Below are 61473 nucleotides of genomic sequence, written 5' to 3' on the forward strand. Positions count from 1 at the left end.
ATGTGTGACACAGGATCTTGATCTATACGAGCAGCGTGACGTGGGGCGGTTCTGTTGATACGAGATATCTGGAGGCGGGTATTTCTTCCTTATCTTCTATTTAGTTCTTTGAACTATAAAGCATGGTTATTTTCGGATGCTTAGGTTGCATTACCTTAAATCTGTATATTTGTTTTATTCCTGCTTGATTCTGTCTTTTTGAGCTTTGATATAATCTTGTTACCTCGATACAGTCTCACCCTTGATATCAGAACTCTGTGTATGGACATATGTTGAGTTTGTGTCATAGAGGTATCTGGTTGGTACGATTAGCGTGTTTATCATGCATTATGATGTAGAGTGTACATGTGACGGGTATGTGGTGTTGGGGTTGTATAGTTGGTTGATCATGTTGTGTGTTGGAGTATGTCTATGCGTTTGTGGTGATTATTGGGGGGTTGGGGTACACGATGGATGATGGTATTTATATTGTGACTATTCACATCATGTCATCATTAATTGCATACTGACGACTAACGCCTCCCTTGTGGTGAGAGGGTCGTCAGTTGTATATAGCTGTCCATTCAGCCACTTTTGGAGAGTGGTAGATAGGAGTGGAGCTAGTCCTGTCGCGCTTGCTCAGCCGTTCAGTGATTATACTCTGTCAGCCTCGACCACTCTGGAGTAGTGGGTCTTGAGGGTACAGTAGTCAGAGGGCTTGAGTTGTGAGTCGTCAGGGACCCTTAGCTGTGTAGTTATATAACTACTTAGCTGACCGTCCGCTTCGGCCGCCTATAGCGGTGCATGTACTGGAGGCTAGTACGGTTTGTCACGGACCCAAGCCTCTCGACCATACAGGGGTCGTGGTGTCTAGAGAGGTGGCGGGGGGGGGGGGGGGGGGGATCATAGAGCATGCATGCACTTTTGCATAGGATGCACGGTGCATCTAGGGAGATATTTTTCGCATACATGCCTAGTAGATATTAGTTACATGTGATTGTGTGCTGTTGCATTTGTTTGCGCTATATATGTTACATTTGGGTGTCATACTGCATACATGTCATCTATTTTACATGTATATGCAGTCGTATCTATATTTGCACAGGTGTCTTGAGTTGATCTATTGTTAGTCCGGTGAGTTCCCTGATTTTGGTATCGTGGTATTGATTCTAGTCGAGCATGTGTATCTACTATGTCAGGTATGTATATGCATAGTCGTTGTATCAGTTTGTGGTTAGATGTGTTATATTTTGGTAGCATGATTCTATTCTTATTATGGAGACTGTATCTTTTGGTTCTTGTGTTGTTGTACCTACCATGCTTTATTCTATTCTTACCCGCTGAGTTCTTTGTACTCACCACCCCGTCTATACCGTTATGTTTTCAGGTAGTAGGTAGATGACATGGAGTTACTTGGAGTATGCTGCCAGTCGGTCCCACTTCCCACGTTACATCCGAGGATTCTTATCGGTTTTTAGTCTTTTACTATTAGCATTTTATGTTTCATGGATTTGGTGTTGTTATATCATACTATATCTTGATACGTGTATTGTGGACTTATACCTGTGGTGTGTTTTTGTGGACTTTCGATTTTGTGGGTTTCATATTCGTTTTCCGCTGTGCTTTTGATATAGCCGTGTGGGCTACATATTCAACTGCGTGGATGTGGTTATTTTTATGCATATATATCCCAGCCGCATGTGGCTGACATATTTTGCATGTATGAGAGTTTCAGATTGTCACCGGTACATGGGAGGTGCTGCCGAAATTTTTCGGGAGGTACTTTCCCGGGGACGTGACAATTTAGTGGTATCAGAGCGAGGTTTGCGATACCTGCTATGTGTTCTGGATTTTCGAGATTTATCTGATACCAATTTAGTGGTATCAGAGCAAGCTTGCGAGGTCTATTTTCTTTCCTTTGCGTGTTTTGGAATTTTGGAGGTTTACGTTATTTTGTGTTTTGGATTTGGAGGTTACGACGTCTATTTCTCGGGTCTTGGTTTTTCGAGGATTGCGAGATTTACAAGTTTTACGAGGACTACGAAGTTTACGAGGTTTTACACTCGGGATTCGTATTTTTCCGATGTGACGGTTCAGATACTAGGACCAGGCATCGGCAGGATATCTCCAAGCTATATGATGTAAGTTAAATTACTGTGGTATTATGTTGTTGTAGTCTTACCTTGTTGTTCATATCAGGAATGAAGCGCGGAGATACGACCCCTCGTCCGCGTCGTGGTCCGGGGCGACCCCGAAAACCGCATACTGAGTCTGTAGAGGCTGAGCCAGTGGAGTACGAGGAGGATTATGTTAGGGATCCTACAGAGGTTGAGATTGACAGCCGTGCACAGACTCCTCAGGTTCCCACGAGAGATCTGGGTTTTCAGCCCTAGTTGGTTCCTCCCACCTTACCACCGATAGCCCCTATTCCTACTGCTACTTCTTGGACGAAGGACAGAGCTCGGATTCCCTTACTGGCCCGATCGGTAAAGGATCGTTTTACCTTATTCTATGGAGTTCCCGACCCCAGTGTGGCCCGTTCCTGGTTGGGAAATGTGGAGGATACATTCGAGTATTTGTCTTGTACTGAGGAAGAAAAAGCCGAACTAGCTGCATATCACCTCCGAGATCAGGTTGTTACCTGGTGGAAGATGCAGAAGTCCCTCTTTGGGAATCAGAGTATTACCTGGGCTTTATTCAGAGATGCCTTCGAGAGACAATATTTTCCAGCTCCTTACCGTATAGCCCGTCGACAGGAATTCTTAAGTCTTAAGCAGGGGGATAGATCGGTGATGGAGTATGAGGCAGAGTTTAACCGATTAGCTGAGTACTGCCCGCAACTTATTGCTCAGGACAACGATCGGTTAGACCAGTTTACCCAGGGCCTTGCGGCGTATATTCGTATCCAGATGTCGGGTTTTACTCCCAACACTTACAGAGAGGCATTGGACAGAGCATTGATGATTGAGATGACACAGCAGCAAGTTTCTCAGGAGCGGGGAAAGGATAAACAGAAGGCACAGGGTACAGCTCCAAATCAGAAACAACAATACAAGGATAAGAAAAAGCGGAAGAAATGGCAGGGATCCCAGAATGCTTCGGGGGAGTCTTATCGATCAGCGAAGACAGGACGATCATCAACTGGTTCATCTAAGTCTTCTTAGAAGGATTCTTCCAGTGATTATAGATGTTACAGGTGTGGTATGGAGGGACATATTAAACCAAATTGTCCAATGGGCCAGGACGTATGCTACTACTGTAAGCTTCCGGGTCATGTGAGTCGAGATTGCACACTGAAGGCACAGATGGAGGCAGCTAAGAATACTCCACAGGGGAGGCATACTACTCAGACGCGACAGTCGAAGAGCTCACAGAGGACACAGAGTGCTCCGTATCAGCAGCGTATGCCACCTTCTCAGGCACAGGTATATCACATCCAGGGCCACGATCACTCAGCGGTACCAGTTGCTATACAGTATGCCTCTACGGTTTCTTCGCATCAGACATATCCGGCACCGCAGAACCTTATGACGACGCCTAGCTCTTGTCCAGTGGTACAGCCTCAGCAGTATGCTACCACTCATCAGCCTCAGCAGTATGCTACCACTCACCAGCCTCAGCAGTTCACTACTACTCCACCTGCACCGTTTCAGACTACTACTGGAGTATCGCCATCATGCCTTGAAGTAGGACGAGTGTATGCTATTACTCGCGAGGAGGCACAGCGGGCCGAGGGATCGGTCTTTCGGGGTATGATTTCTGTTTATTCATTTCCGGCTGAATTGTTGATTGATACTGGTAGTTCCCACTCTTTTATTTTCCGGGCATTTCTGAGTAAGATTTGTAGACTACTCGTTCGTCGGACTCACTCATTGGCGGTATCTTTACCTTCGGGAGAGATACTAGATATCAGTCAAGAGATTAAAGAATGTCCGTTGGATTTCGAGAGTCAGACCCTTATGGTGGACTTGCAGGTTCTAGATATGCTAGAATTTGACATCATTTTGGGTATGGACTGGTTAGCCAGATATTATGCTACCGTCGACTGCAGCGCTAGAGTGGTTACATTTAGACCTTCGGGTCTACCGTCCTGGGTATTCATGGGTACCAAGGATGAGGGGATTTCTGTCATCTCAGCAATGCAAGCTCAGAGATTATTGTCTCAAGGATGTCGGGGGTATTTGTTGTCTATGATTAAGATTGATCAGGATACTACCACACAGCTATCTGACATTCCTATAGTTCAGGAGTACCCTGACGTATTTCCAGAAGAATTACCCGGCCTGCCCCCGAAAAGGCAAGTGGAGTTCACGATTGAGTTGATCCCGGGGACAGCACCGGTGTCCAAGGCTCCGTATCGCATGGCACCTAAGGAGTTGGAGGAGCTAAAAGTACAGTTACAGGAGCTGCTGGATAGAGGGTTTATCCGTCCTAGTGTGTCTCCATGGGGAGCTCCGGTACTCTTTGTGAAGAAAAAGGACGGATCGATGAGATTATGCATCGACTATCGGCAGCTGAATACAGTGACTATTAAGAATAAATATCCACTGCCACGTATAGAGGATCTGTTTGATCAGCTCAAGAATACTTGTATGTATTCTAAGATTGATTTGCGCTCTGGCTATCATCAGCTCAGTGTGAGAGATTCAGATATACAGAAGACAGCCTTCCGTACTCGATATGGACACTATGAGTTCATGGATGGGACTCTTACTTGAGGAAGATTGACCTCGAGAGTTACAAGGGTTACAAAGAGCCCAAGGAGGCCTTGGATAACATGTTTAAATGATTTTCCTTAGGTAAGCAAGTGCAACTTAATTGCTGCTACTATCACAAATTGACATATGTTTGTTTTCTCAATAATTATTGTTATAAATTATTGATTCTCATATCTCTTGAAAGAGAAGTGCTAAGAAAAGAAGTTTACAATAAATGTGAATATGTCATGTTAGGTCCTGTTATGTTTTGATGTTCTGTGTCTAAGTGTACAGAAACTTAGGAGCGCAGGAGGTCAAGCGAAAGATGCAACTAACGAAAAGAGCAACATATGTGAGAGTCGATGGGCTCGGTATGTCCGAGGGATGAGGTGTTGCGGAAGCCGAAAGAGTACGTTGGTGGATGAGAAGTAAGCGCGCGACATTTTTGAGGGACGAGAAGCTGGAGTGGAAGGTTGTTCGAGAAGGCCAGGAAATGAGTTTGAGTGAGCCCTAATCCGAATGGTCGAAATCATCCAACCAAGCGGAACCGGAGTGAGAGCCCAGATCGAAAAGTCAACACAGAGGTTGACTTTGGTCCGGGCGCTCGAACCAGAAACCTTATCGAAACTTGACGTGGCACGATCTGTTGTGAAGAGGATAAAATTCTATTCACGTCCGAGTGCTAAGAACCCTTCCATGTGCCTCGATCAGGGCTATAAATACATAAGCTAAAAACACACTTGTAAACAATCTACTTTGAGTTTAACTTTGTAATTTGGTGCTTTAACTTCTGGAAAATGCTTTTCCGCCTAAAAGAGACTTTAGTGAGCTTTCAACGTCTTGGATTAGCAATCCCTTGATTGTAAACCAAGTAAAAAATATGTCTTTTTCTCTTTTTAATTAACTTCTTAATTCTTTTTATACAAGTATTTATTTTAATAAAATTTATAAAATACGAGAAAGGTATTTGTTTTTATTTTTAGGTAATTCACCCCCCTCTTGCTGGCCTCTCAAGGGACCAATAATTTGTATCAGAGCAAGGACTAACCGTCGACCGAAGTACAAGAGATGGCTGGACCAAGCATCTACTCGCCCAAGTTCGAGGGGGAATTCACGATTTCGAAAAGAAAGATAGAGGTATTCTTCAAAATAGACTTTGAGTTATTACTAATATTGAAATATGATTTTGTAGCACCAAAAGACAGAAGACTGTCAATGGACCAAGAAGGAACAAGCAAACTTCGTAGCAAATGGACGAGCTAAATTCCATCTACTGAGCGTGCTACCTCCGCAAGAAATCAACAAAATCGGCACCTATGAATTAACAAAGAAAATTTGAGAGAAGTTCCTGGAGCTATACGAAGGTACATCCGAAGCCAAACTCGCGAGACGGGACCTACTCCGGAGCCAGATCTGCAACCTCCGATTGGAAGAAGGAGAAACTGTCTCACACCTCCACTCAAGAATCAAGAAGTTCATCACTGGGCTCATGAATCTCGGAGAAAAGGTAACCAACCGAGATTCATTAAGGTACGCGCTTAACACATTTCCTAGGACTCTGGAATGGTCAACCCTAGTAGATGCGTATTTCATCTCTAGGGACTTAGAGGTAAGTGATTTAGAGGAACTATTTTCAACATTTTAGATTCACGAATCTAGAAATGTAGGTCTAAGAACGAAGACAACACATAACATTGCCCTTAATGTAAAAACTGATGAACAAGAGTCTGAAACATCCCTTGACGATGACGAAACGACATTCATGGTAAGGAAATTTAAAAAGTCATTTAAAACTAATAAGTTTAATCAAGTGCAGGGTAAAAGAAGGAAAAAAAGAGTAAAATGCTACCACTGTAATGAAGAAGGGTACGTAAAAGACACCTGTCCAAAACTAAAGAACAAGGACAAGGACAAGATGTAACAACCCAAATTTCCTCATTATGAGTCCTAATAGTGCTTAAAAATAATTAGAAATGCTTTAGAAATATTCTAGAGATTTTTAGGAATTTTTAGAGTATTTTTATGCAATTTTTGGAGTACGTTTGGTATTTTACAAAAGGAGGAAGTTTCAAAAAATAAATAGGTTCGATCGAGGTTCAAACCCGCGACCTCCGACCCGATCCGAAACTTAAGCAAAGCGTGATGACCAAGAACCCAGCAGGGCCGTGCTGATAAAATAGGAAGTGAAATTTATTTAAGCAATGATTTGTAACAGAATACTTGAGTTATAAAGGGAGAACTTAGGGATTAATTTTTCCGTGACCTAAAAACCTCTCCTCTCCTTTTCTCTTCCGACAGCGCGGCGTCTATGTTGGGCGAAAACCAAAGAGAAGCTAGGGCTTCTCTCCGGCGGCCGGCCAAGGGTTCAATCCGAGAAGTTCTTCTTGTCTTCATGATTTCCTCGTCGAGGAGAGCACAGAGACGCAAGGAGTCGCCGGAATTTGAGCTATCGGAAACCCTAGAGGCTGATTTCGGGTGTGGGTTTAAGAACGAAGTGTAAGTTGCTTCTCACCTGCGATAGGAGTGGTTTCAGATCTTTTTCTCCTTGAATTCGAAGCATGTTGTAAGATTTTTAGTTTTGAAATTTCTGTCGTGAGTTTCAAAGGAAGAACATGAAAAGGATAAGTATGTGGAGTATTTTGCTTCTTTTAGTTTTCTGCCGTGGCACTGAACAGGAGAAATTATTTGTGGTTTCGGTTTGTAAGGAAGCTAGGAATTTTTTCGGTTTTTCTTTTGTTGCCGTGGCACATAGCATGAAGAAGAAATGATGTTTTAGTTCTCAGTAGTAAATCTTTGTAGCATTGAGCATGAAGAATTGATACTTTCTCTTTAGTTCCTAGTAGCAAATTCTTCCTCTAGTTGCATTTTATATAACTGTTATATACATATGATGATATGCATGTGTACAGATTTAATGTATTTTTTTTTTAGCGTGAAGAATTGATATGCATGTGTACAAAATTGAGCATGAGGAATTTGTTGGAACCCTAAGGTGTTTTGATGTGATCAAACAAACTAAGTTAGGTCCTGCGTTTGTTTAACCCTTGTGTCTAAGTGTGCAGGAGCTTAGGAACACAGGAAGTCGAGCGGAAGACGTGGCTAGCGAGAAGGACGGCACGGGAGAGAGCCGACGGGCTCGGTGCGTCCGAGGGACGAGGTGTCCGCGGAAGAGTACACCGGTGGACAAGAAGAGCGTGCGCGGCGCTCGAGGGACGAGAAACCGGGAAGGAAGGCTGCTCGAGGAGAAGGCCGGAACATGGGTTCGGGTGAGCCGTATTCTGGAAGGCCGAGATCACCCAAGCTAACGGAGCCGGAGCAAACAGACCCGGACCGAAACGAGCTAAACCGGAGCAGTAGAATCGGACCACAAAAAGTCAACAAAGTTGACTTAAGGGGTCCGGGCGCCCGGAGCTGACTTTTGACCAGGATCGCGTCAAACGCGATCTGATCGTTAGGGATAGAATTTTATCCCCTCCACGGCGCCCGAAACTCCTTCCAGGCGCCCGGACCAGTACTATAAATATAGTACTGGTCTGCACATTCAGATTAACTCACTTGTAATCTAGTGCTTTCATTTGTGTTATTTCTTTCTGTGCTTTCAACGCTGTAAGAGGCTACTCCGCCCAGAGGAGAATCAATTAGTGCACCTTCTTTGCCTTGGATTAGCAATCCTCTGATTGCAAACCAAGTAATTCCTCTGTGTCTACTTTCTATTTTAATTAGTCTCTGCCTTTTTAATTACAAGTTCTTTTAAGTTAGTTGAATATCCGAGAAGGGTTGTTGGTTTTATTTTGTAGGGCAATTCACCCCTCCCCTCTTGCCGGCCTCCAAAGGGACCTACAAGTGGTATCAGAGCAAGGCGCTTCAGGAGGACTAACCGCCGATCGAAGCAACAAAGATGGTCGGACCAAGCATTGTTCCACCAAAATTCGAGGGGAACTTCGCAGACTGGAAGCGTCGTATGGAGGTATTCCTAAAAACAGATTTTGAAATTCGGGTTATTATGAAATATGGTTTTGTAGCTCCAATAGATAAAGATGGAAAAGAAAAAGAAGAGAGCGATTGGACAAAGAAGGAGCAGAATGAGTCGGTAGCAAACAGCCGTGCGGAACATCACCTGCTGAGCGTGTTACCGCCTCAAGAGGTCAACCGCATCGGAAACTACTTATCTGCTAAAGAACTTTGGGAGAAGTTCTTGGAACTCCACGAAGGCACGTCCGAAGCAAAGCTCGCTAGAAGGGACATCCTCCGCAACAAACTGATGAATATCCGTCTGGAGAAAGGTGAGAAAGTAGCCGGTCTACATGCAAAGGTAAAAGAACTAGTTACTGGTCTCGAAAACCTTGGTGAAATGGTAACAAACCGGGACACTATACGCTACGCGCTCAACGCGTTTCCAAGGACTCCGGAGTGGACATCAATCGTCGATGCTTACTACATCTCAAAAGACCTGGAGGTAAGTACTTTAGAAGAGTTGTTTTCTACCCTTGAATTACACGAAACTAGATATGCAGAGATATCAAAGGACACAACCCAGACTATGGCGCTGAACGCAACCAACAAGGATGAACCCGAGTCAGACTCCGAAGACGATCAAGAAGCGCACATGGTAAGAAATTTTAAAAAGTTTTTTAGATCTAATAAATTTAAAATGCAGAATAAAAAGAATCAAAAAGGTGGAAGAAAGGTACGGTGCTACCAGTGTCAGAAGGAGGGACACCTAAGGGAAGACTGCCCAGAACTCAAGAAGGTCAAAATGAAGGCACCTAAGAAACACAACCTAAAAGCAACTTGGGATGGCACTTCTTCATCTGAATCAGAAGCTCAAGAATATGCGGGGATTGCACTGATGGCAAGCCACGAAGGACAAAGTACATCAGAACCCAGCATCGATGAAGGGGGAGCGACCTCAGATGGAAGTAGCGAAGCAGGGGGAGATTCAGGCTTTAAATCTGATATGGTAAGTGAGGTATGCCTCTTACCCCCTAATGAACTTTACTTTGGTATTAAGGCAATGACTAAATCCATGTACAAATTAGAAAATAAAAATGCCAAATTAGAAAATGAAATTTTAGAAACAAAGAGAATTTTGGCAAAATCATGTCTTATAGAGGATTTTGAAAAATTGAAAATGAAAAACTAAAAGAAGAAATAGAAAGATTGGAAAAATCTAATGATTCAAATATTTCTACTTTTAGAAATTATGGAGGTTTAAATTGGTATTATAGATTTCATCAAAGTCAAATTAGAAATATATCAAAAATCTATATACCTAGGAAATACTTGGTTAATCCTGTAGGTAGGAACCTTTACTGGGTTCCAAAAACCTGTTTAATTTAAAATTAAAGTCAGACTTAGCATTTTCAGCAAAGAAATTAAACAACTAATTTCTTTATGAGGCTTTGTCTAAGGAAGTGGTTGTTGCTCCAATAACCAAGAAGGCCTAGTGCCTCGCCACGACCTGGAAGTCAAGTATCGAAATGAAAAGTTTAATTGATTAACTGAAAAAGTATTAATTTAAATTACTTAATGCTTTAAAAGAGTTATTCAATTTGTGTTAGAAACATTTTTTTTATTATCTTAGAAATTTTTATGAAAATTGACTTAGATTTTTCTTATATATAAAAAAAGTTAACTTAGAATTTTTTTTTATGATAATATTGCCTTATCATTTTTTGACTTAGAATTGTTTCTTATGAATATTAACTTAGATTTTTTTAGAAAATTTTTTTGGGGAATGGTGCGATAAGTTTCAAACTTAAAATTTTTTTTTTAACACTTGTGACTGTTTTAATCTGAAAAATATTTTACTTAAATTTTTTTTCTCGAAATAAAAATTCTGAAGAGTGTCTTGAATTTACCTTAGACTTGTTTATAACCACAATTTTTATGTGATCAAAGGGGGAGAAGTATGTTAAGTCTAGGGGGAGATAATATAATTTTTCATTTGAAAAATACTTGGACTTATTTGAATATAAATTATTTTTATTGCATATGTTTACCCTAACTTAACTTGAGTTGCTCACATCAAAAAGGGGGAGATTGTTGGAACCCCAAGGTGTTTTGATGTGATCAAACAAGCTAAGTTAGGTCCTGCATTTGTTTAACCCTTGTGTCTAAGTGTGCAGGAGCTTAGGAACACAGGAAGTCGAGCGGAAGACTGGCTAGCGAGAAGGACGGCATGGGAGAGAGCCGACGGGCTCGGTGCGTCCGAGGGACGAGGTGTCCGCGGAAGAGTACACCGGTGGATGAGAAGAGCGTGCGCGGCGCTCGAGGGACGAGAAACCGGGAAGGAAGGCTGCTCGAGGAGAAGGCCGGAACATGGGTTCGGGTGAGCCGTATTCTGGAAGGCCGAGATCACCCAAGCTAACGGAGCCGGAGCAAATAGACCCGGACCGAAACGAGCTAAACCGAGCAGTAGAATCGGACCACAAAAAGTCAACAAAGTTGACTTAAGGGGTCCGGGCGCCCGGAATCATTTCGGGCGCCCTGGGCACTATTGAGGGTCCGGGCGCCCGGAGCTGACTTTTGACCAGGATCGCGTCAAACGCGATCTGATCGTTGGGGATAGAATTTTATCCCCTCCACGGCGCCCGGAACTCCTTCCAGGCGCTCGGACCAGTACTATAAATATAGTACTGGTCTGCACATTCAGATTAACTCACTTGTAATCTAGTGCTTTCATTTGTGTTATTTCTTTCTGTGCTTTCAACGCTGTAAGAGGCTACTCCGCCCAGAGGAGAATCAATTAGTGCACCTTCTTTGCCTTGGATTAGCAATTCTCTAATTGCAAACCAAGTAATTCCTCTGTGTCTACTTTCTGTTTTAATTAGTCTCTGCCTTTTTAATTACAAGTTCTTTTAAGTTAGTTGAATATCCGAGAAGGGTTGTTGGTTTTATTTTGTAGGGCAATTCATGTTAGGATCGATGGACGCGGCTAGAGAGGGGGGGTGTGAATAGCCGCCCCAAATCGTTCGTTTCTTTCTACAAATCAAGGTTAGCGCAGCGGAAATAAAAATAATAGAAACGAAAGCGGAGAAATCAAACCTCAACACGCGTCGATGTAACGAGGTTCGGAGATATACTCCTACTCCTCGGCGTGTCCGTAAGGTGGACGAAGCCTATCCGTCGGTGGATGAGTCCCCGGAAAACCGGCTAATATAAACTCCTTATGGGTGGAGAAACCTCGCCACAAAAACTTACAACAGCAAGAAGGAGTACAAGTACAGCAAGAAGCAAAATACAATACAACTGTAAAACTTTCGCTTACTTGCCTTCTCTTCGACTGGATGAAGCAGCAGCTTCAAGCGACGCCTACAACAGCAGGAACCCAGCCGAAAGGAAGCTCACGCGAAGCTTAGACGAGAGCTCAGCAAAGCTAAAGAGTAAGAGAGAGTATCCACTGTAGAAGCCCTCAGCCCTTTTATAGCCTGCATCCACCTGCGAGAAGAACATAGGCCAAAGACAGCAGAAGAATCTAGCCGTTGTCTCTCAACGGCTAGGGCCAGACTGATCAGGCATCACCCTGATCGGTCTGGGGCTGATCTGATCGGTCATGGGGACCGATCAGGATCTATGCTGATCGGTCCCCAGACCGATCAGAATGCTTTCACAGAGAGTGGCAACTCTCTGTGCGTACCCTGATCGGTCCCGGGGACCGATCAGGCTTCCTGCTGATCGGTCCCCAGACCGATCAGTAAGCTCATAGAGGCACACTGATCGCTTTCTGATCGGTCTCCAGACCGATCCAGGTCTTGGTTTTTGCCCAAACCAAGTCCAAACAAATATCCGGTCAACCTTGACCTCTTGGTACATCATGCTTAGCATCCAGTCACTCCCTTGACCTGCTAAGACTCCCCACCAAGTGTCCGGTCAATCCCTTTGACCCACTTGGACTTTTCTCTTCGTGTCAAGTATCCGGTCACTCCCTTGACCTACTTGACCTTCTCAACACCAGATGTCCGATCACCCTTGATCCATCTGGATTTTCCCTTGCCCGGCTTCACTCACCAGGACTTTCACCTAGCTTCACTCACTAGGGTTTTCACCTGGCTTCACTCACCAGGATTTCCAATCTGCCCGGCTTCACTCACCAAGACTTATCCGTCTGCCTGGCTTCACTCACCAGGACTTTCCACATCCAGTCCAGAGAACGAGCTACTGAGCCCTCTCTGACCACAGTCCGGAGAACGAGCTACCGAGCCCTCTCCGACTTCCCATGTGCCAAGCTTCCATACTTGGACTTCTCCGTGCCAAGTCTCCATACTTGGACTTTTCCCGTGCCAAGCTCCCTGCTTGGACTTTTCCCATGCCAAGCTCCCTGCTTGGACTTTTCCCGTGCCAAGCTCCCTGCTTGGACTTTTCCGAGTCAGGTCAACTCACCTCGGGTCAACCAGGTCAACCTTGACCACGGGTTGCACCCACAATCTCCCAAGCTTGTATCCTTGTAAAACATCACGATACAACTTTTCTGTTCACGTCAAACATTGTCAAACATAACTCGTCAAACATCAAAACACAACTCGAGTCAAGTCAACTCGAGTCTGGTCAACCAGGTCAACCTTGACCTAAGGTTGCACCAACAATTCACCCCTCCCCTCTTGCCGGCCTCCAAAGGGACCTACAGAATTGATTTGCATTTTGGTTCGGTTTGGTTATGCTTCCTTGCTACATTCATTCAAGTGTACAGATTTAAGTCTCTTTATTCTAACATGTGGTTTAGATATGCTTCCTTGTTACCACTCATTCTAGGATCCAGATTTGAGTTCCTTTATTCTAGCACGTGGTTTAGATATGCTTCTTTGCTACCATTCATTTAAGCATACAGATTTAAGTTTCCTTGTTACCTCGATATGCATGAACGATTTTACTTATAAGCATGCAGTTTTTGATATCTCAGTTTGTACGAGGCATTCTTTTATTAGAAGTACTAATAAGAACAAGTATTTTATTTGAAGAGGCTAGTACCCGACTTCCGAGGTTATCGTTAAACAAATTCAAGTGTCCAATTCCGAGGTCTTGGCTCTGGTAAGACCGAGGTCTTTACCCTCGTAGGACTGGTGGCTCGCTAGCTCAGTTCTATTAGGGAGCGCGCAATGGTACTAAGCCTGGGCCCAAGAAAAGATTATTATTTTAAAGTATAAAAGTATAAGATTTTAAACAAGTGAAATAAACTTCACATGAGTTTAAAGTTCAGCAAGTTTAGTTTCTGATATGCTAGCATGTTGTTTAGATTTTCATACTGTTGTTAGATGAGCATGAGCAGCTTTACATGTTTAGCATTTCAGTATGTTTGATTTCTCTATTATCAGATGAGCATGTGTAGTAGTTTCGTTAAAGCATTCAGTTTTAGATTTATTCTTATTCGCATGCATATTCGAGTTTTTGTGAGTTAGATAGCGCTTACTAAGCAATTTTGCTTATAGTTGCATTTTCCTCTTACTGCAGATAAAGGAAAGGAAAAGCTATAACAAAGGAAGGCGACAAGGAGGTGCGGATGGATGTGTGATGCCTGGACTATAGAAGCCTTGAGACTCAGTTTAGAAATTTATTAAGATTGCTTTGTATTTAGACTATTGAAATTGTTTATTCATGTTGATGATTTTATTATCAGAGTGACTTTATGTATTTAGAATCCTTTCTTTTAATTGCCATGTACAATAGTTCCATTGTTTGAGTTGTAGTATTATTGCATGCATGTTCTGATTATTAGATATGTTTTTAGCATGTATACACAGATTGATATGTTTTAGTTGGTATATATGCTGGAGTAGAATGTAGAGATAAGCTACTCATGTTTCCGCTGTCACTAATTGCATGTCTAGAGAGTTTTATGTATTGATAATTACATGTGAACAACTCTAAATAAGTATAGTTAGTAGTCCAGTAGCGCTCCACCCTCGCAGTCTAGTAGGGAGGAGGGTGGGGTGTTACACAAGGACAAGGCGACGTGAGACGAAACTTCATCAGAGTTAGAAATTGAAGCCTACGCTGGACTTGCGCTGACGGCAAGTCACCAAGAAGAACAAGACGAAACAAGCTTTTTTATAATGAGCATCGAGAGTATCGATGAAGGGGGAGCAACGTCAAAAGAGAGCAGCTCTATAGGGGGAGTCTCAGATGATGAGCTCGACAAGGTAAGTCAGGTACGATCTCTACCACCTAATAAGTTATTTAAATTTATAAAAGTCCTACCTAAAACTTCCTATAAATTAGAAATTTAGAATAAAAAATTATTAAAAGAAAATAATGATTTAAAAGGAAACCTAGCAACATCTTGTTGATTGGAAGATTTCGACAAATTAAAACTAAAAAATGAAAACTTAAAAGAACAAATACAAAATTTTAAAAATTCTGCATGTTCAAATATTACTCTTTCAAATTTTAGAGATTTTCAAGAACTAAATTGACAACTTAGATATCAGAAGGGAAAAACTAGAAAATTATCACGTAAATAGGTTTCTAGAAAATTTTTTGATCAATCTGATAAGTAGGAACCTATATTGGATTCTAAAATCATATTTAGATTAAATGCATGCCTTGTTAGGATAAGAGTTGAAATTGTCAACTACAATAAAGCCTATTCATTAGGATCTAGTTTGATCTTTACCCTACGTGGATTGCTTTCTAAAATGTTATCTCATTGTAAGGCTATATAAAGCCAATGGTCTATTGATTTCAGTTGTTGAATAAAAGAGTTTTTTTATCACTAACATCTGGTATTAGAGCCAAGTTGGTGTTTCTTTTTTTTCACCTCTTCCTTCGAAGTTCCTTTCTTTCTCACGAGCAGAGAAAGTATATCTTTGGGTTCGTTGTTCTTGATTCGAGTGGTGTTGCTGCCTGGAGTTCGAGCAAAGGAGAGTTCACTAAAGGAAGCGTCGAACTCAACAGTCTCAAGGAGACAACAGCATCTACGACAACCTTGAAACTGACCAGCGCAAAGTTTCTTGAAGGATGACTAATAATTTTGTTCAACTTGCAATTCCTAAGTTTGATGGATATTATGATCATTGGTCTATGCTTATGGAAAATTTCCTACGCTCAAAAGAATATTGGAGTTTGGTGGAAACTAGAATTCCTGTCGCAGTAGAAGGAGTGGAGCTTACTGAAGCACAAGGAAAATTATTTGCAGACCAGAAGCTAAAAGATTTGAAGGTCAAGAATTATTTATTTCAAGCCATTGATCGAAATATTATGGAAACAATTCTCAACAAAGACACTGCCAAACACATTTGGGACTCTATGAAGCAGAAGTATCAAGGTTCCACAAGAGTTAAAAGGGCACAACTCCAAGCCCTTAGGAAGGAGTTTAAGATTCTACATATACAAGAAGGTGAGAGTGTTGATGCATACTTCGCTCGAACTCTTACTATAGCAAACAAGATGAAGATTCATGGTGAAAACATGCAGCAAGTGGTGATTATTGAAAAGATCTTACGATCAATGACCTCTAGGTTCGATTATATTGTTTGTTCCATTGAAGAGTCTAATAACATAGACATCTTAAGTCTTGATGAGTTACAAAGCAGCTTATTGGTCCATGAGCAGAGGATGAATAGACATGGAAGCGATGAGCAAGCATTAAAGGTGACCTACGATAAGATTGGTGAAGATGCAGGGAGAGGGAGAGGTAGAGGAAGAGGCAGAGGGAGAGGTAGGCAAGCATTCAATAAAGCAATGATTGAGTGTTATAAATGTCATCAATTAGGGCATTTCTAGTATGAGTATCCTAAATGGGAGAAAGAAGCGAATTATGCAGAGCTAGAAGAGAAAGAAGAATTATTGCTGATGTCATATGTCAAGCTTGATCAAGCAATGCGAGAAGATGTTTGGTTCCTTGACTCGGGGTGTTCTAATCATATATGTGCACACAAGGAGTGGTTCTCGTATCTTGATGAAGAATTTCGGACTTCTGTGAAGCTCGGGAATAATTTCACAATGACTGTAATGGGAAAGGGTAACATCAGGCTGCAAATTGTTGGAGCTACTCAGGTAATTACCAACGTTTTCTACATACCTGAGTTGAAAAATAACCTGTTAAGTATTGGACAACTGCAAGAAAAGGGTGTATCTATTTTGATACAACATGGAGTGTGCAAAATCTATCATCCAGATAAAGGGCTTATTATGCAAACAGCAATGTCTGTAAATAGGATATTTATACTACCTGCAAAAATTCTACCGAAATTACCCATCTGTTTCCAAACAACTCTTGAAGACCATACTCACCTTTGGCACTGCAGATAGGGGCATCTAAGTTTCAAGGGTTTGAGAACGTTGCAATACAAGCAAATGGTGAGAGGGTTGCCACAATTGAAGGAATCATCCAAAATTTGCACTGATTGCATGATAGGAAAGCAACATAGGAATGCAATTCCAAAGAAGAGTTTATGGAGAGCATCACAAAGATTACAGTTGGTACATGCTGACATTTGTGGGCCCATCAATCCTGCTTCCAATGGCAAGAAAAGGTATTTCATAAGTTTTATTGATGATTTTGGTCGTAAAGCGTGGATATATTTTCTTGCTGAAAAATCTGAAGCTTTTACTATATTCAAGAATTATAAATCCCTTGTTGAGAAAGAGACAGGAGTTTTTATTCGTTGTTTGCGCACATATAGAGGTGGAGAGTTTACCTCTCATGAATTCAATTTTTTTCTCAAAACTAATGGTATCAACAGGCAACTCACAGCAGCCTACACTCCCTAACAAAATGGATTAGTCGAACGCAAAAATAGGACAATCATGAATATGGTTAGAAGTATGTTATCGAAAACGCAAGTTCCAAAGACTTTTTGGCCAGAAGCAGCAAATTGGGCCGTTCATATACTCAATAGAAGTCCTACATTGGCGGTAAAAAAATATGACACCTGAAGAGGATTGGAGTGGTGTCAAACCAAATGTTGAATATTTCCAGATTTTTGGATGCATTGGTCATGTTCATATATCAGATAGTGAAAGAAAAAAACTAGATGATAAGAGTCTTCGGTGTGTGTTGCTAGGGATAAGTGAAGAATTTAAAGCATATAGACTATATGATCCAGCATCCAAGACAATAATTGTAAGCAGAGATGTGATTTTTGAAGAAAATGAATGTTGGGAATGGAGACGAAATAATGAAGAAGTAGGGCTTGATATACTTGTGCAGGAAGAAACTAATGCAGAAAGTGCACATGATCAAAGTGAAGAAGAATATGAAAATGTAGCAATTAAAGAAGAAGAAAGAGAGGTCAGTCTATCTTCAAGCGAATCACCTGAAGAGAACCCTCCAGAAAGAAGACAGAGAAGAAAACCATTTTGGATGGAAGATTATGTAAGTGGGGAAGAATTCTCTGAAGAAGATGTTGAGCACAACAATTTGGTTTTGTTTACCTCCACCTCAGATCCAACAACTTTTGAAGAAGCTATTCAGAGTTCCAAGTGGAAAGCTGCAATGGATTTGGAGATAGAAGCAATCGAAAGAAATGAGACTTGGGAGTTGACAGACTTGCCCAAAGGAATGAAAAAGATCGGAGTAAATTGGGTTTACAAAACTAAACTCAACGTAAATGGCGAGGTTGACAAATGCAAAGCTCAGCTGGTGGCAAAAGGGTATGCTCAACAACATGGCATAGATTATACTGAGGCATTTGCACCTGTGACTAGATGGGATACGATTCGTATGATAATTGCTCTAGCAGTTCGAAATAACTGGAGTCTATACCAGCTTGATGTCAAAAGCGCCTTTTTGCATGGAGAGCTAAATGAAGCAGTATTTATTGAGCAACCACAGGGCTATGAGAAGAAAGGTGAAGAGTATAAGGTGTACAAGTTGAAAAAGGCATTGTATGGCCTTAAACAAGCTCCTCGAACATGGTACAGTAGGATTGAAGCATATTTTATCAAAGAAGGATTTGAAAGATGCAACTGTGAACATACATTATTCATCAAATTGGGTGGTGAAGGTAAAATTTTGATTGTTAGCCTATATGTTGATGATTTAATTTTCACTGGCAATGATGAAAGTATGTTTGTTAAGTTCAAGAATTTTATGAAACTTGAGTTTGATATGACTGATTTGGGAAGGATGAAATATTTTCTTGGTGTGGAGGTGCTACAAAATCCTGAAGGCATCTATATTAGCCAAAGAAAGTATGCAAAGGATGTTTTGGAGAAGTTTGGTATGGAGAAGAGTAACAGTGTGAAAAATCCCATTGTTCCTGGTGTTAAACTTACAAAGGATGAAGAAGGATCCAAAGTGAATGCTACCATGTACAAACAATTAGTTGGAAGTCTTATGTATCTAACTGTTACAAGACCAGATTTGACGTATGCGGTGTCTCTCATTAGTAGATTTATGGCAAGTCCAGCAGAGTTACATTTGCAAGCTATGAAAAGGGTACTAAGATACTTAAAATGAACTGTGGATTTGGGAGTCTTCTACCAAAATAAGGGTAATGGAGAGCTAATGGCATATACAGACAGTGATTATGCAGGAGATACAAATGACAGGAAAAACACTTCTGGTTACATGTTTTTGCTTAGTGGGGGGGTTGTGTCATGGTCTTCAAAAAAATAGCCCGTAGTTGCTTTGTCCACTATTGAAGCAGAATTTGTAGCAGCTGCCTCGTGTGCTTGTCAAGGGGTTTGGATGAGGAGGGTATTGGAGAAACTCGATCATTTTCAAGGCAAGTGTATCACCGTATTATGTGACAACAGCTCTACCATTAAGCTCTCCAAAAATCCATTCATGCATGGATGCAGCAAACATATTAACGTAAGATTTCATTTCTTACATGATTTGACTAGAGATGGAATTGTTGAGCTAAAGCATTGTATCACACAAGATCAAGTTGTAGATATTATGACAAAACCACTCAAGCTAGATGTGTTCTTGAAGCTACGTGAATTAATGAGTGTACGTGTGGTATCACAACTAAACTGAAAGCATTACTGCCATCAATTTAGGGGAGGAATTGTTAGGATAAGAGTTGAAATTGTCAACTACAATAAAGCCTATTAATTAGATCTAGTTTGATCTTTACCCTACGTGGATTGCTTTCTAAAATGTTATCTCATTGTAAGGCTATATAAAGCCAATGGTCTATTGATTTTAGTTGTTGAATAAAAGAGTTTTTTTATCACTAACATGCCTTACCTTTTGAATTAAAAGTTTAAAAAAAAAATTCAAATAAATGACTTTTCATGATTTATGTTAGAAATTAATTAGAATTTAATTTTTTCGAAAAAGAAAATTTCATTACTCATCTACGGTGTATTATTTTTCTATAAATTTTTTAACAAAATTTATATTTTTCAATTTAAAATATATTGTAGTGCTATTTTTTACAAAATTTATTTTCCATGAAACTTTATCATTTTCTCTATCTAAGAAAATATTTTTGAAATTTTTTTAACCATTGGTGAATTTTTCATTTATCCAAATGCAAATTTTTAATATTAAAAATTCTTTAAAATTAAAATTTTGAAAGTTCATTTTTTTTTTTGTAAAAATACTTCCTCTATTCTATTATCATACAATTTATTACGATTATTTTAACTTAAAAACTATTTTAAAAAAAAATTTAGTGAAAATGAATCTTTATATATAAAAAATTTTATTACTGCTTAAATTTAATTTATTTTTCTTGAAAATTTTATTTCAGCTTTGGATATTTAATCTTAACCGTTAGAATAATTCTTAGAATTTTTGAATAATTAAAAATTATTTTAAAATTATTTTTTTTATAAATGGTTTATAAATTATAAAAATTTAGATTTTTGAAATTTAAAAGTTCATGATTTTTTTGAATAATAGTCACCTTGTTTTTATCCTTTAGACTCTAATTTAAATTTGTTTTAAAATTATTTTCATGAAATACCCCATTTTTAATATGATCAAAGAGGGAGAATTAGATGTTAAGTCTAGGGGGAGGGTACACTAACTTTTGCACATTTTTTTCTTAAATGCAAAATATGTACTTGTCATTTCTATTACTATTTATTTTTAGTTTATCCTAACTTAACTTCGGGTTTCTCACATCAAAAAGAGGGAGATTGTAAGTATTCCGTGGTAGTTTTGATGTGATCAACCAAGTTAAATTAGGTCCTGTTATATTTTGATGCATTATGTCTAAGTGTGCAGGAACTTAGGAGCATAGGAGTTCAAGCGAAAGACGCAGCTAGCGAGAAGGACGGCACGGGAGAGAGTCAACGGGCTCAGTGCGTCCGAGAGACGAGGTGTTGTAGAAGAGTACGCTGGCGAACGAGAAGGAAGCAAGTGGCGTTTCCGAGGGAGGAGAAGTCGAAGCGGAAGAGTGCTTGAGAAAACCAGAAAATGGTTTCGGGTGAGCCCTATTCCAGATGGTCGAAATAACCTAAAATGAGTCGAGTATGCCGGCGGACAAGAAGGAAGAACGCGGCGATTCCGAGAGACGAGAAGTCAGAGCGGAAGGTTGCTCGAGAAGGCTGGGAAATGGGTTCGGGTGAGCGCTATTCCGGATGGCCGAAATCACCCAACAGAGTGGAGCCGGAGCGAGAGTCCGGATCATAAAGTCAACACAGAGGTTGACTTTGGTCCGGACGCCCGCACTAGAAACCTTATCGAAACTTGACGTGGCGCGATCCATTGCGAAGAGGATAAAATTCTATTCACGTTCAGGTGCCTGAAACGAGTTTCGCTTTGTAATTTGGTGTTTTAACTTCTGTAAGAGGCTTCTCCGTCGGAAGGAAACTTTAGTGAACTTTTTTTCAATATCTTGAATTAACAATCCCCTGATTGTAAACCAAATAAAAAATATGTGCCTCTTTCTCTTTTTAATTAGCTTCTTAATTCCTTTTATGAAAGTATTTATTTTAATAAAAACTGTAAAGTACAAGAAAGATATTTATTTTTATTTTTAGACAATTTACCCCCTCTTACCGGTCTCATAAGGGATCAACATATATTGGTTGGAGATGTTCTTTTAGAGGAAGTGTCTTACACTAAGTCACTAACTAACTTATGTGTTTTGATGAACTATTCCTTTTTCTTATTAATTAATAGGATTGTAAACGAGCCGAGCCTACCTAGTCAAGTTTTTGGATGTTCAAAATTGTTTGATAAGGTAACCGAGCCAAGCCGAGCTGAACTTAAAATGAACCAAGCCTTTGAAATTAGGGGTGTTCATTATTCGGATCGATCCATTAACCCGCCCGATCCAAATAACATTCGGGTTATTTGGTTTGGTTAAATGAAATTCGGGTCGGTTGAATGAACTGACCCGAAATGTTAATTGGGTTAATGGTTTGGTTTTGGATTTAACTCCCAATCCAAATAACCCGCCCGAAACCCGAATAAGGAACTAATATATATTTTTTAATATTTTTTAGTATAATTTTTGGAATCTTTGGAATGTGTAAGTTTTTTTTCTTATATCGAATGAAACTATTTTATCAAATTTGGAGCTTATTTATTTATAAATGTAAATTATTAAGAGTTTATTTATTTGAAGAAGATTGAAAATTTGAAATGAAAAGAAAATTGGGTTAATTGGTACCCGAACCGAATAACCCGAATTAGTTTCGGGTAATTCGGTTTGGTTTATAACTAATTCGGTTTGGTTCTTGGTTGGATTTAGAAAATTATAAAATCCGAATAACCCGAACCGAATAACCCAAATAATCCGATCCGAACCAAATGAACACCCCTATTTGAAATGATTGTTAAGCTTAGCTTGGTTTATTTTTTATGAGCTTGAGCTTGTTTGAAGCTTGGCTTGAGCTTGACTTGTTTAGATGTCTTCGAGTTCTCAATTCAAGCTTGGCTTGAGCTTGGTTCGAGCTTTGCTTGATCTTGGTTCGAGCTTGGCTTGATCTTGGTTCGAGCTTGGTTTGTTTAGATGTTATCGAGCTTTCAATTAAGGTCGTTTGATTGTTTGAAAACTTTAATTGTTTGATTAATTATTGAGCTTGATAATTTAAACTTATTTATTTTATTTTATTTTATTATTTATTTAACATATTGAAAAGAATTTTATTAATGAATATGGTTCGTGAACATTATTCACGAACGTTATTCACAAACATTGTTCACGAACGTTATTCACGAACGTTAACGAGTTGAACATATATGTGTTCAAGCTTGTTTGTTTAGTTTAACAGACTGTTTAAATTTGTTTATTCAATTAATCTTATGTATATTGAATGAACATAAACAAGTTTCCTATTAATTAATAGGTATCTCTTTAATTATTTTTTTATTGACTATTTATATCTTTTTGTAAAAGACGAGGAGACGTCAATAAAAGACTAATTTGTATATATGTATATATGAAACGAAAATTCCTTCATATTGTAAAAAAGGAAAACCCACTCGATTATTCCTTTCACATGATTACAAACTAAACATTCAACTCACTTCTAATGCTTTAAATGTTTGAATTATACATCCACTGTGCTTCAACACTCGGGCGTGAGAGTATGATCTCGACTGTAATCCTCGCAGTAGTAATAAACCAGGTGATTCCTTTGAACCCATTGCATTGCCTCGTATTGCTGTCGGCTTAGACCCGAGCCCATCGGTGAAGAGGCGATTGGTCGGCACGATGGCGATGCGTAGGCCGAGCACCCTCCTATTTTGAAGTCAGCATACCTCGAAACAAAAGGTTGGAACCTGTAGTCGGCCTTGTACTTTCCATTTTCCGTTGCCCACGACGATGCATCCCAAATTGAGGCATACACCCACATCGGCCGGTCGGGAAACATCGCCTCAAGTTTCCTCTGATACCTCCGAATTGGCACATCGTCCACAAAAAACCTGCAAGAATTAGGAGGCTCAATAACGAACTCACAGTCGACAACACAATCTTGGATCCGACACTCACACTATTTCATCAGGGTTCCAAAGAATGGCATAGTGGTGGAAGTCGGTGGTCGGGTCGAACCAGAGGTGGAACCTCATCTCCCTCCCGATGATCCTGCCATCTCCGCTGCCCCTCACATAGACATTAGTCTGCAGAGTGTAGGGCTTGCCAGGGGTCGTGCCAAGGAACTCAATGTCCACCTCGTCATGGTGTCCCGGGTGAGCTTGGTCATTGGATAGCTACCAACAAACAATATATATCATTCATTCCCGAGTTCTTAGTATCGAATCATCCTCAAATTTTCGACTAATTCAAGCAATTCAATCGATTTCGCTTACGTAGAATGCAGTGTTGACACCCGCGGTGTAGCCACTTTGAAGCTTGATTGAGGCACCAAAGTAGCCATTCCGGTACGGCCGGTTCGACTTGAATCCACTCCCTAATAGTGCATATAAATAAACAGTTTGAGCTCGCACCTTAATGCACAATTGAGTAAAAGCATGGTGTTACCAGAATTGCTATCGAGCCAAAGTGTGACACTGGATTGATCGTGCGAAATCGATTGGTGCTCAGCGCCCCAAAGGGTACTGTAGGCTTGGTAGAATCTCCATGATCGCACCTTGGAGCTCAAGTAGTAGCCCGGAGATGGCGGTTGAGCATTAACACAATAGAAGAAGAAGAAGAAAAAGAAGAAGAGGATGTTGAGTTGAATTGGAGAAGCCATGCAACTCAATTAGCCTCAAAGAAACAGAGAAGCAGTGACTTGCTAAGTGAAGGTAGAGTTCTTGGGGTATAAATAAGAACTACAAGTCTTTATATTACAAGAAAAATGTATCCCTCCATCTGTTCAAAGTTAGGCTATTGGTCACTTGGACAGTCTCCTACAATCACGTAGGCATTTGTTGCATTGATTTCGTGAATTAGATTCGCCGTGGGAAATTGAAATGGATATAATCAGCTAGATCTTATACTCATCGTTGACTTATTTTCCCCTTTGTCAAACATGTTCCTTCGGCGTGAATGGCGGCACATGGTAGGTACCTGAGTGTCTGAAAGAGTGAGAGAATAAGTCAAAGTTGGGGTCATTCAGACCGACTAAAGATGATGATGATGAAATGTGATAAAGTATCGGAATTGATCAGAGTGAAGTGTTGATTTTTTGGTCAGACAAAAACTTTGGTCAACGGTAAGTACGACCTTGTGATCTTTATCTAAATTTGTTATAATTCCATGAATCTTGTCCGTGGAAGAGACGTGGGGGATCGGCGCTCTCTCACAAGAAACGGGGCATTGCGCTCACCGTCATGGTGGTGGGGTGAAGGCGGCGATGTACGGCGCATCTTCACTGCTGGTGATGGCTTGGGAACAGAGGACGAAGCGGACGCGGATCGGCGAGTGGCGCGCCGTGGCGAATGGCGTACATGAGTACATCGCGCGTTATACCACAAGTCAGGAAGAGGTATGGCCTGTCCGCTGCTCCTCTTAGGCTCTGTTTACTAGGGAGGACAGACGGAAATACAGATTGCGGAAACATTTTCACGATGGATTGTTTTTTCCTATTTACTTCATTAAAAAAAAAAAAGATGAATTACTCACTTTTCTTTTATTTACCTAATGGATAGATAGATTTATGTCCGTCTAAATTTAACGAAAAGTAATTTTCTCCTTGCTTATCGTGCTGTTGAATTTCTCTCAACTCATGATTTGGTCTCACATGACCGTGGATGACGATCTTGTGTGACCGTGAACGGTAGCCCTTTGCAACAATAGACGATGGCTCTGCTTGACCGCGGATGACGATCCCGCGTGAGGTCATCTCGTAGCCTCGTGTGGTTGCCCGACGTGAGGTGCCCTTAGTAGCCATGGGCAATGGTGACGAATCACGATAAGGTTGTATATTTATCTTAAAATTAATAACACTGTGAATAAAAAAATTTCTATACATATTTGGAGCCGACGACATTAAAAAAACAAGTCTTTCTCGACCTTTTAATTAAGATAAAATGTAATATATATTCTTACCAGTAAAATATAATATTTATTTTTATCAATCAAATTCTTATCCGTAAAATATACTATCTCTTTATTTATAAGAGAGAATATGTTCAACTAGTTTGTCTTAATTTATGTGAAGTCTAATTTATAAGCCTGATCACTATTATAATATGATACATCTTGATTTTCTTGACTTTAGCATCATTTTGTTTTATTGTTTTTTTTTCCTTTCATTTTTATCTCCTCTTTCCAATCGCCTCTCTTTCTATATTTCTCGTAGTCCCTCTAGCTAATGGGTCGACAGGTCGTGCTCGGGTTGAGCTTAGCACAAGCTTGATCGGTTATGTTTAATTGTTGTGCCCACACGACCAATGACGGCCCACCCACCTGCCTAGCACGAGCATAGTTCATGTTGTGTCGGTGTAGGCTTGGGCCACAAATTATTTTAAAAAGGCTCGTGTTTAACTCGGCATGATTAGAATTTTGGCCGGTTGCGCCAAGACCCAAAGCATGTTAGGTCAGTTCAGTCGCATATGGGTTTCCATTATTCCACAAGGCCTAAGATCTTCACATGTCAATAGAAAAAAAATGTTCTGAGCAAAATGTTTTTTATTTCGTGAGATTGCAAATGTAAATTTGTTTTTTTTTTTTTAAAAAAAAGCTCTTCGCAGGTTCAAATTCTTTCTAAACTTTCAAATTCTTAAAATCAGTTTGCTAATTGTCATCAACAAGGAAACGAATAATTGTAATGATTAAAATACCCTCTTCGTATAGCTAATTACTCACCAATAATGCAGAGTTTCTATAAGAGCCAAATCAAAATAAATAATATTCTACTAACTTTCATAATTTCTCCATGAAATTATATTAAAAATAATGAAAATGAGCATTTTTAAATTAAAATCCTCCACAAATTTTTTTGGACTAAAGAAAAGTGTTTTTTTTCCCAAACTAAGGACGCCCACTTTAATACCATCTCACCTTATATAAAATATGACACAATTTTCCTTCAGTGCTATCTCTATTATTATCATGCTAAGTTATAGCAATTATAAAATTATAAAATTTGAGCAATTATAATTTTGAAGCGGCTACAATTATAATAGTTCGAGCAATTAAGATTCGTAACTGCTATTATATAGAAAAAAAACCTTAATAAAGAGATTAAAATTTCTCTATCTGAACACGACTTTAAATGATTTTTTTAGCCTAAGCCTATACTATTATGGATTACATCCAGTAATAAATATAGATATTTAAATAAATTTTGATTTGACATATTATATGACAAATAATTCAACTCCAAGTTATAATTTATTATCTCTTAAATTTTATCTAATATTTATATTATAGTAATTATATTTTTATAATTATTATAATTATACAGTAGCCGCGGATTCATAATTGTTGTAATGCATCTCCAATTTAAGATTTAATCAGAAATATAAGTAAAAATAATAGGATCAGTATAATGAAGGATACTTGTGTAATTACACATAGGAGGGGAACTCTTCGATAAAAAAAAAAAAAAAATTCTCATCTGGGCGCCATTTTTGCCAATTATTTTAAAAAATGCAAAAAGAAATAAAAAAACAAGGGCTGTTTTGATATTTTGCTCGTCTCCTCTACTGCTTCCCAATATTTAAATACGCTATTCCTCTTTCTCGGTTCGCTGCATCTCGTCTTCCTATTGTTTTCTTCTCCTCCGGTCACCGTTTTCTACCGGCCTGCCATTCCACTGCGAGTAAGCTCGATTCTCTCCCCGACGTTCTGGATCTCATGGTTGTTCTACATTTTCTTTTCTTACAAGCTTTAGATAGATCGTTTGGCTGATCCGGAAGCACTGCTTTGTGTTAGGTCGAAGGGGGCGAGATGAAGAACTCGGTGTCGGATCGGAATCTGTTCATTGAGAGCGAGGATGAGGAGGACGATGGAGTCGACCAGGGCGAAGTGCGAAAAGCGCGGCCCTCGGCCGCCGGAGACGACTCCGACGGCTCCGATTTGTCTTCCGAGGACGGGGATAGCGCGCCGCGTAGCAGGCCCGGCTCTTACTCCACCAATTGGCCCCAGAGTTACAGGTAAACACCTTTTTCGCTTCCACGTATTAGGTATTGCGTTGGCTACCTGCCTTACGATCGAGATCTGACGGCCGGGAGGATTCGATTCCTGCCCGTGGGATCTGGATCCAATTGCGGCTTGGAGTTATCATTTTTTTCATTGACGTAATTTAACAGATCATGAACTCGTCCTATTCAGTAATCATTTCCATCTCGAGTACGATTATTAATCTTCAAAGACATCATCATTGCTGCAAAGAGAGAAAAAAACTTTAGCTTTCCGATTTGTCTCTCCTTGGCTGCGTGATGCGGATTCCACCTTTTACTATAATAGAGAAAAAAACTTGCAACTTACTGATTCTGATATCACAATTCAAGCTAGATGCTAGAAGAAAACAAGAAAAAACGCAGTAGTCTTGTTTTGTTTCAGTTTGTTGACATAACTCTGCAATAATTGAAGTAACTGCCTAGGAACGACATACGGAGAGATCTCGGAATGTTGTGTATCTAATCGGAATTTTTTTCTAAGGAAAAAAGGATTGAGCGGCAGTCCAATCTGACATGTTCTGCTTATTTTATTCCCAGTGAAGTGTGGAAAAGATTCAGGCGATGGGGTAAACTAATTGTTGTTGACAGGCTGATCCGTGGTGGGGCTCGTGCTCTACGTGTCAACTATGATACCAAAGGGGATTCTTATGGCTTGGAAGACTATTGTAGCAACATGGTGGATAAGGAGTAATTATCTGTCGGAGTGAGTCATGAATGAGGCACACATGTGTCACGTGAGTAACGGAACAAACGAATAGTGTGCGGTGTGCCATAGCTGACAGTGTTCAGTCAGTTCTCTGTCTCTACCTCATTTGAACAAGGGAAAGGAGTATCTTATGGATGGTAAATTAATTAAAGGATTAAGTTGCTTAAACAAGAAATTACTATTTTGTATCACTTGAAAATAGATCACATGATAAATGGATATATTGAAATTCCTTCCAAGAATAGTTTGTGACGATCTTACCACTAGGGTTATCAAGGAAAAAAAACTCAATTTTTGAGAACATGGCGGCTTTGGTCATATTGTGGTTGGTTCGGTTTTGGCTTCCCATTTTCCCAATTTGGTTTAAGTTTCAACTTTATTGATTTTCTTGGTTTGTTTATCTTCACACAATTAAAGTAGTTTTTAAATCAGTTTTAGGTAATTGAGTATGATCCTGTCCGAATGCTGAACCAACGGACGCTGGGCACGTGGCGCTCCCCTGTTGTTGATGTGGGTCTCCGACTAACTGCACGATGCTCCGGCGATTCTGCAACAAAACCGAGCCGGGGGGGGGGGGGGGTCCCGGCGACGGCCCTCCGACGCTCAAGTTAGGCGAAGGAATAAGAAAGTGGCTTAGAAATTGTAGACTTGCGTACCTCCGGTTGAAGAAGTGGAGACCTTATATAGACCTCTCGAAGGAGTCTGGGCACATCAATCGAAGCAATCACCTGCTTTCGACCATGCCTAGGTGTGGGCCTGTCAGAAGGGCATCCATAAGACCATACTGCTACTGTATCAACCTTTCCGTGACGTGATGGTGGGGCCTTTAATAGTGCCATCTTGCGTACAGTCTAATCATCATGCCTTTGCTGACATACCATATCCCGAGCCGAGCGAATAGGCCGCTCGGCTAACCACTGTTCCCTCGCCACGATTCCGGCCGAGCGGACACCTCCGCTCGGCAATTCTATCCTCGGCCGAGCGGACACCTCCGCTCGGCCACTCGGCTCCGGTTCTCCTGCTTTGGCGTCGGAAACCCAAACCTTTGGCTGGGTAATCTCTAGTTCCGCTCGGACGGGACCCCATCTGTGGGTCCCCCATTCTTACCGCCGGATCACTTGCCTCCCCTTCAAGTCTAGTCGAAGGAGGCAGTGAGTCCGACTGACTGGACTGTGTGTCCGAGCGGGCGGTCGTCGCCTTATCGCTGCTGCTGATATCCCTTGAGCCATTCGGCCCTTCGCTTTGTATGCCTTGGCGCCCAACGTGGATGTTTGCTTGTCTAAATCCTCTTGAAAATCGCGCAAGTCTTTTTCATTAAGCCGAAGCATGCGCGGTATGGGCGCATTAATTGCGTTCGGTGACAGAGCGCCACGTGGCTCGTCTCTAGTGGCGGTGACGCTCCGTACGATGGGACGCCCTTTGTTTTGAAATGAACGGCTAGATGACGACCTCGTCTCTTGTGCCCTGCATCCGACGGACGAGGCTGAGCGGTCTCGTTTGTATAAAGCCCTCGTTCCGGCCTTCACGCCGCACTCTCTGTTTCATCGTGCGTCCTCTGTCGAAGCTGCCTGCTGCTAGCTTACTCCGGCGACTCCCAGTGCTTGCTTTCCGGCGGTTTTCGAGTTCCTGGGTATTCTTTCCTTTGATCTTCCCTCAGTAAGCTTCTTCTCTTCTCTCGTCCCCTTGTTTCCGAGTATTGCTAGGCTTCCTTCCCTTCTTTAGTTATGGCGAGCACTTCTGCACCCGCTACCGAGGTTCACGGTCTGTGGTATATGAGTATGGAGAGTAGGTTCGATGAGGAGCGCGCCCGGTGCGTTGTTAGGACCTATGGGATACCGAACGACCATGAAATAGTTGTAGCCGGCCATAACCCGCCGATCGGTACTATTTATTTTTTTCTGGACCAATTCCAGGGCGGCCTTAGATTTCCTACCCATCCATTTATTTTGGAAGTTTGTAATTATTTCCGCATCCCGCTCGGCCAACTTGTGCTGAATTCCTTTAGGCTACTGAGCGGGGTGGTCGTCCTCTTTAGGCTGCACAGTATACCACTTGACCCCAAAATATTCCACTACTTCTTCTACCCCAAACAATCCGAGTTGGGTACTTTTATTTTCCAAAGTAGAATAGGCTTCAAATTTTTTGAGAACATGCCGACCTCCAACAAGCTTGGAGGAGTTCTTCTTATATCGACTTCGACAAGATTCAAACCAAATGGCGGACCATGCCAGAGCCAGTAGACTCGGCGAGTCGAAAGCAATCCGGCCTACCTTCATGCGGCAAATTGCTTGCCGGTCGTGATACAAAATCGACCGATTGCTTCTCGAGGGGTGTTGTACATTTTGGATTATCTCCCGTTGACGATCTCCCCTACCGCGTGGTAAGGACTCTTTACCCTTCGCCTTTTTGTCTAAGCGGTTTTAATTTCTTCCGCTGCGGTGAAGTCGTGTGGCGCTCAAGGCTACCGATCATCCGAAATTAAAGGCCGTGGAAATTGAGGCGGCTACTAAAAAGAACTTCGGCGGGGTCTTATCCGACCGCTCGGCGGATCGGGAGAGGGGGCGGTCACAAGCAGTTACCCAATCCGCAGCGGAGGTTGAGGCGGATCCTGTTCTCTGCTCCACCGGTAGCGGAGTCCCCAGTGGGATTCCTCTTGGAAGTTCGGTGAGCGTCGAAGGACTCCGACCTTCCGCCGACCCGGAGGGCGAACCTGCGCCGTCGAGATCGCTTCTCCGATCGCGCGCCGTCGCGGATCAGGACCCCGTGGCCTCGCCCACCGCACACCCTCTAGCTCTCCTCCACGGACTCGTCGTCGCCTACGACGGTTGGGCGAAACTTCAACCATAGGGGAGTCCTCGGGCCGGGCAAGCGCGGGAGTGCCGGCCGGCCACCCGACCATCAAGACTACCCTTCGATTCCATCGGAGGAATATTTATTGTCTGTCGATCGGCCATCAAGCCCGTTCATGAAATAACCTTGAGGTCCGCTCGCGAACTTTCGAGGGCCTTGATTGGGTGGCCCTCATGCGCCCAAGACTCGGCGATAACCACACGTGCAGCCACTCGGGTGGGTTCATTTTCTTCTGTGCCGTACTGCTCGGTTCTGATTTTATTATTTCCCTTACTTGGGGTGAGCAAATCGCCACTAGCCATGGTGGCCGTGGAGGTCTCATGGAAAAACTTGAGTCTCGGGGTCCGTGGTAGGCGGGAGAAACAAGCCAGCGAGGCCGAGCAGAAGGGCGGCAGAGGTGGCTCGACTTGAAGGCTTGGTGAAGAAGCGCGACGAAGTGAAGCGCGCCAATGGCCGGAAGAAGCGGGCGATCGCGATCCGGACAAGATGAAAGTTGAAGTCCGAGCCCTAGATCTAAGGATCTGGAAGCCCAACTAACTGCCGAACGGGATGGGCGCTCAGTGAGCGCACTAAAGCGGAGGTGGACCAGAAAGTTCTCAGATTCACTAATTGCCTCCCGGCGGCGCTCGGAAAGTACTAGGAAGAGGAGCCGGGTTGTCTGGCTGCCGTCGAGATTACCTCCGCTCGGAGAGGTTTGTACGAAATTTGGCGGCGTCTCTTGACCTTCGGGGTTAAAGGTCACTATGGCCTACTTGAAGAAGGGTGGCCACCTTCTTGTGCACATTCCCGCCTCCGATCTGGCGGCCATGACAGACGACATTCCGGACGGTTTCTTCAACTTCGAAGACCCCGAGTGAAGAGTGTTCCTCGTCTCTATCTTGTTTTTGCGTTTCTTACGCCCAGCGCAACTTTTTGTACTTGCCGTCCGGCATGCTTTCCCTTTAATGCAATTATGTCTTTGCTTGCGTCTTCCTGATCATTATCCATAATATTCTTCTGTTTGCTTAACGTTCATGCTTAGAGTCAGTCATGCTCTAAGTGTTCTCCGTCACGCGGCCGATCAGCTTAACCCATTAAACAAAGTCCGAGCGGGAGGGCCTACTTGCTCTGCACGTATCTAGCCTGTGTGAAGTCAACAAACGCCAAGTATCGAAGGACCAACGCCAGAGCGGGCCTAAATGTTTTAATACTTGTGGTTTCCGCGGTTTCTTATTCTCTGATATTCGTTCGTCCGCCCGGGGTATTTATAGTCGCCGGACCGACTCTCGATTTTTAACGATGGTGCTCGTCAGTTTTCCGCTCGGTTTTTATAGACGCCGGCTCGTCTCCCGGTTTCCCGGCCGGAGGGTTTATAGACGCCGGATCGTCTCTCGATTTTTAACGACGGAGCTCGTCGGTCTTCCGCTCGGTTTTTATAGACGCCGGCTCGTCTCCCGGTTTCCCGGCCGGAGGGTTTATAGACGCCGGATCGTCTCTCGATTTTTAACGACGGAGCTCGTCGGTGCGGATATTTATAGCCGGTCGGCGTGGCTTTCGATCTTTAACGACGGGGCTCGTCGGCTCTCGACGTTTATAGCTCGTCTCTCGATTTTAACCTCGGAGCTCGACGCGGATATTTATAGCCGGTCGGCGCGGCTCGATCTGATGGGGCTCGTCGGTCTTCCGCTCGGGCGTTTATAGGCGCCGGCTCGTCTCGATTTTTAACGTCGGAGCTCGGCGCGGATATTTATAGCCGGTCGGCGCGGCTCTCGATAACGACGAGGCTCGTCGGTCTTCCGCTCGAACGTTTATAGGCGTCGGTTCGTCTCTCGATTTTAACGTCGGAGCTCGGCGCGGATATTTATAGCGGTCGGCGCGGCTCTATCTTCGGGGCTCGTCGGTGCGGATATTTATAGCCGGTCGGCGTGGCTTTCGATCTTTAACGACGGGGCTCGTCGGTCTTCCGCTCGGACGTTTATAGACGCTGGCTCGTCTCTCGATTTTTAACCTCGGAGCTCGACGGCGCGGATATTTATAGCCGGTCGGCGCGGCTCTCGATCTTTAACGACGGGGCTCGTCGGCGCGGATATTTATAGCGGCTCTCGATCTTTAACAGCGGGCTGTCGGTATTCGCTGGGCGTTTATAGCGCTTGCTCGTCTCGATTTTAGCGTCGAAGCTCGGCAGCGGATATTTATAGCCGGTGCGGCTCGATCTTTAACGGCGGGGCTCGTCGGTCTTCCGTCGGACGTTTATAGACTCGGCTCGTCTCTCGATTTTACGTGAGCTCGCGGATATTTATAGCCGGTCGGCGCGGCTCTCGATCTTTAACGGGGGCTCGTCGGCGCAGATATTATAGCCGGTCGGCGCGGCTCTCGATCTTTAACGGCGGGCTCGTCCGCGCGGAGCGTTTATAGAGCCGGCTCGTCTCTCGATTTTAACGCTCCTCGGCGCGGATATTTATAGCGGTCGGCGCGGCTCTCGATCTTTAACGACGGGCTCGTCGGTCTTCCGCTTGGACGTTTATAGACGCTGTTTCGTCTCTCGATCTTTAACGACGGGGCTCGTCGGCGCGGATATTTATAGCCGGTCGGCGCGGCTCTCGATCTTTAACGACGGGGCTCGTCGGTCTTCCGCTCGGACGTTTATAGACGCCGGCTCGTCTCTCGATTTTTAACGTCGGAGCTCGACGGCGCGGATATTTATAGCCGGTCGGCGCGGCTCTCGATCTTTAACGACGGGGCTCGTCGGTCTTCCGCTCGGACGTTTATAGACGCCGGCTCGTCTCTCGATTTTTAACGTCGGAGCTCGACGGCGCGGATATTTATAGCCGGTCGGCGCGGCTCTCGATCTTTAACGACGGAGCTCGTCGTCGCGGACGTTCAGAGCCGGTCTCTCGATTTTTAACGTCGGAGCTCGACGGCGCGGATATTTATAGCCGGTCTGCGCGACTCTCGATCTTTAACGACGGGGCTCGTCGGCCTTCCGCTCGGACGTTTATAGACGCCGGCTCGTCTCTCGATTTTTAACGTCGGAGCTCGACGGCGCGGATATTTATAGCCGGTCGGCGCGGCTCTCGATCTTTAACGACGGGGCTCGTCGGCGCGGATATTTATAGCCTGTCGGCGCGGCTCTCGATCTTTAACGACGAGGCTCGTCGGTTTTCCTCTCGGTTTTTATAGACGCCGGCTCGTCTCCCGGTTTCCCGGTCGGAGGGTTTATAGACGCCGGATCGTCTCTCGATTTTTAACGACGGAGCTCGTCGGTCTTCCGCTCGGACGTTTATAGACGCCGGCTCGTCTCTCGATTTTTAACGTCGGAGCTCGACGGCGCGGATATTTATAGCCGGTCGGCGCGGCTCTCGATTTTTAACGACGGGGCTCGTCGGTCTTCCGCTCGGACGTTTATAGACGCCGGCTCGTCTCTCGATTTTTAACGTCGGAGCTCGACGGCGCGGATATTTATAGCCGGTCGGCGCGGCTCTCGATCTTTAACGACGGGGCTCGTCGGTCTTCCGCTCGGACGTTTATAGACGCCGGCTCGTCTCTCGATTTTTAACGTCGGAGCTCGACGGCGCGGATATTTATAGCCGGTCGGTGCGACTCTCGATCTTTAACGACGGGACTCGTCGGTCTTACGCTCGGACGTTTATAGACTCCGGCTCGTCTCTCGATTTTTAACGTCGGAGCTCGACGGCGCGGATATTTATAGCCGGTCGGCGCGGCTCTCGATCTTTAACGACGGGGCTCGTCGGTGCGGATATTTATAGCCGGTCGGCGCGGCTCTCGATCTTTAACTACGGGGCTCGTCAGCCTTCCAAGGCTAACTCCTTACCTTGCCGAGCGGACTAGGCCTTCGTATCATATCCCGTGCTTGAACAATATTTATGCCCGGCCGAACAGCACGGGTTATTTGCTTACAAGTCTTTAAACATATAAACCTCCCGGCCGATCGGCTCAGGGGCCTTCACTTAGTAAGCCATTCGGCGGAGAATGCTCAATGTGTTTTCATCTTTTTGATTCCTGCATTACAAGTATATAGGCGACTAGCATATACACAAAAATGGATTACATTCGTGCACCTTTCATCCAGCTCGATAAGGCTGGAGATGATTTGCACTCCACGGTCGATCCAGCTGCCGCCCGGCTTAATCTTCCAAATAATAAGCTCACGAGCAGTGCTTTTCAATAACTTTGAAGGGGCCTGCCCACGGTGCCTCCAGTTTGCCTACGTCGCCGACCGGCCTGACTTTCTTCCAGACGAGATCGCCGACCTGGAATGATCGGGGGATTACTCGACGGTTGTAGTTCTGCTTCATCCGCTGCCGGTATGCCATCAGCCGAACGGACGCCTTGGCTCGCTCCTCTTCGACCAAATCCAGCTCCATGTCCCTCCGTTTGGCGTTGCCATCATCATAGCTCTGGATCCGGACAGATTCAACGCCGACTTCCACCGAAATGACTGCCTCGCCGCCGTACACTAAATGGAACGGTGTGGCGCCCGTCCCTTCCTTTGGCGTTGTTCGGATGGCCCACAAGACGCCCGGCACTTCATCCGGCCAACTTCCTCCCAAATGGTCGAGCCGAGCACGCAAAATACGAAGGATTTCCCGATTGGCTACTTCGGCTTGACCGTTGCTTTGAGGGTAAGCCACGGACGTGAAGTGTTGCTCGATGCCGTAGCTCTTGCACCAATCCTCCAGCATCTTCCCGGTGAATTGCCGTCCGTTGTCGGAAATCAGCCGGCGAGGGATGCCGAACCGACAAATGATGTGTTGCCATATGAACTTTTTGACCATTTGTTCGGTGATCCTGGCTAGCGGCTCGGCCTCCACCCACTTGGAAAAATAATCTACCGCCACTAGTAGAAATTTCCGCTGTCCGGTCGCCATAGGAAATGGACCGACGATATCCATTCCCCACTGGTCGAACGGACACGAGACTGTAGATGCCTTCATTTCCTCTGCCGGTCGGTGGTAGGAGTTATGGTACTTCTGGCACGAAAGGCACGTAGATACTGTCCGAGCGGCGTCTGATTGTAAGGTCGGCCAAAAGTATCCGGCTAGCAGAATTTTCTTAGCTAGTGAACGTTCGCCCGGATGTCCTCCACACGATCCTTGATGTACTTCTTGGAGGATGTAAGCCGAGTCCTCCGAGCTCACGCATTTCAGCAACGGGCGTGAGAAAGCCTTTTTATAAAGCTGATCGCCGATCAGTGTGAACCGACCGGCTCTCCTCCTTAGCAGCTGGGCTTCATATTCATTGGATGGTGTGGCACCCGAGCGGAGGAACTCTATGATGGATGTCCTCCAGTCGCATGGAAATGAGAGGCCTTCCATCCGGTCGACGTGCGCCACCAACAATATTTTTTCAATTGATTGCTGAATGACGACCGGCGTTATTGAGCTCGCGAGTTTGGCTAACTCATCGGCTGCTTGATTTTCTGCTCTAGGTATCTTCTGGACAATGACTTCTCTAAAGTCAGCTTTGATTTCGAAGGTACCAGAGAGCTGCTGAGCGGCCAACTGCGAATCCGAGTGAAGCGTTACCCGACCGGCTCCCACATGCCGAGCTGCCTGCAAGTCGGCTATGAGGGCCTCATACTCGGCTTCATTGTTGGTAGCTTTATAATCCAGCCGGACGGATATGTGCATTTTTTCTTCTTGTGGGGAGAGTAGCAATATTCCAATCCCGCTTCCGAGTCGGGTGGACGATCCATCCACATATATTCTCCACATAGCTTCCGGCTCCGGCCTTTGCACCTCAGTCACAAAATCGGCCAGGGATTGCGCTTTGATCGCCGAGCGGGGCTGATATTGGATATCGAACTCACTTAATTCCGTCGTCCATTTAATGAGCCGTCCGGATGCCTCTGGATTTAGTATCACACGTCCGAGCGGGCTATTGGTTTTGACCACGATTGTGTGCGCCAGGAAGTATGGACGAAGGCGCCGAGCGGTGAGAACCAGAGCGAAAGCTAGCTTTTCGAGCCCGATGTAGCGAGATTCAGCATCTTTTAAAATGTGACTGAGGAAATACACTGGCTCTTCTCCGCTTGACCTCACTAAAGCTGAGCCGATTGCATGCTCGGTTGAAGACAAGTACATATGAAGTGGCTCACCCGCAGTCGGCTTGGCTAATATCGGGAGGGAGTTCAGGTATGCCTTCAAATCTTCAAGGACGGTCGCGCTTCGTCAGAGAGAAATTGTAACTGCTTGTAGATCAAAGGAAGGCTCGGTCGGCGGTGTGGTGGAGATGTCCTCGGGTGGAGGAGGCACGACACACACTCCCAGTATTTCTCGGAGGCGACATATCTTGTAGAGCTTTCACCTTGTTGGGATTTGCTTCGATTCCCCGTTCGGTCACTATATACCCCAGAAAACGCCCTCCTTTTGCTCCGAACAGGCACTTCTGGGGATTTAACTTGACTCCATACTTGCGCAGCGTTCGGAAGGTTTCCTCCATGTCCTTGAAGAGATCGGCCGCTCGGACGGACTTAATGAGAATGTCGTCCACATAAACTTCTAGATTCCGCCCGATCTGCTCTCTGAACACTTTATTCATCAAACGCTGGTATGTGGCTCCCGCATTCTTCAGTCCGAACGGCATCACATTATAGCAATAGGTGCCGTCGGCCGTCACGAAGCTGACTTTTTCTTGATCTTCACGGGCGAGCGGCACTTGGTGATAACCCTGGTAGGCGTCGAGCATACAGATTAATTCGCAGCCAACCGTAGAGTCCACCAGCTGATCTATCTGGGGCAAAGGATAAAAATCTTTCGGTCAGGCTTTGTTAAGATCCCGAAAATCTATGCACACTCTCCATTTGTTGCCCGGCTTGGAGACTAATACCACGTTTGCCAGCCAGCTCGCCGGCTTTCAAAAGCTTTTCCACCTCCGCCGGATGATGGCATTCGCTATTGATGAAATCTCTTTTCTTTGCTTCCATTATTCCTTGTACTGTCATATGCTATTCAAATTCCGGGCAGCTCATGTGTCGACAGACGAAGACATCATGATTTCTTCGAGGCATTGGATCGGTTCTTCTTCTCTCCTCCTCGGATCGACCATGATAAAGGTTGTGGCCTCCGATCGGTGGGGTGAATCTGCACTTCCTCTTTCTTCATAAATTAAAGAGGGTGGCTTTTCGATGATGGCGTTTACCTCGATCCGGGCCTGGAGTAGTGCTCGGATCATCTCTATATAGCACCGCCAGTTGATCTCCCGTACTTCTCCCACTTTGTCCTCCAGGGAACTTGATCTTGATGGAATGTTGAGACGACCGCTCGGAATTCTGGCGGTCGTCCCAAAATTACAGGACGAGGGAGAGTCGACCACCACAGTTTATTGTCCTTGTCCTCTGAGCGACTCTTCTCCCTAGCCAGATCTGTCCGACCGGCTGAACTCCGTTGCCCGTAAACCCGTAGAGCGGGTCGTCATGGGCAGCAGCTCGGATCAATCAATGATCGAACGCCTTCTTGAATATGATGTTGACCGAGCCCTGTGTCAACAAACACGCGTGAATAGTGTAATTGGCTATTACCGCTTTGAGTAAGGCATCGTGGGGTACTTGACCTTCCAAGTCCCCTGTCCGAAATCGATTTCGGTCCGATTCGCCGCAGCTCCGATCGCATTTAACTGGAGTTGCCGGACGCTCGCCTTTCTAGCTCGGTTGGAGTCTCCTCCGGTCGGCCCGCCAGCAATAACGTTGATCTCGCCTCGGGAAGTATTGCTTCTATTTTCCTCTTCCCGAGCGGACGGTCGGGACCGTTCTCTGGACGCTCGCCGATTCTCCTTCCTTGGAGACTGATGCCGATCGGGAGTCTATCGCTGTCGTCTATCGGCTCGCGTCCGATCAGCTTCATTGGCTCTTTGTCGTCTGTCGACTGAGGGAGACCGTCGTCCGGCGTTCCGAGGCACAGGATGAGCCACGAAGGGAAGACTTCGACAATCCTTTGTGTTGTGGGTATTCGTCCGGTGGAAGGAGCAGAACATCGGGGTCCATCTCTTCTTTATCTTTGGCCGAGCGGCAGCTACCTCTTGCACATTGGACCTAACGTGGGGGGATCGGATTGCTTCAGCCCTTGGTCCTCTGGGCGGCTGATGAGCAGCAGGTTGTTTCCTCTCGGACGGAGGAGGTCGCTCGGCTGGAGTTTCTTTTCCGTCTGAGCTTCTTCCACATTGATGTATTCATTCGCCCGGTGATCATAGTCTTGGGGCGGCTTTGGATGAGCGATCGGAAGAAATCTCCATCCACTAGGCCTTGTGTGAAGGCATTCATCATAGTTTCCGGTGGCCGTTGGAATGTCCATCGCCACTTGGTTGAATCACTGGATGTAAGCTCGGAGCGATTCACGGGCTTCTTGATGGCGAACAGGCTAACGCTTGTTTTCTAGTAGCGTCTACTGCTGGCGAAGTAGGCCGTTCGGAAGTCCTGAAGCTTGTGATGGATCCGTCCGGCACCTTGAAACCACCGTTGGGCGATCCCAGAGAGTGGTAAGAAAACTCGGACTTTACTCCATCCGTATGATAGAGGTTGTCGTGTTATCAAACTTACCGGATGATCATCCGGGTCGGTTGTCCCATTATACCGCCGATCGTCGGAGGTACGTAATGCTTGGGCAGAGGGTCTCGTAGAATAGCCTTCGAAAATTGGCGATTGATCCGCCGGCGATGCTTCCGCTCGGCTTTCCCTTTCTGTTATCTCGCCTAGGCATTTCATCCAAGAGGATTCCCTCGTCCTGGCTGTCCGCTTTAGGGTGCGAACGAGCCCATGAAATCGCGACGGTGGCGGTGGTGCTTCCGCCGCCGCCAAACGCCGGGTTGCTCCGCCGGATGATGTCTTCTTTTGCTCCACAAGTCATGCCCTTATCTCGATCGAGGCCGAGTTCCTCGACCGAAAGTGTCACCGCGTGTTGTCGTCCCCTCGTCCATTGTTTCCGATCGGATGCAGAGCTTCCCAGACGGCGCTAAATTGATCCGTCCGAATGTCTTGAACCAACGGACGGCACGCGGGCGCTCCCTCGCCGATGTGGGTCTCCGACTAACCGCACGATGCTCCGCGATCTCGAACAAAACCGAGCCGGGGTGTCCCACGACCTCCGACGCCAAGTTAGGCGAAGGAATAAGAAAGTTGGCTTAGAAATTGTAGACTTGCGTACCTCCGGTTGAAGAAGTGGAGGCCTTATATAGACCTCTCGAAGGAGCCTGGGCACACCAATCGAAGCAATCACCTGCTTTCGACCATGCCTAGGTGTGGGTCTGTCAAAAGGGCATCCATAAGACCATACTGCTACTGTATCAACCTTTCCGTGACGTGATGGTGGGGCCTTTAATAGTGCCATCTTGCGTACAGTCTAATCATCATGCCTTTGCTGACATACCATATCCCGAGCCGAGCGAATAGGCCGCTCGGCTAACCACTGTTCCCTCGCCACGATTCCGGCCGAGCGGACACCTCCGCTCGGCCATTCTGTCCTCGGCCGAGCGGACACCTCCGCTCGGCCACTCGGCTCCGGTTCTCCTGCTTTGGCGTCGGAAACCCAAACCTTTGGCTGGGTAATCTCTGGTTCCGCTCGGACGGGACCCCATCTGTGGGTCCCCCATTCTTACCGCCGGATCAGAGTATTTTTTAAATCAGTCTGTCATACTTGGTTTATACATGTTATAATAAATCATATAATCTGGTTATTTTCAATTAATTTGGGTCAATATATATATATATATATATATATATATATATAAAATAGGCCTGTCTATCTTTATTTTGATCATACTAATTAAAATGTTTTTGGTAAGATGTTGTGAGGGTTTTATTTTTCTTTCAATTTTTTAGCACACTATAAAAAAAGGAGAATGAAAATTTCATATGCTTTGTTTGCTAACATATGCTTTGACTATTCAGTAAGACATTATATTAATGTGAGGCCATTCTACAAAATTTTCAACGTTTTACTTGATTTTTTATGTGCAGAAAAAATCATATGCTTGACCAAATACTAAGGTGTTAATCTGTTATTTTTCATTTTCCAAAAGGGGATTCTCAATCAAAGAAGGAAATTTAAACCAGTTTAAAGGTACTAATGTAGTTTTTTGTGAAGAAAAAGGGTTCGTAGGCTTCTCGACAGTAAATTGATCAAATTAAAGGAGCTTACATAGTTAAAGATTTTTAAACTATCTCTACACTTTAAATGATTGAATTGATTGAAATTGCATCAATATTTGAATGCCACAAACAATGGTCTATGCATATGTGTTTATCACAAGTTAATTGTTTTGTCTACTAATGTTATCTACTGAGCAATATGATTTTGGACTTGTAATTACTATCCTTATTTTTAATATTATCAGGCAATCCATGGACATGTATGGTAGCATATCATCACCAAACATAGGATTCTTGGGGACTCCAACTCTTAGCAGATTATCTAGCTCCTTCATTTCTTCTTCATTTCGGTCTGCCAAACACACACCGGAAATCGTTGCATCACTAATAAAGCCTTTGTTACCCACCACTGTAGTCGATCAGCAAAAACAACAACATGTTGAAGCAGAAACAAGGCGGAGCTCACACTCATTGCTATTGCCCTCAAGGAAGCCATCCTTGGCAAAGATACAAGAGAAGGCCTCTCACGAATTTCCTATCTCCAAAAATTGTTCCTATGGACAGTCAGTGTTCAATGGTATGCATGTATCAACCTATTCTCCTCCCATTTAATTTGGATATATTTTTATGTGTAGGTAATATCAACCAAAAAAATATCTGTGGTTATTACCAAGTCCCACACTTGTCTCTTGCTCATATAATAAGAGTACATTTTCAAATTTCAACTTAATGTATTAAATTTTTAGATTTATTTGATCATCACATGTATTTTGTCTAAATCTGTTTGAGAATGTGGTACATAAAACTTTATTAGCTAGGTCTAGTTGAGATATCTTAATTTATTCCCTAATAGAAAACTGTCGACTAATAAACAAAATCTGTAGACTTAGAAGAGTACAGCAATATTAATTTAGACTCGAGTATTTTGGACGAGTCATTTTCCCCCACAAGGTAGTAGGGCATTTTTTCTCACCTAAAACCATTATTTCATATTGATGCCAAAGCAAGTTAATCCTATGCATCTAAGTGTTGGGATCACATAGATTATTTGAGAGTTTGGTCACAAAGACCATATTAGAATATCCAATCCATACTTAGAGAAAATAGTTCGTGTGACAGCAAGCACACTGAGTGATAGTTGTTAAGAAGATTGTTATATCTTACATAGCCGTTCTCTGAGCGATCAATGCTAACAAAGTTGTTACACTTTACTTAGCCGCTCAAATAAATTAAAGACACACTCTGCATGACACATAGCCTCTTTCCTGGTGGCACATAGCCTTTATCCAGGATCCATCCAATCTCCCAGTGGCACATAGCCATTATCTTGGAGATATTCATGTCTTGCTATTTACCTAGATTAAATAATCTTCATTTACATTAATATGAACATCTCTAATCCCTTATAATGACCATTATGTCAAGAGCATGTTTCATATCCAATATTCACATTCATTTCTATACATAACAGAAATGAGTCGACCAGTGAATAACATTTAATGATGTAAATATATTTAATCTTCCTTTTTAGCTAGAATCTATTCATACTAATCAGTTGTTTTCCTAGTTATGTTCCATAGACCAAATCATACATAGCCATAGGATACATGCTAAAGTAGCAGACACTGATTAGAACTTCAAGTAAACAGTTAAATAGTCACTAAGGCAAAAACTTGAGATTAACTTATAATCTCAAAGGTCTCACATAGTAGCGAAACAGGGATCCATTCTCCTACTACCTTTATTGTCACAATAGCATATGTAGTATGAATCACATATTACAATGTTATTCTTTTTACTAAAAAAAGCGCATGTTTTACTTAAATTTAACATCGTACAGATTTTGATCTAGACATACCTAATGTCTAATCCTACATTCAACATATGAATTCTAATCTGTCTTTCAACAGGTTCAGTAAATGGTGGGTTCATTTACTTTGATCATTATTAACACATAAATGATCTCATCTTGACACAATTATCAAGGCGACCTTAACTTATGGATTTATCTCTAATTTCAACTACATAAGCTATTCCATAAGTAACGGTCTTACCTCTATTTGTACTTAACAAACAGAGATGATTGTCCATGTGAGTGGACTAATCTCAACCTGCCAACATGCTCACGGAGATCTTATATGAATGTAACAAATATAACATATACACTGAATAAATTATGACAAATAACACAATCAAATCACAGAGTCTAATTGTTATTTCAATATTGTTACATTCTACGAAGTCCCAATGACTTTATATATTCTTTAAATGACTCTTTAGTCATTGACTTAGTAAAAGGATATGCAAGCATAGCACGTGTAGGGACATACTCAAGAATTACTTTTCTTTTAGGCACAATATCCCTCACAAAATTATATTTAATTTCTATATACTTACCTTTGTTGTGATATTTGGGATCCTTGGAAAAAACTATTGCAGCTTGACTATCACAGTAGACAGTTACTGGACTCCCACTATCCTCAGCAATTTTCAGATGTTTCAGGAACCTTCTCAACCATACTGCTTCTTGCACAGTCACTAAACATACCACATATTCAGTTTCCATAGTCGACAAAGCTACACAAGCTTGTTTCTTGCTGTTCCAAGAGATGACGCCACAAGCTTGTTTCAGCAAGAATGCATAGCCTGATGTGGATTTTCTATCATCCAAGTCCCCAGCCCAATCTACATCTGAATAACCTTTCAGACTCATATCTAATCCTTGAAAACAAAGACAATAATATGTTGTCGCCTTCAGATATCTGAATATCCTTTTTACCGCCTTCTAGTGTCTCGGTCCTAGGTTTAACTGGAAGCGACTGACTAAGCCCACAACATAACTGATATCGGGACGTGTACACAACATAGTGTACATCAAACTACCAATAGCACTGCATATGGTTTTTTATTCATCTCAACTATTTCCTCTGGAGTTTTAGGACACATACTCTTGCTCAAAACAGTACCTTTCACAATAAGTGTATGTTCTGTTAGACTGTATACTAAACGACGTATCTTTTTATATAAGACTCTTATTTAGACCTAAAGACTCTCAATGGTCAAATATCTACATTTATTTCTTAAGTGTATTGTTCAATTAATTTATATTGTAGATAACATACTGTGTGATTCACATATCCTATGTCATTTCCAACTATCATCATATCATCAACATATAATGATAAAATGACATACTTTCCTTTTCCCTTTTGGAAAACACAATGATCCTCATTGATCATCTCGAAACCATAAGATAAAACGACTTCGTTAAATCTTATGTTCCATTGTCTTGACGCTTGTTTTAGCCCATATATAGACTTTCTAAGTCTACATACTTTCTGCTCTTGGCCTTCAGCAATGAAACCTTCTGGCTGAACCATATAAATTTCTTCGTCAAGATCACCATTAAGGAAAGCGGTTTTTACATCCATTTGATTTAATTCCAAGTCATAATGTGCCACAAAGGCCAAAATAACTCGTATTGACACAAATTTTACTACGGGAGAAAATGTCTCTTCAAAGTCAATACCCTCCATTTGGGTATATCCTTTTGCAGCTAAACGAGCTTTGTATCTGTTAATTGATCCATCAGCTTTCCTCTTTATTTTGAGAATCCATTTATTCCCAATAACCCTTCGGACTGGAGGAAGATCGACTAAGTCCCAAATATGATTCTGAATCATGGACTTCATCTCTTCAACCATTGCAGTTTTCCATTTTTCTTAACTCTACATCCCAATGCTTCCTCAATGGATTGAGGTTTGCCGTCGTCAATTGGAAGTGTAATCAATGTCTCATTCTCAATATCAAACATCTTCTTAGGTTTAATCCTACGAACAGTATTGTCAAAATCGAGAGTTTAGGTAAAATCGTTAGAGCAGTCATAAAATCGAATTGTAAAATCGAATCGTAAAATCGTAAGATTTTACATCATACTTTAAATCAATTTTAAAAAACCTTGATATATTCTTTTTAATTGATCATTAAATATTTTAATCCAAATTATAATGTAAATCTACATATAGAACATTTTAATTCATATAATCATAAACTACTCATATTTAAACTTTTAAACAGCTAAATACTTACCATGAAAATACAACATAAAATAAATTCAAGACTAAACTTAAATATAAAGATAAATAAAACACAAGATAACAAATTAATATAAATCATTCATAGACAAAAGCAAATATAAAATCATCCCAAAACGTTATCATTTTGTCCAAAATAGTTCCCTTTTATTTACGACACAAAATCAATAAAATTATCTCAAAAATCATGTTTTTACAAGTTTAAATGTGATTTTACGATTTTGATCCGATTTTACGATTTTGCTCTGATTTTTCTTTAATACACGATTTTATCACGATTTCACTTGATTTTCATGAGTAAACTCGCGATTTTGTACGATTTTAGGAGTTCACTCGCGATTTTGATAACATTGCTTACGAACACTTCTTCGTAAGTTGGGCTGTTGAAAAGTCAACTCATGACTCGACATATCACTCTCACTCGGTTGACTAGACTCAGGTGTTCCTTTTGACACCTCTCTTGTTGATAATATCTCATCCTCCTCAAATAGAGGAACATCTTTATCAACATCACCTTTGATTGAGAACTCTGTTTCGAGAAAAGTCGCATCTCTCGAGTCTATTTCGGAGATGATTCTATCTAGTTGCTCACCTATGAAAACATAACCTTTGGAGATCTCATGATATCTTATAAAGATATATTTTTTACCCCTAGGTCCCAGTTTTCCATACTTGTGAGAACTATCATGAACATAAGTAGCTGACCCCAGAGTCTCGGATTACTTAAATTTGGTTTTCTGCCTGTCCAACGTTCATATGGGGTAGATGGAACTGACTTTGAAGGTACTTTGTTAAGTATATAGGTTGCAGTTAATAATGCATCTCCCCAATAGGAGATTGGCAAATCAGCTTGCGCCATCATAGACCTAACCATTTCAAGAAGAGTCCTATTTCTTCTTTCAGCTATCCCATTTTGATGTGGAGTTCTATCATTACATATTGTCTTGAACATATCAGACAAGTATTCCCCTCCACGGTCAATACGTAAAGTCTTAACTTTACTTTCCGTTTGATTCTCAACTTCTTTCATATAACGAATGAAGCAATCCAATGCTTCAGATTTGTGAGAAATCAAATACACATGACCGAACCGAGAGAAATCATTAATAAATGTAATGAAATAGGAAGCTCCATGTCTAGCCTTCACATTTATCGGACCACAAATATCCGAATGAATTAACTGCAATGTTGATTCAAATCTAATAGCCTTACCAAATGGTTTCCTAGTTGCTTTTCCAGCAAGACAATGCTCACATATAGACAATTGAATCTTAGCCCGAGTGCCCAATAGACCCTCTCTAGCCAATCGATTCATACGTTCTTGTCCTATATGTCCTAATCTAGCATGTCAAACCTCGTCAGTTATATCTGCATCACTAGTTAGAACAATGTTTGAAAAATAACCATCAATAGTATAATTGACATCTGGTTCTACATCAAGAACCATAAAACCATTTGTTAAAAAACTATATCCGATTGTCACTGAATCAATTTTAAGTTCAACACACCGACTGTAAAAATTAATACAATACTCTAAATCAAGAAGACAGGTAACGGAAACAAGATTCCGTCGAATTTCAGGAGTATATAGGACATCATGTAGAAACAAAACTCTACCACCACGGAGGTTGAGTTTACAAGTGCCGACTCCTTTGACTTCAACTCTTGCATTGTTTCCCACATAGATCCACTTGTTGCCAGCTGGTACTCGACGGTACTCTATAAATGTAATTCGCTCTCGAGTTACATAGTTGGTTGCTCTCGAATCTATAATCCACAAAAGATAAGAATCAGTTAACAACACTGAGCTAGCAACAAAATGCTCAGGAAAAGAAGACACACTTGGATTTACCTTTTTCGGCTCAGTGCACTCCGAGCGAAGTGACCCTTCATGCCGCAGTTAAAACAAGTCAACTTGTTTTTAGGTTTCTTTCCAGTCTTCTTTACTATCTTCTTGATTGGGCCATGTCCTATAGCAGCAGCTTCCCTCTTCTTTTCCTTCCCTTTCTTGAATCATTTCTTTTTCATGGATCCAGATGATCCAGCAGAACCTACAGCCACATAGGCTTGCCCAGAAATCCTTACGGATTCAACTCTCTCCGCCTCCAATTCTACATGGCGTGAGACATCGGTGAAAGTCTTGATACTCTCACTGTGAGTTAGGGTCTGCTTCGTAGTCTCCCAAGAATCCGGAAGTGAACGAATAACTGCTTGAACCTGTTGTTCATCGGTCAACTCATGACCAGTAGTTTTAAGCTCCCGAATCATGTTCGACATATCCCTGAGGTGTTGAACCATTGATATATTCAGACGTTTCTTGTAGCTGTCAAACTTGATTGTCAGCTGTCGAAGCTTGCTCAAACTTACTCCACTGTATATTTCTTTAAGGGCTACCCAGACTGCATAAGTCGAAAGATACGACTCATACTCAAAAGCTAGGTCGTCTACCATTTAACTAATCAATATGCCCTTTGTAGTGGAGTTATTTTTCTTCCATGCCTTATAGACATCAAGATCTCGTCTATGTTGTGCAGTGGGACCATCTACAGGTTCTACCATAACCTGATTTACAACCTCCAGAACTTCTTGTTGAGGTGTCAGATCTTATAGTTATCTCCATCAAGTTTTTCACCCTTGTTGAGTTCAGCTATAATGTTTTTGGTTGTCTAATCTATCATAAATAAACACATTATTTAGTATTCAATGTAATTCATATGCATGCAATTTATAATTGACTCAATATTAATTTGAGTTGGCTTACAAAATCAAGTGACAACAATGTTTTAACTCATCATTCGTATGACCAATCAAATCAATATTGATCAATTCTATTACATGCATCCCAATCAATGAACTAATTATTTATAAAATCATAATTTCTTTAATTAAATGAATTGATCATTTAATAAATCATGATTACTTTAATTAAATGAACTGATCATTTAATAAAAATGAACTAATCATGCATCATGTCAAGTAATCAGTATAAATAAATGAACATATCATTAATATAAAATTATGCTGCATATTGTTAACATATAACCGACTAACATGAACGAAATGGACTAAAATTGTTCACACATAATGAAAATAACAATAACAGAACTCTAGTAAACTAGATAGGCTACTATCACTCCCAATAGGACAGACACTAGTGCATTGACCAACATTATCTCTTTCAGCCTGGACTCATTTGGGGTAATATCAGTCAGGAAAGCTCCAGGATTCTCTATCAGATACACAATTGGATCCATCTCTGGATCTTGCTCGATCATTTCCGGATCCTCTTCGAACTCTTTAGGATCCTCTTCAGTCATATGGCGAAGCAGTTCCTCACATAATACTGAATATGTGGCGCATCCTTGATGACGCCCCCAAATATAGTTTGCTATCATCCTAGGATTTTCTGATAATGAACGCATCAAAGCTCATATCCTATAACTATCCAGGACCAGAAACTCTTCTCGTTTAAGTTTCCAAAATAGATCATCAAGCCGTCCAACGTGTCCATCGACTCCATAAGTAGAGTTATACTCTATCTCCTGAATTTCCTCCCTGAGCTTATTTCGTCGCACTTCGTGACGAGTCAATGTGGTAATCGTCCGTGCCATCTGAAAAATTGAAATTAAATAAGTCAGTACAAAACCGACTAACCAGTACAAAACCGGCTTAATTCAATTTATACAGGTATAGTACCAACATAATCAATCAAGAAAAATAAATCTTCTCGATTTTCAGGAGTCTAAGTCGACTGACCCATTGGATCAGTTGATTAGGAATCTAGATCCTAAGCTTGGTCCATTATCCACAATTAGAACTGATCTAATTGGATAGAGATCTTTGTACCTATGTTCTGTTACTATTTGATCTAAGTCCATGTCAGACAATTTCAGACTTATTGATCAGACTCAGGTTCGTTTGATCAAACCAATGCCCATTGGTTTAAGTCTGACCAATTAGAACAAATCTAATCAATTGATAAAATCTGACCCAATAGAACAAATCTGGTCATTTGATCATATTTGATCCAAGCCTAATTAATCAACCCAAATTGATTCGGGTTTAGAACAAATTGGTTCGATTAAACCAACTAATGGTTTAATTTAAACCTGGTCTAATTAGACCAAAATTGGTCTCACCCATAGGTCCTAAATGATGAATTAATTGAACCCAATTTTCAATTAATTATCGCATGCAAAAAATAATGAAACATTAACATTAAATGCATGCACACAAATGCAAAAGAATTTTTTTTATTTAATTGCATGTGGCAAATTTTTTTTATTTGATTTTCTAAAATCAAACATTTTCTCACGAAGCACTGTGCTTCGTGTTTCTTCTGTTTTCTTCGCCTCGCGATTTCTCCACCACACGCTGCCCACGTCCGCACGCCGCGACAAACACGGTCGCCGACCACATAGGCTGATCTCTGGCCTACTCGGGCGGTCATCGGTCCTCTTCGGCATTAGACGCCGATCAACTTTAGGCCCGATGACATCATCAACGCCTGCTCTGCCTGTCCCAGCCACCAGCACATCGCCGGTCAACCGAGACACCATCGCAGGCCACGGAATGCCGTCGTCGTCATATCCCTACGCCCGAGCCCTACTCCGATGGAAATCGCTACACTGTCGTGATTTTTCAAACTTGGCACAATGCGCTGTCGAGCAGCGACGCCAGCGGTGACTCTTACCAGTGACCTTGTCGCCGGTGAGCGACGACTACCAGTGACCCTGTCGTCAGTCTTGGTATGCTACGATACATTAGTCGTGCAAAACAGTGACGAGAAATGGCAAAGCGATACAGAAAATATCCGAACAGCGTTTTCATAATTCGTCTTAAGCATTTAGAAATAACACCACTCTGATACCATTGTTGATAATTCTACATGCATGAATTAAAACGGTAAACACTTACAGCGATCTCCCGCAGATCTGCAATCGGCAATGGCAAGACTCGCTGTCGGAAGAATGATCACAGGATTGGAAAGCTCTCTGCAATTCCACGAACCAAATCCCACCGCCTCAAATGTTCTTCCCTCTCTCTTTCTTTTTCCACCGTCGTGTGAAAAACTCTTCCTCATTTTCTCACCTCACGAATGAACCTTATCCCAGGGGTATGATGGACTTTTTCATTAAGAGTAGTGGGGAGCGTGGGCATGTTCTCACGTTCCCATTTCCTATAGCTAGCAGTTTAGAGTTGTTCAGGACCAAATTGGTATAAATTTGATAGCTTAAAGGGCCAACATTGAGGCAATTAAAAGTTTGTGGCTAATTTGATACAAACTTACTGTAGATGAAAGATTCATATGCTAGATGTTCAATGGTTTTCAAATTTCTCATACCTTTTAAATGACCCATTTTTTTAAATTATTTAACAAAATACTGAAATTATGCACTATTTATTTTAGGAATTAACGTACTATGTGGTGTTGGGATCCTTTCGACTCCTTATGCTGTCAAAGAAGGGGGATGGTTTGGCCTGTCCATACTGTTAACATTTTCTGTACTGGCCTGGTATACTGGCATTCTGCTGCGCTACTGCTTGGACAGTGAGGAAGGACTTGAGACATATCCTGATATCGGACAGGCAGCCTTTGGCATGATAGGCCGCTTTGTCATCTCTGTATGTATGAGGCACATTAATTTCTTGTCTCTTTTTACTTGTTAATAAGAGATCTGATGAGCTAACCTTGTTTTTTTTCCCCATGTATTGCAGATAATTCTATATCTGGAGTTGTACGTAAGTAATTTAAAAAATGAATTCATATTATCATGCTCGTTTCAACTTTCTTATGCTATGTTTCTACAAGTGATCATGTCTCAAAGCATAAGGTTATACAAGAACACTTTCTCTTCAGAATTTAGCAAACTCATTTTGCCTTGTTTGGGGTTTTCTTAATGCATTAGGAATTAATCTAAGTTGGGTTTTGTTTGTAGTTCCATTTTCAACTAAAGTTTTAATTTTTTGAATTTAGTGATCTATTATATATTTTGCAGGCTTGCTGTGTTGAGTATATTATACTAGAGAGGGATAACTTATCATCATTGTTTCCAAATGCACAATTGGATCTAGGCGGACTACATATGGACTCTCATCTTTTCTTTGCCATTTTAACCACTCTTCTTGTTCTTCCCACAACTTGGCTTCGAGATTTAAGTTTTCTTAGTTATCTATCAGGTGATTCTATGATTCATTACTTCTGTTTACAATTGTTAATTGTGACTATGGTACTTATGATGTTGCCTTTTAGGGTGCCTGTAGCAGCTCCAGATTTTGGATTCTTTTGGAATTAGAAACATAGTAATATGCAACACTCACAGATGTGTTAGAATATGAACTCCTCAGGGATAATAACATGAAGAAGCAGCAGGACATATCTTGATCTTAAACTATTTTAGTTTAAGATTCTACGTGATGTCAAATGTGTCTAACTTTCTTTTAAAACATTAAAAGATGCATGTTAATATGTGTAATCTCAGTTTGAGAGGGTATGGAAACGGCCAAGCAACAAAATGAGAATTATGTTTAAATTAACATGATTACACCTTTGCTTACAATTAATTCTGCCATTGTTTTCACAGTTGCGGGAGTCATTGCGTCAGTGTTAGCAGTCCTATGCTTATTTTGGGTGGGTGCATTTGATAAAGTTGGTTTTGAAAATACTGGAACTCCACTAAATCTGCAAGGTATTCCAATTTCAATTGGCATATATGGCTACTGCTATAATGGTCATGCTGTTTTCCCAAACATATATTCCTCACTGAAGAAACCTAGTCAATTCCCAATGATTCTCTTTACATGGTGAGTAATTAAACATTCTTAATTGTTTGGTAATATTTTTTAGTCTTATATAAACTAATAGAATTAAGCTTGGCTAATCATGCATATACAGTTTTGCAATTTGCACGATGATGTTTGTGGGGGCTGCTGTTGCTGGCTATGCTATGTTTGGAGAGTCAACTACATCACAGTTCACCCTAAACATGCCACAGAATCTTATGGCTTCCAAAATTGCTGTGTGGACAACGGTAATACTAACATTTCACCATTTTACCTATGAGTGTATTTAAAATTGAATAGTAGATGCAGCATGATTTTTTTTTTCCTCTGCAACAATATGCAAACGATGTGATAGGTATTAAAATTTAAATTAGATTGTCTGTTTTGGCTTTTGAAATGGATCAATGCCTAGATTGCAATGTTTCATTGCATATGTGACTGGAGATGCCAAAAACCATAAGATTAATTCATAGCGTAGGAAGAAGACCACTTTTACTCTAGTTAAAGGGTAAATATAATTTGGGAAGACAACTGAGAATTTTCTTATTTGCAATTGAGTTGAATTTTATTACTGTCTTCATATAGTTCATTTCAATGACAACCTAAAAATAAATAGTGCTATAATTGGACATTGAGTTTTCTTAGGCGCACCCTAGTTTATCCCACATGGCAAATTATTAGATAAAGTAAGGAGATTTATATACTTGAGAGTGAATTTGTGGCTATTGACCTTGAGAATTTTGGTCCAATGGTTAGCACTGTCAAAGTTGGGTCAATTATCTCATGTAGATCAACTTCTAAGGCAACCAATTAATGGATTGAAATTGATTTTTCTGAAGGGCTGAATACCTGGTGCTAGCTCTGAAGTATGCACAAATTCACACAATATAGTAAGGTGTAAGAGGATTACAAGATTTGAAAGCTAAGATGGATGTATGGAGTTACTAGAAAAGAAAACATAAAAACACTAAATTTCAAGAGCAATTAGTTGTAGCTTCAGTAGATGATAAATTTAGAGAAAATAGGTTGTTGCATGTTCCAAAACAATTAATGAATTTTATGTCTAGAAGAGTTAGAATACATAAGAGTGGAAGGAACAAAGCATAAAAAAAGACCAAAAAAAAGTTAATGGAATAAAATTTTTATTAATGCGAATATTATTACGAGAATAATGATTAGTGTCTGAGATGATTATATCATGGATTTTGTTCTATTATCTTCAAAAATTATAAGCTGAAAACTAATCTCTTCACATTGGCCTTGTTTGCAGGTGGTGAATCCAATTACTAAATATCCTTGATTTATACTCCTTGTAGAAAACATGCCACTTGCATTGGTTTAGGTTGTATGAATTTGATTTATAGTAGTCTATCCAATAATCTTATCCTAATATATGGTTGTGCATTCTCAAATACTAACTTCTAGATGAATATATATGGGGTCATAAGCAGAGTTTGTTATGGTGTCTTTTTTTCTACAAGAGGTGATCCTATTTAAATGTTGATTACTATAATGTAATAAATAATATGTATTCAATCTCCCTAGTATTTGGTATTCTAATCTTCCCTCAAGATCTTTATATTTCCTTAATTAAAGAAAACATATGCATTAACTCTTACTCCTCTGGCTATGAGTTTGGAAGAGTTGATTCCATCGCGCCATATGAAGACACATTTATATCCAATTATGATAAGAACAACACTAGTTCTTTCTACCCTGTGTGTGGCGCTCTCTATCCCTTTCTTTGGTGAGTGTTATTACTCTTCACTGCGTTCCTAATTTTTTTTTTGTTTTTTCTATAAAATGTTTTGCACAACTATTCTTAAGAAAGTGCATTAATTTCTAAGGTTACAATCCAGTTAATTATCAATTGACATGTGTTAACCTTTAGGTGGATTTTGTAGGTATTGATATAGTTTGCAAGATAATATAAAATGTAGTATTTGGTTTGCGTTAATACAAACAGAGGCAAAATAATAATAATAATAATGAAGTTTGCATTTATATAGTAATATTTATATTAATAACTATAATCAATGTTGTGTCTAAAAGAAATTCACGTATCTCAATAATGGTATGATATTGTCTACTTTAGGCTGAAGTTCTCGTGACTTTGTTTTTGGACTCTATCCAAAAGGCCTCATACCAATAAAGATATCTTCCTCTTTTTTAAATTCATAATCTTTTCCATTTCTTTGTAATATGAAGATTTGATTGTATTTCCAACAATCCTCATTTCAAATGAAAGACCAAAATTATTCTCATAGTTCAGGCCTCCTCCAAAGCATCTTGTCACTATTGACCTCCTCCGAGCCTCCCTGTAAGCATTAGATCATCCTGACCTACTTCGGACCTCCCTCAACTTTGTTCGAGGTCACCCCACATGACATTTGGACCATGACTCTGATACCATTTGTTGAGACCAAAAGAATCACATATCTACACATTGGTATGAGGTCTTTTGGGTAGAGTATAAAAATAAAACCAGGAGGGCTTATGCTCAAAGTGAACAATATCATACAATTGTGAAGATATCTGAATTCTTTTGATCCTAACAATTGGTATCTGAACCAAATTTCAAACCAGATGCCATGTGGAGTGACCTTGAACGAAGTTGAGGGGAGACTCGGAGCAGGTTAGGGTGATCAGATGCTTGTGGGGAGACCCGGAGCAGGTCAAGAGTGATCAGATGCTTACGGAGAGGTTCGAATCATGAGAGTAATAGTGGTCCTTCATTTAAAAGGAGGATTGTTGGGAATACAATCAAAGCCTCACATTGCAAAGAAATGGAAAAGATCATGAGTTTAAAAAGAAGAAGGTATCTCCATTGATATGAGGCCTTTTGGGTAGAACCCAAAAATAAAGTCATAAGGGTTTAGGTCCAAAGTGAATCATATCATTGTGGAGATACGTGAATTTCTTTAGACACAATAAATAGTATCATAGTCATGATTCAGACCAAATGTCATATGAGGTGGCCTTGAACGAAGTTGCAAGGAGGCCCAGGGCAGGTCAAGGTAACAGATGCTTGCGGTGAGACCTGGAGCAGGTCGGAGTGACCAGATACTTGCGGGGATGGTCCGGAGCAGGTCAGGGTGATCGGATACTCACGGGGAGGTCTAGACCATGAGAGTAATGATGGTCCTTTGTTTAAGGAGAGGATTGTTGGGATACAATCAAAATCCTACATTGAAAAGATATGGAAAAAATCATGAGTTTAAAAGGATATAAGATATCTTTATTGGTATGAGTCCTTTAGATAGAGCTTAAAATTAAAATCATAAGGATTTAGGCTTAAAGTGGACAATATCATATTATTATGAAGATATATGTATTTCTTTCGGTCCCAACAATTAAACTATACAGGCAGGTTAAGAAATTCATTTCCCTCAAATTTGCATTCCATTACGGAGTTGATTGAATTTTTATTGTCATCAGGATTGGTGATGGCTTTGATTGGGTCTTTGCTCACCATGCTTGTAGTAAGTTATATTTTGTTCTATACTAATGAAGAATGTATTCAAGTTTAGTTATTCTCTACTCAAATCTTACATTCTATTGCAGTCTTTGATTCTTCCTTGCGTTTGCTTTTTGAGCATTCTACGCGACAAAGTCACAAGGATTCAGGTAATCCAATTCTTTGTTTTTGATTGAAACCATTCGAAATCTAGTGTGTATGCTTCAATTAGCAGTCTAAGAAGTCTCATTTGATTTTTTGTTCTTGTGGAGTTAACATTAGAGATGGATGACTTTAACACTAACATAGACAAGTACCGATGGAATTTGATTATTTATCCCCCTCCTCCGAGTCAATTCTCAACCATTATAAAATACCTTGTTGAGTGGCCTTCTCATGTAAATGGCCGATTTCCATATATTTTGTCGTAGAGCCGGCGATATTTGACCGCTTAAAAATATTTGCTCCAGTAATATCGAACTATATAAATCTATAAATTGTGAACGTTATTAGCACATCTAATTTCCCAGTTATTAGGATCTTATTATGTAATTGCTTCTTCGCCTGTAGGGTTTGCTGTGCATTTTCATCATCACAATTGGAGCGGTTTCTTCCGTTTGTGGTACCATCTCATCCGTCTCAAAGATCATCGACAAATTAAATCAATGATATGCCTCCAAACAAATTTGTTGTTCCTTGTTCCTCGTTGTTTTAAATTTTATTTAATAAGTTTTGATTTCATTTACAATTCCACATAACTGAATATTTATTGAGCTATGAGCTACATTGAATGCAAAATAATAAAATGTGTTTCACTATCTATTCAAGTTTCCAGTTTTTGTTATCATAAGAGCCTCCTATTAGACTCATTTGATATAATGAAATTGTCTTCCTAAAAGATTGGAAGCTTTTGTTTAATAAATGTCGAAAAGTAGATAAGTTCGAATTGCAAATGAAATGAGCGTCCTAAATTATATTTCAAATTTATTTGATAACTAAATAAATAAATAAAAGGAAAAGTTATTTATTTTCAGAATTAGTAGGATAAATTTGAATGCTTAAATTATTATTACTTAAAAAAAAAAAAATTCAAGTCAAGTCGGTGAAGGCCTGCAGATGTGGGAAGTCTTCCATTACTTGCAGTGAGCGTGGGGGCCGGGGACTGGAGAAGGACAAGCACGTAGGCATACTCAACCGCAGGCGATAAGCATGATCGCGCAATTCTTTTTGGTGCAGAATCCACCGAATGGAGTCATCATCAACGCCAAATGCCGTCGTATGTCAACTCGCAATCACATCACAATCGAATCACATATATGACAATATTTATATATGTTCTCCAACAGTAGTTACCTTGGTCTATGATGGCAAGTGAGTTGAATTCTGTAAAATTTTCAATCACAAATTAGAGATTCAAATGCCCATAATAATACAGTTGAAAGGAGCTTCATTTTACTATAATAATAGTTTCACATCTAATGGAGTTCTATATAGCCAATCAACTAATTGACTAAGTTGGTCCCCGGTGGCATAGTGGTAAAGAGCCCATATTGTTGGCATATATTTAAAGTTTCACAATCCAAAGATGTGAAAAAAATTATGATTTAAAAAGGTATAATATATCTCGACTTTTTGAATATAGCTTAAAAGTAAAATCATTAATATATATAATCTCCAAAATATTTACAGAGTGTCTATATATAATTCAAAAGGGATTTATTTTAAAAGATATAATTTATCATAATTAGCTCCGGTCCTTCTATAGAGAAGAGTTCGTGATAAAAAAAAAGGTCCAAAATAAATTTGGACCCTAATTATTCAAGACCCCAATTACATACCTAAAAAGATAAAAGTAAAAGATAATATCAAAATATTCTAAAATATGAATTTGGGTCAATTATTCAAGGCCTCAATTACATATTTATAATACATAATACTAAAAAAATTTTTGGACCCTCTCAAATCATGGGCTCATGGTCATCGTTCAGTGTCACCCTCCTCCAGGACGGGCCCTGGTCATAATTCTATTTATGTAATAATTCTTTCTAAGGCCACAACAAACAACCCATATTTAGCCCACACAACCAACCAATCCACTTCGTGGTATAAACATTTAACAATACACAATTTATTATTATTTTTTTTTAAAGGGAAAAAAATCAATCTCTCAACTCGTATATTATCATTCAAGGAATATGATTACCTGAAATATATATATATATATATATATAATAACTGAGTTAGTTATCATATAATAGGTTTATAATATAAAATAAGAATCGATACTTAATTTATCTGTTTATATATATTTAATCATAGGACTGACGATACTATGTCTCTATTAGAATGCAAGAATATCACCTTATGTAGTAGGAACATGATTCGTCACCTCCTAAGACTCGCTGTGATGGTAAAAGAAAAGATATATTTTATAAGTATCTTGAAATTTGGACATTATGTATAGAGTGGCCGTACTTTTTAAATTTATTTGATAAGTGAAAAATAGAATCAACGTCTATTCTAGTATTAATAGAATTTGAATACCTAATATAAAAAAAAACATGATTCATCGTAATAATTATTATTATTTGAATCAAAATTATTAATCTACAAAATTAAGATCCGACAAGTATGGATACAAAGACCCACACATTTGCCACTCTCGCTTAGTGCTTTCCCCCACTTGTGCACAAACATTCAAATTAATTTCTCTCTCTTTTTCTTCTAAATATTTAATTTATTCTGAAATTTAAATATATGTTTTTTTTAAAAAAAATCTTCGCCATTTGCCTCCACCACAACACACCAAAGTGACTACTTTTTTTTTTTCTCTTTTTCCAAAAAACGGAAACAAATAAATTTCCATTTGTGCCTTGAGATTATCTTTGAAGCTTTAAAATAGTAAAAGATGCCTCTTAAAATTTTCAAACTCTAATGATTTTAACCCCCAATTATTAACCTTATCAATTTATTTATCTAACAAAAAATGATTAAGCCTTCGACTCGAATAGCATTTCGGTGTTTATCATGTCGCTATTTCATTGAGTGTGATAACAAGGTTACTATATGAGATAAACTTAGAACACAGATTCTACAAAAATATTTTGGATAAAAATTAAAAGGACATCTATCCTTTGAAAACCCATTCAGATGCTCCTTTTCCAATTAAAGTTAAATAGATGTCACATTTAAAGTAAACTATCCAAAATACTTCTAGATAGATTTTAAAATTTAAATTGTAACAATTAGTTACTAGCTTCTACAACATGTAACAGCTGATTACTAGCTACTACAATATGTAGTAGCTAGTGGCCAATTTCTATAGCAATGTCATAATTTTATGTTGATTTTATCTATTGGAGAGTGATAACCTGATTAAAATAATATTTCAATGAACAAAATAAATTAAGAGGATTTCATGACATTCACTATATTTCAAATGATATCTAATCACAATCGACTGTGTAAAAGCTAGCAAGTAGCTATTATAACATGTAGTAGTCGATTGCTAGCTTCTACAACATCTTATGTTAATTTTGCTTATTGGAAAGTAATAAACTAATTAAAATAATATTTCAATAAATAAAATAAACTAAGAAGACTCTATATTTCAAATGAATATTATCTAATTACGATAAACTGTGTAGAAGCTAATACGTAGCTTCTATAATAATATTATTATTTAATATTGATTTTGTTTATTGGAGAGTGGTAAACTGATTAAAATAATATTTCAATGAGCAAAACAAATCATGAAACTGTATGACATCCACTATATTTTAAATGAATATTATTTAATCACGATCAACTGTATAGAAGTTAGCATGTAGCTGCTACAACATGTAGTAATTAATTGTTAGATTCTACACTTTATAGTAACTACTTATAATAGTGTTGAGTCAAGGATATTTTCGGAATAAAATTATTGATGGATCCATTTGATTTTTTTTTTTTTTTTAAAGGGACGTCCATTTGATATTCTTATAATTTTTTGATTTACCTCTCTACATATGATTGTGAGGCGCCCAAGGTACTTTTATGACAAGATTTTATGGTGCCGAGGCAAGGCGTTCGATGGATTCATAAAGTACCATGGTTCAAAACGCACCTGGGAGAGATACCAACTTTAAAGGATTTTCGACTGTGGGACAAGTTACCACGAGCACTTTCAGATACTCCACCTCCCCCATCCCAAGTGCTTATAAATAGCCTGGTTAGCATGCTCTCCCTTGTAACTAATTCAACCATGAAGCTCCTCACGCTACTCGCCTTCCTTCTTCTCATCACTCTTGCAACATCCATCAAGACATCTTCATCGACTGCAGTCTTCACTCATCGCAAGCTCAATCACGACAATCAGCAACAGCAGAAGGATGTAACTACTGCAAACATCAACAATCAGCTTCCGTCTAACAACAATAACAATAACAACAACAAAGCTATGAGAGTAGGAAATGGATTTGGTGCGGCAAGCAAAGACGAAGCAATTGGTGCCAAGAAGGACTTGGACATGGAGAATCACCATACTACTGATGCCTCAGTTTGGATAGCCGCTCATAATGGACCTGCACCAGAAAGGAAAAACTAGGGTTTGATCTGCATGAATATATAATTAATTAGTATATGCATGAAATAAATGAGGTACGTAGACTGAAGTTTAGTGCTGCTAATTAAGCTGTGTGAGTAATCAGCTTATGCATGTAATGATCATGTTAAACCCATCTGTACTTATGCATAGTATGTATTAATGTGATAACTAGTTAATTAGCTAATGATGGTTCATATTTTATTTATAGATAAATAGATAGATAGATGGGCATAATAAAATTAATCAATGATTAATTAGAACGATCGATAAAGAAACACATACTGTATGAATTTTTCATTACTTGTGTTAGTCGATGTGCTCTTCAGGAGATGTGAGTAAAGGTTGTATTTTGATCCTCATAAAGTAGGGTGCATGGATGCGGAGGTGGAAGGCATCGCGAGAAGGTTGTGTTTTGAAACTTTTCGATTTTCCTTTGAGGTTTTGGTCTACTAAACTAAACTTTTCGACGAAGATCAAAGTTATTTTGAGGTTTAAAGGCTAGATCATCTTTTAAAGAATTTGACCAATTTATCAATAACTGAAGATCTATAGCTATTACGACCACGATCGTAAGGAATATACTACTAATCTATCACGCGATTGAAGGAATCTACTAATGCACAAACTAAGCAAGTTAAGTGAATTGAATATAATGAGATGATGGGTGGTTATCACACAAGCAAGATCAGATGAATTAGTAGAATGAAACAATAGTCATTGAATGACGCTGACGAGCTAAACAAGCGGTCGGAATTAGATGCGAATGGGTTAAGTCGAGCACATAGGTTTTGTATTGTTCAAGTAGGTCGTGTGGGTTAGATAAATGGAGAGCTAGGGATGGATAGGTTAAGTGGTTTAACCAAGAAGGGTCAATTAGACTGAGTGAGTTAGTTGGCTCAAAAAAAGTTAATTAAGATAAATGAATTGGACAAGACAAGATCAAGTGAATGAGTCAAGCAAGTTAAACAAGTTTTAACCGTGGTATATCTTTTGCTAGATAGGAGTTTTCCTAATTACCATGATTACTTCCAAATGGCCGACAACAATCATTCCATGTGATAGGCATCACATCCAAATATTGCCAAGCCAACGCCCGAATGTCTCCCTAATGCATTGAAACATAAAATAAATAAATAATAATAATAAAATTGTGAACTACATACACATATATATACATATATATATATATACACATGGTATTACTATAATAAGGTTTGAGGTTCGAATCTCGATAAAATCGAAGTAAATATCTTCTATATGTATTAGTCACTATTCCAAAAACTAGTAGCTGCCCGTAATTTATCTTCTCCGTGTTAG

The 61473-nt window shown here is 40.9% G+C and overlaps 4 protein-coding genes across 5 annotated transcripts; 3 read left to right on the forward strand and 1 right to left on the reverse strand.

Annotated features, from left to right (window-relative positions):
* Positions 1–2180: 2180 nt before the first annotated feature.
* LOC121991160 lies at positions 2181–3143 on the forward strand. Its single transcript, XM_042545178.1, has 2 exons — positions 2181–2339; positions 2433–3143. Exons 1-2 carry the CDS (start codon positions 2181–2183, stop codon positions 3141–3143), a joined length of 870 nt encoding a protein of 289 aa, XP_042401112.1.
* A 12486-nt stretch (positions 3144–15629) lies between these two features.
* LOC121991161 lies at positions 15630–17017 on the forward strand. The gene is made up of 3 exons (XM_042545179.1): positions 15630–16329; positions 16435–16667; positions 16919–17017. Exons 1-3 carry the CDS (start codon positions 15630–15632, stop codon positions 17015–17017), a joined length of 1032 nt encoding a protein of 343 aa, XP_042401113.1.
* A 5946-nt stretch (positions 17018–22963) lies between these two features.
* LOC121992846 (xyloglucan endotransglucosylase/hydrolase protein 31-like) lies at positions 22964–24267 on the reverse strand. The gene is made up of 4 exons (XM_042547445.1): positions 24008–24267; positions 23836–23936; positions 23519–23736; positions 22964–23451 (listed from the first exon to the last, which is right to left on the reverse strand). Exons 1-4 carry the CDS (start codon positions 24219–24221, stop codon positions 23094–23096), a joined length of 891 nt encoding a protein of 296 aa, XP_042403379.1. The 5' UTR covers positions 24222–24267; the 3' UTR covers positions 22964–23093.
* Positions 24268–27112: 2845 nt separating this feature from the next.
* On the forward strand, positions 27113–56395 carry LOC121992844 (amino acid transporter AVT1C-like). 2 transcript variants are annotated; one of them, XM_042547444.1, is made up of 13 exons: positions 27113–27236; positions 27350–27570; positions 41480–41811; positions 50739–50953; positions 51047–51070; positions 51328–51508; positions 51913–52132; positions 52224–52359; positions 53382–53401; positions 53713–53858; positions 55550–55593; positions 55676–55738; positions 56139–56395. In XM_042547444.1, the coding sequence occupies exons 2-13, from the start codon at positions 27365–27367 to the stop codon at positions 56235–56237; spliced, it is 1686 nt and encodes a 561-aa protein (XP_042403378.1). In that variant the 5' UTR covers positions 27113–27236; positions 27350–27364; the 3' UTR covers positions 56238–56395. The 2 variants fall into 2 exon arrangements, with proteins under 2 accessions (XP_042403378.1, XP_042403377.1); XM_042547443.1 differs by having other exon boundaries at positions 27145–27274.
* Positions 56396–61473: the final 5078 nt, after the last annotated feature.

This window comes from Zingiber officinale, chromosome 6B (genome assembly GCF_018446385.1).
Source record: "Zingiber officinale cultivar Zhangliang chromosome 6B, Zo_v1.1, whole genome shotgun sequence".
Classification (NCBI taxonomy): domain Eukaryota; kingdom Viridiplantae; phylum Streptophyta; class Magnoliopsida; order Zingiberales; family Zingiberaceae; genus Zingiber; species Zingiber officinale.

Bases quoted from the DNA above. Each gene is read 5' to 3' on its own strand.
- LOC121991161 (XM_042545179.1), top strand. From the start codon at position 15,630: ATGACTAATAATTTTGTTCAACTTGCAATTCCTAAGTTTGATGGATAT. The intron at 16,330-16,434 runs GTAGGCAAGCAT...CGAATTATGCAG, and splicing joins AGGAAGAGGCAGAGGGAGAG to AGCTAGAAGAGAAAGAAGAA. The intron at 16,668-16,918 runs GTAATTACCAAC...TTGGCACTGCAG, and splicing joins AAATTGTTGGAGCTACTCAG to ATAGGGGCATCTAAGTTTCA.
- LOC121992844 (XM_042547443.1), top strand. The intron at 27,571-41,479 runs GTAAACACCTTT...TAATATTATCAG, and splicing joins AATTGGCCCCAGAGTTACAG to GCAATCCATGGACATGTATG. The intron at 51,071-51,327 runs GTAAGTAATTTA...TATATTTTGCAG, and splicing joins TTCTATATCTGGAGTTGTAC to GCTTGCTGTGTTGAGTATAT.
- LOC121991160 (XM_042545178.1), top strand. From the start codon at position 2,181: ATGAAGCGCGGAGATACGACCCCTCGTCCGCGTCGTGGTCCGGGGCGA. The intron at 2,340-2,432 runs GTTCCCACGAGA...TCTTGGACGAAG, and splicing joins GCCGTGCACAGACTCCTCAG to GACAGAGCTCGGATTCCCTT.
- LOC121992846 (XM_042547445.1), bottom strand. From the start codon at position 24,221: ATGGCTTCTCCAATTCAACTCAACATCCTCTTCTTCTTTTTCTTCTTC. The intron at 23,737-23,835 runs GTAAGCGAAATC...GTTTGTTGGTAG, and splicing joins GTGTCAACACTGCATTCTAC to CTATCCAATGACCAAGCTCA. The intron at 23,452-23,518 runs GTGAGTGTCGGA...TAATTCTTGCAG, and splicing joins TGGAACCCTGATGAAATAGT to GTTTTTTGTGGACGATGTGC.